The sequence below is a fragment of the Haliotis rubra genome, unplaced genomic scaffold, assembly GCF_003918875.1.
Source record: "Haliotis rubra isolate DU_JTF1 unplaced genomic scaffold, ASM391887v1 Scf475, whole genome shotgun sequence".
Lineage (NCBI taxonomy): Eukaryota > Metazoa > Mollusca > Gastropoda > Lepetellida > Haliotidae > Haliotis > Haliotis rubra.
In genome coordinates, this window is record NW_025767163.1 from 798,396 (window position 1) to 870,484 (window position 72,089).

The 72,089-nt window shown below is 39.5% G+C and overlaps 3 protein-coding genes across 4 annotated transcripts; 2 read left to right on the forward strand and 1 right to left on the reverse strand.

Annotated features, from left to right (window-relative positions):
* Window positions 1-5,103: 5,103 nt before the first annotated feature.
* On the reverse strand, window positions 5,104-17,504 carry LOC124290807. The gene is made up of 5 exons (XM_046727633.1): window positions 17,164-17,504; window positions 10,031-10,318; window positions 8,551-8,697; window positions 7,188-7,408; window positions 5,104-5,337 (listed from the first exon to the last, which is right to left on the reverse strand). Exons 1-5 carry the CDS (start codon window positions 17,228-17,230, stop codon window positions 5,170-5,172), a joined length of 891 nt encoding a protein of 296 aa, XP_046583589.1. The 5' UTR covers window positions 17,231-17,504; the 3' UTR covers window positions 5,104-5,169.
* A 24,894-nt stretch (window positions 17,505-42,398) lies between these two features.
* On the forward strand, window positions 42,399-57,960 carry LOC124290820 (E3 ubiquitin-protein ligase TRIM32-like). Of its 2 annotated transcripts, none has more exons than XM_046727643.1 (3): window positions 42,399-42,433; window positions 54,687-54,981; window positions 56,033-57,960. In XM_046727643.1, exons 2-3 carry the CDS (start codon window positions 54,687-54,689, stop codon window positions 57,691-57,693), a joined length of 1,956 nt encoding a protein of 651 aa, XP_046583599.1. In that variant the 5' UTR covers window positions 42,399-42,433; the 3' UTR covers window positions 57,694-57,960. The 2 variants fall into 2 exon arrangements, with proteins under 2 accessions (XP_046583599.1, XP_046583600.1); XM_046727644.1 differs by lacking the exon at window positions 42,399-42,433 and adding an exon at window positions 52,391-52,421.
* Window positions 44,935-46,398, forward strand: LOC124290808. Its single transcript, XM_046727634.1, has one exon. It carries the CDS (start codon window positions 44,935-44,937, stop codon window positions 46,396-46,398), a length of 1,464 nt encoding a protein of 487 aa, XP_046583590.1.
* Window positions 57,961-72,089: the final 14,129 nt, after the last annotated feature.

Below are 72,089 nucleotides of genomic sequence, written 5' to 3' on the forward strand. Positions count from 1 at the left end.
ATAGAAGTGGAGCAAGTGTACATGAAGACAGTAGACACGCTCGGGTGTATGACACGAATGTGACGCTGAGCCAACATAACGGCTGAATTAGTAGCTTAATTTGAGTTCACTGACTTTCTATAAATCTCTGTGCAATAATGTGACTAAAACATGCCATTGTTATCATTATATCATACATACAACCAAGCAGATATCGACTTCATGTCACCTCACCTTTACTTCCTGGATTCGTTAGGGCGGTGAAGAGGGAGATTGGACCCTGTGATAAATGGCTACACACCGAGATAATGAATGAGGTTTCACAGCGTGTAATAAGCATCGCAAATGCAAGTACATAACTTGCAGGTATATTTTTGTAATGGTAGAAGGAAACCCTTGCGATGGAAGCGACTTCGGCCCCTTGTAATTAAACAGTTGGAAACAAACTCATTCTGCTGAATTAGTGTTATAAATAGGTGCATTGTTGATAAACTTACATCTACACAGAACATATCACTTTCGTAAACACTTTTGGGGAGTTACTATCAATAAAATCCATACATTCTGTGCCTGAGTTGAGGCAAATGACTGACTTCAGTTTTTCTACACTAACCCATAACATCAATGCCTAAAATCAATATTCAGCCAATTCACGGCTGGGGATACCAGAAACTGACACAGCACTTTTTAACAATCTGGGTAATCGAACCCGGATCTTCTTCATGATAACCCAAGCAGGCTACCCTGCTATTCCTGGTGATATGAAGGACCTTGTTCTAACCTAGCTTGTTTTGTTCTCTTAAAATGTGCACCTGTTAGGCTGTATGGTAGAGTAATGCAACTTTCACCGTCTTACTAAGCTTATAAATTTCACTGCACTGCCTACTGATGTCTATAACTGACCAAGATCTTGGTGGATGACTGCAAATGACATTTTGCTGTTAGATTGCAGGTGTAATAGCTTCATTTCTGAGGAGAAGCCTGGCACCATTTGTGATTATGTTTAATCCCCGAGTGGTGATCTTTTAAATTTCTTTATGCTTAAATGGGAGTAGAACAAAATTATTACTGCAAATATTATGGATTGGGTATCAATGATACTTGTTAAAAGGTGTACGAAAATTCATCGAATCAATAATGACATTAAATCTGGACCATGAAGGTAACCGTTTCGCGGTATGGTGTAAGGGAAGCAACTCTTACCGTCTTATTATGCCATCCAACCTGCTACCGGCAACCTGAATGCCCCCAAATGTCAATCTCTCTTACTGATCTCGACTATTTCCGTATACTCAAATGGACGGGTTCTTGCTTATTGAGCATTTTAGCACGAAACAAGCTCACTATAAAGAAGACATATTTTCCAATTCACGCAATCCACTTATTTACAGTAATTCAGTTTCCGCGTTTGTGAAATATAATGCATTTGAATTGGGGTGGGGGGGGACTTCCAATTCACAGGCAAGCCTATTATGTTGAATGATGCAAGGGAAGCAACTCTTCTAAGCAAATTTAACCAACCCGGAGTCCTTAACCCTCTAACTTACATAAATCTGTCTACACAACTGTCAGCATTTGTATCTTAATATCGAGTGCTATCGTATATGATTTTGTTCTTACTTTAAAAGCAAAAAAATACAAAATACAAATCAAATTAAAAAATACGCTTCAGTCCAATTCCTTAACAACAGAAATTTACAGACACACTATTTCAATACACGATCTCATTTAGGATGTGTTGTATGATGATTTCACTTTCTCGGGTTAGGTCAGATTCTAGTATTTTGTGGAGTAACATCCGAGATTCCAGCCCTCACTTCCCGAATGAATTACTTAATCATTAGCTCTCGAAATAAGCAATCTTGCCTACGCGGCTTCAATGGATGTCGGACAAAAAGTGTAGGAAAATCGAATCAATAATATAACTGACCTGAAACATTCAGGAACATGGTTCGCGTTATGGTGTAAGGGAGGCAACTCTTACCGCCTTATTATGCCATGCAACCGGCTTTCTGCATAATAAACGTCTTTTTAACTGATCCCGATTATTTCCATGTCCTCAAATAGACGGAAACCCCGCACTCTCAGAGTCATTCATCTAATGACTGCGGCTTTCCCAAAATATTAGAGTCTACAGGTGGTCTAGATCACGTAGTTTGTGATCATTACACAAACACAGATACTGAGTGAGTGAGAGTGTGTCAGCCTTGCCAACAGCATGGCGTGTTTCACAACAAGGAACAGTAGGAAAGGGTTTCACATATTGTAAATATATATTTAGAATCGAGCTCCGGTCTTCAGTGTGATGGACGAACAGTTAACCAAAGAGCCACCCTACTTTAAGTAGTTGAGAGTTTTGATTGTGACATAGTATATTGTCAGTCAGCAAAATATGTGTTAACCTTAGGACAATACATTGTTTTACTTTTGTGGAATTCTGGGTAAAACACAGTCCTTCGTCACCTCTTGTAGCTGTATTGAGGATCAAATGTTGTGACTCGGATTGTATCCCAAAGACATGTGGCTCATGTTATCAATCATTGGTTGTCCTGGTCTAGGCTTCATTATCTACAGGCCGCCCTGCTATACCTGGAGTGTCAAGGCGTGTGGTGCAAAACAGCAATCAATTGCCATGCTCATTTTCCTGCTTCCCTTGCAAAAAGTTAGCGTCAATTGTTCACGTAATACATCAAACGTGAGTGAGTGAGTTTAGTTTTACGCCGCTTTTAGCAATTTCAAGGCGGGGGACACCAGAAAAGGGCTTCCCACATTGTAGCCATGCGGGGAATCGAACCCATGACTCCGGCGTGACGAGCGAACGCTTTAACCACTAGGCTACCCATATATATCATGAGGGAGTGAGTGAGTAAGTTTTACGCCGCACTCAGCAATATTCCATTATATGGTGGCGCGGCGGTCTGTATCTAATCGAGTCAGGACCAGACACTCCAGTGATCACGAGATTGAGTATCGATCTGCGCAATTGGGAACGGACGACATGTGTCAACCAAGTCAGCGAGCCTGACCACCAGATCCCGTTAGTTACCTCTTATGACAAGCATGGGTTACTGAAGATCAATTCTGACACGGACCTTCACGGGTCTATATATCATGACTGACTGACTGACTGAGTTTGGTTTTACGCCGCTTTTAGCAATATTCCAGCAACATCACGGCGGGGGAACACCAGAAATGGGCTTCACACATTGTACCCATGTGGGGATTCGAACCCGGGTCTTCGGCGTGACGTACCAACGCTTTAACCACTAGGCTACCCCACCGCCCCTCTATATATCATGAGATGTATATACATTATAAAGTATGATCAATAACAAAGTCTTATTATTTTAATATCAATGCAGAGAGTTTTTATTCATGAACCATTTCGACATTATTAAACTTTTATAGTTGTGTTTCTTTGGAACAAAGCAACAAGGTAAATGTAATCGTTGGTTGTGGTATTCATTATTTCAGACTACATACTTGTCATTTTCAACACATTTATATATAATAAAGTCATAAGCAGGCGGTTCATCAATAAAACACGACGTCACTTTCCAGTTGTAGCACTTAATGTCTTAATTCACATGTCCTGTCGACATCATCATACTGAACATAAAATTGCTTAATATTGAAATGAGTAGTTACACTTCACTCCATATGGACCGATCATTTGGGATCGCAATATTTTAGATCAAAGTTTATTCAAGAAAAGTCGGGAACATAATTAATACCTAAGGTTTTACAAAAAATATCGTTGTTCAGTAGAAGCCCTGCAAAATTTGATCTGCGGACGAAAATTGCAGCGAAAGATATGTATTTTGTAGGTGTGAAGAAAGCCTGTCCCAAACAAATATCCAGTAATTGGTCAGCGGTCGGTTACTGACGTAAGTTGCTGATATGTTTTGTATTATCATTCTGTGAAGAACTAACGGTTCTACGTACAGTGAGTGAGTGAGTGAGAATGGTTTACGACGCTTCCAGGAATAATACGGCGGGGGACATCAGAACTGGGCTTCAAACATTGTACCAATGTGGGGAATCAACCCGAACCTTCATTGTGACACGCTGAATCGCAAACTCCTAGGCTACCACATTGCCACTTATAAGCACATACATGACTGTGAAAACGTCAACCCGTTAGTCAGGAACTACTTTGGAATACCAAGTGAAAATTACCAAGTGTAATACCAAGTGAAAATGTATGGAATATATTTTCACTTATTCCTCATATGGTTTCAGTCCAGTTTCTTTTTAATCACAACAGGTCGAGTGAATCATGTCAAGAATATCCTCAGAGCTTGGTCTTCCGTCATATATAACTTGTATTAAAATCACATATTGGGCTTGTTGTGATGTGTACATCTTACATCAATTATCCAATGGATACTCCACGTTGAGTGACGAAAAGCATCGTGGCATTGGAACTCCATTCATCGATTCATCGATCACACAAAGGCTGTGCCAAAACAAACCATTTCACTTACAGTTCGTCTCCAGTTCTTTTCTCAACCATGTGTTCATTCAGTTGTTTTTTTTGCCATGGCGTACAAAACACGCTTTTGACTTGAAATACAATTACCTGTTTTTCGGTGGTGTTCTCACAATTGACGCTTAACGTTCCCGAGTGACGTGTACCAACAGGAACACGACATAAGGGGTAACCACACGTTACCGAGTGAAATCAGGCTTGGCTGTGTCATAAGGAAAGGGCATCGATCTCGTTTGAAGTGTAGGGTGGAATCTCATTTTAGTTCATTCTTCACCATTCACGAAATTTCTCTCCGTGAGAATTTTGACACCTTGTCCATCTTGTTGCCCCAAGTAAACCCTTTAATCAGTCAATCAAAGTGAATGCCTAGGAATTCTCTGAATGAGTGAGATAATGTGCATCTCCTAACCAGCTGTACAGTCAGTTCCGAATGTAAATAATATAGGCCGCACATGTTTGCGTGTATTTCACACACCATGGCAATTCTGAACGCCATTAAGGTACACCCAAATGGAGTACCATCTATGTTGGTTCATTTTGTGTGTCAAATGTCAATTTCCAATTCAATGGGGCCTGGTAAAGAAATATAGCTGAATCTCTCAAGATTGGCAGTGACAGGTCTTCACGTGACACTCGCTGCACAACATTCACACAACGCAGCGGAAGAGTCTTCCTGTTTAAGTACGAGCCCGTCTGTGTCAAACACTACTTTGACTTTCATTCAGGAGCGGTTCCTGCTGTGCAAGAGGCTCTGAAGACAAGTTCGAACTGCTTGATGACCTACGTCCTGAGAGACCCCGGAAGGAAGACACGCGCATGCCCGTACTGGTCGTGATGAGGTCATTATCAGCCCCCGATGATCCGCTCTGCAAAAACAAAGGAATGGAAGTAAAGAGAGGTAAAACTATGAGAGGGAAGGATGCTCGATGTAGACCTGGTTACCTTGCTGATTTAACCCGGTAAATTGAGTTTTGGAACCAAAAGCATACATTAAGCAAACATTAACATACGAAAGCGACAAGTTGCAATCTTTTTCTTGGTTTAAAACTTCCCAACATTAATTTTATTGCCAGACATATTTTATTATTGTGGTGACGGCAACTTAACATTTTGTATGGCATAATTCTACATTGTGCATACGCCAGGGTCAAATGCTCTGAGGATAATGATTGAGAAATTTACAATAGCTTAGGCCGTGATACGGATCGTATCAATAAAAGTCTCAGCTTTGTTTTGCATATGCAATATAAAAATGCAAAACATCGTTTCATTGAACGTAAAGGTTCATCATACGACACGCGATGAGGTTTTATCGCGTTGTAAAATAATCGCAAGTCCTTTGAGTACGCTTCTATTTCATTGGAACCCGACCCGTGAAGATCCGGGTTAGTATTGGTCTTCAGCAATCCATGCTTGACTAAGAGGCGACTAATGGGATACGTCAGGCTGGTTGACATGGTTGACACATGCCATCGTATCCCAGTTGTGCTCATAATGTCAACCACTCGATTATTGACAGAGGGACGCCAAATAGCTGGAATATTGCTGAACAACGGACAATAAATCAAATACCCAACTGAATCCCGTCTATTGCACTGATAATTTCTCAGATTACAAGCATTGGTTGCAAAAGATCATCAAGTGTAAAGTATTCAAATGGGATCGTCGGTGTGGGTATTCCTTTCCGATAGCAAAGGCTGTACACATGCGATAAAAGGTTTTATACCATCCTGTAATGTGGGAATATTGCAAGATGGTAAATGAATATTCCAAGTTGGTAAATAAATATTCCAAGATGGTAAATGAATATTCCAAGATGGTAAATGAATATTCCAAGATGGTAAATGCATATTCCAAGTTGGTAAGTGAATATTCCAAGATGGTACATGAATATTCCAAGTTGATAAATGAATATTCCAAGATGGTAAATAAATATTCCAAGATGGTACAGGACAAATGAAGAATTTATCCCAAGACTACACGCTACAACGAGTTCACTCACGCCATGTGGGCAATACATGAGCCCCACCCACTCAGAACATTGAAATCTGCAGTCTACAATCAATGAGATTCACTCGGCTAATTTCGCAACCCCAAGCAACAGTGAAACTGTGATATCGCAATATTACATATTTTCATTAAAAAATCGATTCGATGCGCACATATTGCTGTCTATGTATCACACATCACGTTGCATTTATTGCACACGGGCCAATGACCTTTATACGGACATAAATTATTCAATGTTCAATGTTATTGCTGCGTATCTGTGGAAATGTTGTGCCTGCAATTAAACATTATGCTGTTATGATGGTGATCGCAATTTACAACATTAAACCAGCATCAGGACTTTTAATGGTTGATATGTTACGTTAAGTAATCAATCATGTTGTGTATATTGTGCCCATTTCTCAAAAGATACATCCAAACACACAGATAAGCGACCAAAAATTATCGTATGAGGCGACTAAATAGATTGAATGCTAAGGAGTGAGTGAGTGAATCTTGGGTCTTCAGCGTGACGGGCGAACGCTTTACCTATTAGGCTACCTCACCGCCCCGGATGGTAAGACTCAGTACCTTGCGTGTATCGCGATTGCATGGAACGTTGCGCATGATATCAGTGACTGGTTTGTTTGTAAGTATTGCTCAATTACTGTCTGTCAATACATTTGAGTGGGGCATTGAACAGCAAACATACACAAGGAGACATTACCTTTGAAAACTTGCGAACCTTTTCTTTACATGCACATCTGATGACTGACGAGACGAGGAGGATGAAGACTGTGACACAGATGACGATGATGAGGACCATGAGGATGGTGCTGGGGCCGCACCAGTCGCTGTAGTCGCCAGAGTTGTTGAAGTCGTCACAGTGGAGGCTGGTGTTGATGCAACGTTTGTTGTCACATCTGAACTCGGTCGTGTCACATTTGCCTAAAAGAGTAGTAACAAACTAACTTTATAAAATAAACATTGAAACGTGAATTCTTTACATGTTTGTTGTTTATTGTCCAGCTTAACGATACCGAAGCTTCAAGATGAAGGCATGTAAAATACTCGGCTGTGGACCAGAGAACGCAACACTGCTCGGGACTTGATAACATGCATCAACCAACTCCTGTAAGTCGCCGCAGAAGACCAATTGTAATGTATATTATTGTATCGCAACTACGAAACATACGAGCATGGAGATACAGGTTCCTGGGCATAGACCCATTGTCGTGTCCCTCTCTCCGGACACACGCTCCTTACCTGCTTCATCAGACTACTATTAGTAGTTATAATTATTATGATGATAATCATGTCCTATGTTCCAAGACAAACAACAGCTCACAAGACGAAAAAGATAAAATAAGATGGGGACGTTTTCCAGTGATGACAGAAAACCAAAGAATTTGTGCTCAATGTCCCTGTCAGAAAAACTCCAGATTTGTCGCTGCAACAGCCAGACCGGGGTTGAGGTGAGGTAAAATGGGGTTTAACGTTTAAGAATATTTCGCTCATATGACGATGTACATTCGACCGAGGTGAGTGCAGTTCAAAATTTAAATAATCTGACAATGCACAAGGTTACAAAATTCAGGTTTGAAACAGGTAGTTTTCTAGTGGATGGCGAACATTGTTAGTAAATATTGTTGCGACTGAGCTATTTCGACTTGACGTCGTTTTGAGCAGAATTTTAGTCATAAAATGGCGAGTACACCTGACGTGAGGGACATCCATTAGTCATGCAGGTTCCGGGCGTTTGCTATCTGTACATGGTACAGACAAACCAAGGAAAACAATTAGGGATAATCAGAGATTCGAACCATGATCATTGAATCCTTCCACAAAAATGTTTGCAATACTACTTAGAGGATTATATTGTGAACGGTGGTAATCAGAAGGACTCCAACACACGAAAAGCGGATCCTTACACGCTGAAGGGACATAACCTTGGATATCGAATTGTTTTTCGAATGATCGTGATTGGAAGGATTCGCAGACAGGACAAGAGGATCATTCACTGCCAGGCAACGTCATTTTATCTTTATCACTAAAAATATACTTTCAATGGCACCAACTAAAAATCTCACCAGTATGGAATGCAGTAAAAATGAGGTCAAATCCTCTGTATTCAATTGTTAAGTCGCTGTGGAACACAAACGTGACGACATCGCCGGTGGTGACAAACGTTGCACGAGGAGTGAGAGACCCACATAATTTGTTTGTTATAGGAGTTTCTGAAACAAACAAGAGAATTCTCCAAAAGTTACAACGTTTGGAAAAGAAACATGTACACACACACGCACGCACGCACGCACACGCTGCTCTTCCGCACATATTGCAGTCATTTAGTTACAAAGCACCTTGTCCATAAACGTTGTCGCAAAATGTCACGTCCTGTTCTGAAGGGGCCTCTAGCATTGGTTTTCTTATAAGATATAACGCTGAAATAACATCTTGAGTTAATCAGGATTAGGTATAATAATGGTGGTTTTAAGTAAATTTGTCGGATTATTCTGTCTTAGCTTTATGATGAATAATGTCACGTGTCATTCTATCCCTTCCCAATCCTGATAAATTTCCTTTTTACAGTTATAAAACATCATGTTGAGAAATCTGATAGGACTATGTAAGTGCAATGATTATGGACACTTGTGCCCTGCAGTCAGTCGTGATATTGAACGATATGTAGCATGGTTGCTACGAACAATAATATTGTGAACACTCATTGCGTCATTGTTTTTATTGGAAGATAAATAACAGCGACACAAATCAATTCCAAAGTCCATTGTACGGTGGAGTATGTCAAAACAGAGTATTACTCCCGACATACTGATGGGTCAAATTTATGGCATCCAGATGTCGTGCCAAAATATCCTTTTAAAAAGTTTATTGGTGCCTTGAATGTCGTAACCCTGACTAAAACGATTTCGCTGATTGAATTTGTTTCACCTGTCATTTGTTTTCTGTTGTTGGTAAGATTCATTATTAAGTTAAATTCTAAACCATATCAAAGTGGGCGATTGATCAAAACTTTTTTTTATCTGATAATGGACATGAATCTGTTATTTAGCTGATACTGTCTATTAATCGCGGAGAATTCGACGAAGTGATGTCTCCTACATGTACTACAGTAACTGTGAAAAATATATGTTAGTGAGTTTGGTTTTACGCCGCTTTTAGCAATATTCCAGCAATATCACGGCAGGGTGACACCAGGAATTGAGAAACATATGTCGTCATACTGAACATTGTCAAACAATGAATGATGTCACAATTCGTGATCGTGCAATCCTTAACAGGGATGATGATTAGAATTAACGGCCAGCAGAATGCGAAATAATATATAAAAATGATGGGTTTCTTTCTAGGAAAACTGAAAATTGAAAATACAGTAATTGAAATATTCATACTGCAATGGAATGTGGAATGAATTTAAAGAAGTGTCACAAACGGAAATGGTTCATTGCAACAACATGTGAAAACCTATTCTGGACTCAACCGGGGTGATAAAGCTGGAATTACAAGAAAAAGTAAAAATGAAAGTAAAACAAGGAACTTCAGACTCACTTGTATATTGCTCAACATATTTGTGATTATCCATAGAAGGGCTCTTGTCATCCGGACCATCATAGAGGATCAAATAATCAGACTCACAGCCCTCCGACATGAACCCTTCGATCTCCATGTCAAGAAACCTGACCATCAAGTGATGGTCAGCAGGTGTCCGGATGGACATCGTGCAAGCCATGTCCTTCCGGTATCGTTCATTCTCGTACGTGAGACGCAGCCTCCCTGCTGAGATTGGACGGTCCATCATATCTAGCACACTCATAGAGCACCATTCTGTCATGTAGTCTGAAATAGAGATAGCCGGGACGTGCTCAACGTTCCATCTGTTAATGCAACAAAAATATGTCTAGGCCCCAGCAAATGGTCACTGAAAGCAGCTTGAGTCAATTAGCTCATACTGTCTGGCAGTCCATGTGTTATAAAAGTGTAGTCACTCCCGATTGACCTGTGCTTTTATGTGTATTCTGTTATCACTAAAACGCCAGACCCGATACATCGGGAATGCAGTTTATGGCCGTCTTCGAGAGAAAACAATTAAATCATCTGAAAAAAAGAACTGTTAGCAGTTTGTTTTCGCAGCAATACGCAGAATTACTTTCCATGTTCATGCTCGTGAATCACATTCAACGCGGTGATATGACGCCATTTGGTTACACAATTCATAACAAAAACGTTTTGCAATTATTCCAAGAATAAAGATAGGATGCTTGACCTGACCTGGAACCTGCACCCGTTTGTTACAGTATCCTTTATGAATCATTACAACTTTTCAATTCAAAGATAATATACTCATGCCAATAATGGTTGTCACCCCCTTCAATGTTTTTTATTGGAGAGGGTGGGGTGGGGTGTGGGTGTGGTTGGGGTGGGGAGGGGGTGGTGACAACCATTATTGGCATGAGTATATTAATGTTATACAAGCAAAGATCGACACTCATTTGTAACTTTCGTCTTACTTCCTGAGGACTGGCAAATATTTAATGTGAACACATCATTTCCCTTCATTAAAGAATATATGATCCAGGACTCTTTGGATGTACAATATGAATTATGTGAAAACAATCAAAGAAAACAACTTAACATTTTATAACTAGACTGCAATAAATGCTCTCACTACGTCATGAAGAAATACGCAAATAGTTCCATGTCAAATGTGACGGGTCATCATAGTAACCCACCAATCCTTGTGTTTGGGCAATGCAAGGCGAGTACTATTCCATGACGTTTGCATCACGCACAGAGACATTAAAAGTCTGGAAAAGACAATCCAGTTATCAACAGCATGCGCATCTATCTATGCAATTGGGATGCGATGTGACCACCCGATACCTTTAGTCAGCGCGTACGACAAATATTGGTTGCTGAAGACCAAATCTAATCCGGATCTTCACGAGTTTCGTTACCGGGATAAACGCCTAACGCGTTGTGCCATTATTCTATAACCATGGTTTGAATTCCAAATTTGTCAAGTTAGTATCACCTAAATGTACACCCAAATCTGTGTTTCAGCGGTGCTCACGCCCACGCACAGGCACACGCACAGAGAGAGACTTGGTATTGTGTTGTACTTTATGATAGAGAAGAGAGAGAGAGAGAGAGAGAGAGAGAGAGAGAGAGAGAGAGAGAGAGAGAGAGAGAGAGAGAGAGAGAGAGAGAGACATCCACCAACACCAAACCGTAATGTGACCGTACCGTTATAAAAGTGTTAATTCGAACCTTCAAATAACTTTGCAACCCCATCGATTTATCTAGGGACATCCGCAACCTAAATATTGAGCATGAACGCAGCTAAAGTTTAAGCATGTGAATACTGCACAATATGATTCTCAATCTCGATTGCTAATCAACTGATGGCCAGAGTCCCATCGACACTACTCGATGGTTGAATTACATGGTTGCACCAACAAGCCATTAAGTTTATGAGAATGGACATATCTTCCCCATGAGGACAGTAACACACAAACTCAATATCGTAATGTCTGATGGAGCCGTATAGTTCTGCTGCGGTCGATGCAGTGACTGTGCATATGTGCTTCATATTAACCATATAATGAAACCTGCAGTTTGCAAAGACCCAGTATGTCAATATTCTTTGTATTTGCTCAGACAGATCTAGATTCACGCAAACTCTGTATGGGATTAAACAAGCAGTGAGCTGTTTACACTGTTTGATGTTCAAAGTTGTGAAGTGAGGCTCACTGTATTGTGGCACACTGTGGTTTGAGTGTTGAGCATGGATCGATACTTGAGTTCATTATACCTTTGAAGGGCTTATAGATAAGTACCTTTGCTCTATGAGCAGCAAACGAAATGGTTAACAACACGTGTGCATACATACGCATGAGCATTAATTACGCACCATCTGACCGCAAGGGCAATTTTAACATTTTTGTCCAAACAGGTGATAATACCCTGTCATGAAATGCACATGCATGTCAAACACGTGCAAAATCTCAAAAGCTATTGGTGGCAAGCTCACCGCATAGTTGCAGGATGAGCATTACAGTTTTCTGAACTGATTTAAAGCTTGACAGAACTAGCATAAAAAGACTTTCAGATATTCACGTTATTGACAATCATGATGTAGGGACGTCGGTATTAATTTTAACTTTAACCACACTGATATCAGTCGACTTATCACGAAGCACGTGGCTACCGGTGAAGTATAAGATCGTCCAAGACATGGAAGACCGAGGAATCACAATAACCGTGATGACTGCGTCCTTTCGCTGTTTGGCAAGACGCAATCCCATGTGAAACTGCACTGGCCACTGAGAGGGGACGTCCATCTCTCCACCAGTGCCATCAGTAGGAGGCTGGGGCTGCTGGCCTGAGAGAACGTCGTCCGATCAGACGTCCCTTCCTCACAGATAGGCGCAGTCAGGGACATCTGTATGTGGTGCAGACGACATGGCGGAGGGTTCGTTGGCCTATCTTTCACACGTTACTGGCAGTCGTAGTCGAGTACGGAGACGTCGTAAATAGCCACATCACCAGGAAATGATCCACAGAGCTGAACTATTTAGTAGTGGTTCAGTGATGGTTTGGGTTTTTTTCGTATGATCGATCTCATTACAGTATCTGGTACACTTTATGGTCAACGTTACGAACAGGCAATACTGGGTACCGCCGTACCTGCCACATTGTCATGCCCACCCCTTAGCCAGTCGTCCGATTTTCATGGATGGCAACGGTAGATCTCACCTTTCTCGGAACGTTACCATGGACTGCAAGGAGCCCCGATATGAACCCGATTGAACATCTTGAACATCAGGTGCAAGATAGAGACCCTCCTATTCAATATCTGCAGGGATTGACAGCGGCACTCTATAAGAAATTTCAGAGGATTCCGACGCTGAGAATTCAAAGCATGGTCGAGGAGGAGACTGACATATACTATCCATGCAAGGGGTCGCCAGAAGTGTTTCACACAATCATAACATTCATTATTTGAGAACTGTGTGACAATCAGATTGGTCGCGTCGCCATGGTGACCATACCTTCGGCAGCGTTGATATGCACGTCTAGTGTATTCCTCTCAGATCAGTAAATTGTTGCCAAATTTCAATGTAAGTTTTGGCTTTGTACTAATCAGAGTAAAACGTGACAATTACCATATAAATACGCGGAATGGGCCGCTGGTTTTCAAAGCACATACATTAACAAGTATAGGTTTCATGCTTGTCACATATAAACAGGACTGCTTGGTTAATGCTCATGTGTATATGTACTCTCACAGGTTTCTAGGTGAAAGGTGTCCCAGAACAACAGGACTGCACTGCATTGGACCTTCAGTTTTTTTACATATCACTGAACGTGTTCCCTGCAAGACACACACAATTTCATGCATTCTTGAGACAACATTCGCAGACAACACCAGTACCATGTATTTGGATCCCCCATGTATGCAATACACACAACAGCTTTTTACATGGTGTTGGGGACATACTAAAACTGTAACAAAAGCCCAAATCAATAATGGTTTTTCCATCCCTCCTATCATCGATTGAGGTGAAGCTGTTCAAACATGGATACAGCGTTTGGCAGAGAAATTAATTTTGTTGACCATATTCATGCTCTCGAATATAATTATATAGTTAGTAAGTAGTTGTTATATTGTTGCAATACGTTCATCTTTATATACCACTACGTTACAAGCCATCTGATGTTTTAAATGTGCAGATCAATTTCAAGGGGATGTGGGTGGGAGTGGTAGAAATTTGTAAGCAGGTTGCGCTCTTCAAGTCCAGAATGCATAAAGGTATCAATGCATTGCGCATGTTTTTACAAACCATGATCAATAGTTGACATTGTAAATCTAATAAACAGTAAGACATATTCAACACTGCAAACCTTGCCACAAGAACAACCTATTTATGTGAGAAGTATCTGTACGACCACGTCTCACTTAATGTATGATTCTTTACCGATAGTTCTCGTACCTCCATGAGCGCAATTGCTGAACAAACACTTCTGGGAATTGGGGACTCAACTGACTGTCTGTGAAATAGGACAAACAAGCCCACGGACATACATCTGATATCTAGCGTTAAGGATCGATTAAACTAACTGGCTGTCAGCTTTGTTGAAATGGACATCCGGAATGTTATAATGGCGAGGCAATGTAGCGTTGCAATAGGATAAATGCGCCCGAAGCATTATGATCAGAAAATTGCATTGTCTAGAACCTAAATCTAACCAGATAAGATGACCATTACGCGCGCCTCTAGTAGGCTCCTATTGACCTGACAGCGGGGCTTCAAGAAGATTGGCTGACTACGTTTTGTTTTACGCTGATTTGCATTTTGAGCATCATATCAGTTATATTAGGACGTGTCATCTTGATATGGAAGGACAGCAGGTCTGGTGCGGTTGGTCCTGTCCGTCGACCACTTTAATTTGGTGAAACCAAGGAGCATAGAGTGCTGCTGTAATGATCTAAACTGGGATTCGAACCTACAACATACGATTTCTGGCACGACGACCCGTTGCCCTGGTAGCACATGGGCCCATGTTTGTGTGTCGCACATAAATTAGTTATTTTTCTTGCAGATTAAAATTAATCCTTCTTGTAATATTCGCAATTGACATTGTCATCACTGTCACTAGTAATTACGCTTTATTATGTTAAAGACTGCAGTAGAACTGTATCTTAAGTGCATGTCAAATTGACAATGTGTGATCCCTGTAACTTGAGTTATGCTCAAGTTTATAGAATTACTGGGGGTTTTCAAAGGTAAATGCCTGATAATGTTGCCCGCAATATTAGAATTACTTCAAGATCACATTCAGAAAATCAGGTGAAAAGGTATTCTTGGGAAAAGGTCAATCAGATATGGAGGGGAAGACAATGAAGGATATTTTGTGTATTGACGTGATTAATTACTAGTTTCAATATTTTGCATATCTTGTATGGTGGTCAAGTTATTTTATATCCCGATTTCAAAAGGATCGCCGTTTTTTGCTCATGAACTTTTTGTTTGCCAAGTTATGATGGTATTTAACCACCTTTTCTCGGCTGAACACTTGAATATGTGAGTCAGTATATTTCCGTTAGGTTAGCCTTGATATCAAACATACCCGTGACGATCCGGTTTAGAGTGAGTGAGTGAGTTAAAATGTATCGTCACATCGGCAATATTTCAGCCATATCGTGACGAGAACAATTAATTTTATACATAGTAATTAATGATAAATTGTAAAAAACCTGTCAACGAAGGACAGTAAAATAACTAGATTATAACAAATTCGAATTTAAAACTAGTAATTAGATCTAAAACAGTTTAACTATAGATGACAATACAATGCAAAAACAGGCTATATTTTGCTAACAACTGAAGGTAGATCACCATACTAGGGACCATGGGGACTTACAGTACAGTTGCTTCCTGCATGGGCCCTAGCTGGATTTACATCATCCATTCAGCTCTTAGCAATCAAGCCGTATAGTAAAATAACAATTATTCTACGATTAAAAAAGTGGAGTTTTAATTTACTGGGAATGTTTTCGGACTTACGTACCCTCTCAGGAGGACAATAATTTTACAGTACTTTAACCCCCTCGAGGATACAGCCACTACCAATCTGAGTTATTAATTCAAACTTCCAATCATAAAAAAACTTACCTATACAAATCATTTAACAAATCTAATTCTTTTAAAAATGCAATAACTAAATGAGAACTGATATTATTAAAACGATCCTTCATAGTTCGTGATTTAGAATAGCTATCCCTTGTGATGGAATATTCAACACAGTCAAGCAATACATGCTTGACCGTGATTCTCTCATCACAAAGGATGCAGAACGGAGGATATTCACCTTTCAATAGGTATTCATGTAGATATCTGGTGTGGCCAAAACGACACCGTCGCATGATGACCTCTTCAAATCTGGACTGACAACTCAAGTAGGTGTAACCAATATAGACTTTTATTTCATGTAATTTATTAATACCCACTTGGGTGTCCCACTTCTTTGGCATCAGATCACGGATATAAGATCTAACAGCAGCTTTGTAATCAGAGAAGTGGCGTCACAGATTTGTTCAGTGCTGCCTTGGCAGCAAGATCGACCATTGTGTTCCAAGAAATGCCAACGTGGCTGGGTAACCAACAAAAGACGATGTCGCATTGGCCAGTAGCAAGCTCATTATACAATAAAATAATTTCTTATAAAAGTGGATGTTTACAAGAAAGGTTTTTAATAGTCCGAAGACACGAAAGAGAATCGGAAAATATTATGTATTGTTTATATTTACGGTGTTTATTAATATATTTAAGAGCTGTTAATATGGAATTAGCTTCTGCTTTGATCCGGTTTAGAACTGGTCTTCAGAACCCATGCTTGTAGTAAGAGGCGACTAAAGAGACTGGGTGCTCATGCTCGCTGACCTGGCTGACACAAAACATCGTATCCCAATTGCGTAGATCGATGCTGATGATGTTGATCACTAGATTGTCTGGCCCAAACACGCTTATTTATAGACCGCTCAAATAGCTGGAATATTGCTGAGTGCGGCGTTTAACAACAAACCCAACCATATTAAAGTCTGTCTTGTGTTAACTCCGGGATGAGTCAGAGTTAGGAACAAACTACGGAATACCAGTGACTATCGAAACACTACTTACACGTAAGAAGAGGCAGGACAAAGTGGAGATGGACGGAGAGAAGAAGGCAGCTGTGTAGAAACTTCATTGCACTTGTAACAACCGTGCTGACGTTAGTTGAGTCGTGGAGTGATTAACACAACTATCGTTCACGCTATATCGCCAGTTGGAAAACATACCTTGTCACAGGGGCTGATGTCGCTTCACTTCTTATTACCAATGTGCTATGTCAAAAAAACAAACAAACTATGATCATATAGTGATATGATTGCCGGATCACATACCATCAACGATTGTGTCCTCACACTATGAACTGAAAAGTTATTGCAATGATGGTTTAATTTTCATCATTGGCTTGTGTGTTTCCCAAACCTCACGCTATGAACAGTATATTTGAAATGAATTTCTTTGATCTCCAATGGTGCTAGTAGACGCTGAGAGCGGTAACATCTTTGGCAATATTTCATCAAAGGTGTTGTCGTAAAACCCCACACTCTGAATTGATGTTTATAGTGGTTTACATTTGTTCAGCACCGATGTTGTATTCAAACCTCTGACTCCGAGAAGTAATATATGTTATTGGTGGTTCAGTTTTACTCATCGAGTTTTCAAACCATACACTGTGGATGAGCTGTAGGATATGACGCCGGTGTACATGTGGCCATTGTCGAGGTAGTATCCAAATATTAGACGTTGTATCAGCTTCTGGTGAAAGGATTTCAAATGAAATATCATCAAACCCTTGTAATCTCTTGAGACAAAGCCCTGACGTTCCAGCTGTATGATTCAATCCTTATACGAGAAGTGACACCGTGAACTTGTCCTATTCATCAAAACGAACTTTGTCAACATCCCTCATTACCTCAGAATCAGGAAATGTTTATGGTTCTAAAGTAGCTGCGTTGCTGTCGCACACTGGGAAAATAACCATTAACAATTCACTATTTCACATTCTGCCCCACGCTAAAATCGTTCTTGTCGATTTTGCACAGCATGTACCAGACACCATTCGTGAAGAAACAACATTTCGTTTTTTTCCATCCCGAAAACCAGTGCAATACGATATTAGTCAGGAGATTTGATCCGCCATCGAATCAAGAACATAGATTTGGTGACATCCATTCCGGAGTGGAATTACCGTGGTCAAAATAACCAAACAAATTGTTTGTGCATCATGCTTCGGGGAATCAATACATGACCTCTTTAGGCAACCTTTATCATGCTGATCATTAATCATTAAAGTTCTCGTTCTCCTTTCTAGCTTATGTACACGTCACAGAAGCATTGTTCCTCACTTTCCGGACAGGCAGTGTATCTTGTAAGCTTTTCTCCAGCTTTTAATATGTCACTTGCCACACCTGAATTGGTGCACATTTGCACAGTGTTTCCCAGGACATTGGCTAATGATCAGCGTGTGTCATTATATTCATTGCGTCAGTCGTTCCTTGGAGAGCACGTTTGTGTGTAAGGTAGTGATCTGGAAATTACATTATTACTCTTCTAGCTCCGGTCTGTGATTCCGTTATTGACTCAGCTTGTAAATGCTTCCAATGAAAAAAATGGGTTGAAGACGCCTTGGAGCTGATGTCTGGAAGAGGCGACTTCAAGCAGGTTCCGTTAATTGTACCTTGTCACCAGTTCTCTGAAAACAAATTCATTTTGTACGGTTAATGTCACTTTTCTAACGCGGAACTAGTGTCTTATATTCACTTTAACTTCGTTTGGTTACAAACGCTCTGAACAAACCCGACTTCATGAAGCTCTTTTTGGGTGTAACATGTCACCAGCTTATCGAACATACAATGATTTGTAAACGTTTTTCACTTTAAAACTAGTGCATGATGTCTGAATTTACTTCTCGAAGTGAATGGTGAAGCCAAAGACAGAGCTCTACAGAACACAAGACACAAGTTTTCTCGTTCTTTAATACCATATTAAGTTTACACGTTGTCCTGAAATTACGAGGCAGCAACGAACCCAATCATTAATATCTGTCGTTTTCGTTCCTAAAACAAGTCCAATTGTTCAGACTGTTGCATGCGTTATCTGAATTGAAACGGATGCTTCTGACAGGAAGATTAGGAAAAAAACACTTTTACACATTTCAATCTTATCCTTTTATAAAACCAAACTGACAAAACATACCGTGTGAGCTTTCATCGATCTATCACAAGAAAATGCCTTTCTTTCTTTAAAAATTGATGATTCGTTTCATATTACCATGTCATTGTGATCTACCAGGCAATGTTCCAGTGGTAACAGCGGTCTTTGAAATCGACGGCGGCCACGGTGACCTGACAGTAATACTCAGAACAAATGAATTTTGTATAGCTCATTATAAATGATTTTGGGGCCCTCTGACTTCCTGAGTCAGTGAGTAGATTTGCGTCTCAGCCATTTTAGAAAATATATAGTACGTGTCCATAGGCCAGAAAGAGAGAGCGAAAATTTGAAAAAGATCGTGGAAAGGTTGGAAGAAAAAGGGGTTAAATGTACAATGAGGTCTTGGCAAGTATCCAGTGGTTAGGATTGTGAACCAGCAAACAAGTGGATGATGGTCTATACGAACAAACCAGGGGACAATTATGTGAACATATGAACCAGTGGTTGTTGAAAACACACATTGTGCTAAGAAGGACACCTGTGATTCATCAGTGAATCATAGCGCGAAAATATATACAACGGGATGATGTTGTGGACGGACATGTAAACGACTGGATAAAAGTGTGAACACATACAGCAGTAGGTGCTAGTATAAACAAAGGATTACAATCACGGTTTTACAATATACCAAAAACATGATCTTGACCACCTGTGGTCAGAAACTGCGATGGCTGAGTGGGGTAATCATTGATTTTGTGTACTGGCGATTAGGTGCGTCACTCTGAGAGTGTGGGTTCAAATACCAGATGGAACTCAAAAAGCTAAAAAAACACTAGAATCTCTTTTACCAAAAACGTGTAATCCCAAACACATACGTTATAAACAACTTAATTAAATAAATCTAATGTGCAATTTAACATTCAAAACCAACAGCTGACACTGTCGTTTTTAAATGAAAATCCCGGGCATACTTTTTAGGCATGTTCAGCGTACTTAAACAATGCGTGAGTTTGGTTTTGTGGCGCGTTTAGCAAACATGCACCCAGAGAAGCGCCAAGGTGTTACACTTCCTACCAATTGGAAATCGAACCCATATCTCTGACGTGCCAATACATATATGTGCATACAATCGCATGGTAGAACCTTGTACGGATGGTAAATTCCTACCCTCCTCCTGCGAATGACAGAAGAAATACAAAATCTTTATCACATATTGTTCAGAATATGACCTTACCATGACATCCTATTGTGCACAATGGAATCTGATTCGGAGGATTTAATGGTTCATTTCTGGTGTTGATGTTATATATTCACAAACGGCATGTATTATTCATTGTTTAAAAATGCCATAGTACTTGAGTCATATCTATCCTGTGTTAATGTTAAAAAGTTTAGAATAGCACTGGCACGATTCAGATGTTCTTCTCATGATTCGTTGTTTGAAAGAGGCAGATATATGAATGTAAAAAGAGAACATAGATAATGTACACTTTGTAATTTAAACGAAATAGAAATTGAATTACATTTCCTCCTAATATGTCCATTTTATGACTGGTTGCCAACCAAATATATTAAAAGATATTACTATGTCCATTCAAATGTGATAAAATAGTAGTAAAAAACCAGTTCTTCTACAAAATATTTCAATGTTCATTTACTATGCTTTGATTACCCGATCTAAATTCCTCTCAAATGTAACATAACTTAATGTACTATAGGCCTGTGGCCTTTTCAGTGCAAATAAAGATTATTATTATTCACAAACGGCAGAACATATATTCTTCATCTTCAGTCTTTCTTCCCTCATTCCCGTACATCTTAACCCTATCAGTCTGCACATATCCCATTCTCAGCTAAAATAACTAATTTGCTTCTGGGCACCAAACTAAATGCATTCTAATCTTTGCATGGTGGCTTTATACTGTGTATGCTATGTGACATCCATTGTGAGCTTTCAATATGTTTCCCTAACCTTGGAAGGCAAAATCATTTGTATATGATCATTATAGAACTACTCTTCTTTGAAAATTATTCTATTTACGAAGTTAAACGCATGTATGTAGCAATTAAATGCAATTCTTATTTCACAAAAGCATTTGTTTTATTGAAGAATCTGTCACTTTGATGGCAGCGAGATGCTTTGAAGGATAAAGTATTTTTGGATACGTTTCGAAGGGTCTTTATTAAATTATATCCGTTCGTATGGCTTCCAAAGGCGCCTTGTTCCATATAGCAAATCAAATCAACGGTGGTGATGTATTTCAGAGCACTATAAATATAATGTGTTTGCTTGGTGTGTCAAACTGGAAGTATTTAAATGAAATTACACGGCTGACATGTTCACAGAGAATGTAATGATGTTCTGGTGTTCAAAAAGCTGTATTGGTGACGAAGGAAGCCAGCGCCATAAGCCCAGTAAAGAAATATAAAACATTTTATTTCAATTTTGAACAAAGTAAGTGACACAGAAGTTTGCAAATTCCAATGTTTGATCGGATAGCTCAAATTTACAAACCAGAATACACAATTTTGGCAAAGCGGGTATGCACACTGCAAACATGTACACCACAAAACTATCATTCGGTGGGCCCATATCAAGGTTGGAGACATGGGAAATAGGCTTCACGTCGTGTACAGTTGTTTATGGAACGGTATCGCCCATGATAAATGAACGCTAAGCAGTCTTACTGCATTAACAAATTTTATATGTCTAGATTGAAAGGATCCTGTCTAAAGAGGTTAAATGGGGAAAAATATGTTCTGTGTCTGTACAGAGCAAACACAAACATTTGAGCCGGTGTGTGGCTCCCTGGTGACATAGGTAATCAATACAGGAACAGGTCCAATGTCCAATGTCAGAATCAGAGAATCAGGCTCCACTAGCACCTATGTCTAATTGGCAAGTCTCTCGAAACAAAATCCAATTCATCGATCGCAACGCATTAGACAGTGTTTTCTGTCCGCGAGCTCGTCTCAACATGGTCTAAGAACGCATTTCCACTCATAATTTGCTCGTAGTTGCTGAAGCAACTCATGTCCAAGTTGATATAGATAACACTGACCAGATTATTGCTCCATGTGACAGAAAGAACCATGTTTTAGATATACTTAGAAAACACTCTTTGCAGTTTGATCCGCTTCTTCAATTATGTATAAGGTTGTAAACGGTCGACGTGAATGTTCCACAGCGATAAAGCATCATGTCCCTGACGAAGACTCATGTTTAGTGTTATTTCGATGTATCGATTTCCGATACATTGCATTATTAACTAAGTTGGTACTTTCAAAAAGATAATATTTTGCTATCTGTTGTTGCTAACACAGAAAGACATAAACCGAAATTACTTGTCATGGCACACTGAATATACAGAACTTACCATATCTTACTGATTCCTCAGGGCTTGACAAGACTCACTGACACAATCATCAAATGACTAATTTATGTGCACAGACCTGAGTCACTGAGAGCATTTGGACCTGCCAAGGTTTGCGTAAATCAGCAAGACTTGCCAAAACGCACTGGCATTAACAGGACTTTCCAAGACTTGTTGAGATAGACACATCTTGCTATTGCCATTAAAAGGACGTTTGAAGGTTCACTGACATAAGCATAACTAACTCTCCCTGAGAGGCATTGACCGGCTGTCATAAACAGGATTTGAGTGGACTCACAGGTATAATTTGCTAAGACACACTTACATAATCAAGACTTCCTAAGACTCATTCACATTATTATGGATGACCAGTCAATAGCCAAGACTCACTGACATAAAGACGACTTGCCAAGATTTACTGACATGCACATGCCTTACCAAGAGTCATTGACGAAAACTGATCTTGCCAAGACTGCTCACTGTCATACCCAGGACTTGCCAAGACTCACTGACATACATAGGATTGGCTCGGTGACATAAACACAACTTGCTAAGGACTCTCAGTAGTGAAATGCACTTGTGTAGGGTTCACTGACTTAACAGGACTTAATCATTAACTGCCACTGTCATACCCATGACTTACCAACACACACTGACATAAACTGGACTTGCCGATGCTCACTAACATAATCGACTTACCATGTAGCCGGTATCCACGCAGGTGTGTCAACGTGCTACTTGATCCTAATTTTCCTCAGGCAGAAGAGCAATTCAATTATTAAGTCCTAAATTAGCACACATATTGATTGTGTGTGATTACTGGGAGCACAGTTTGTTGGAGTACATAAGACATTACAGAATATCGCATACTTGTTTGTTGCAATTTTCTGAGCTTGAAGTTTCTGTTTTGATATATTGGTTTTCCTGTTCATGATCTAGTTCTACAGATATTTAGTTTCGAAGAGATTGAAATTTTAAATCTCATAACACTAAAGGAGTATTGACGTAATTCAATCAAATATTTACAACATTTACTGAACCAATAACATTTACACACACGTACGATAAAGGACATGTCATAAGTGGCAAAACATGTCTGAAAGCGCTTCCATCTTGCCAGCAAATTTCGCTTTCAAGCAAGCTTGCCGTAATCATTTTGTCGATACATAATGACTGCTTAGGTAAAGGACGTTTCATGAAGACAGACATAGACTGATTGCCCTTGTCTAATAGTCTGATCTCCCCGTGATTACAAAGTAACAACCTAAACGTAGACAAATAGAGCTGGGCTTACCTAAAGTTATGTCAAGTTGACGCATCAACCTACTATATGAATTACTTGATGAAGATGGGCGTTGAAACATTTGAAGAAATTTCACATACATTACCTCTTCTTCCTGTCATGACAAGCTGTACAAGTGTGCCATCATCATGAGATATACACAGTATTAGCTCCAGAACACAGTTCGCAATGGATACTAATCCCTTCACATGAAACAATCTGTCATATCCACCATAGCGCAAGCTCTCAACATCATCGATTCCACACAGCTGAGTTTCTCTTGTTGGTAATGATTGCAGAATTCTTCAGATGGTATTTATCCGTGTTCAAGGCATGATCAAATTTTCATGACTATTAAAACATCCAGGTCAGGTGCTGTACCTATAAAAGGTAGCAACTGTCCCACGGGACCGCCCTGTCGCACAGCATCCACTTGCCATACGCGACTACGCCTGGGAAAGCGTCGTATACAGCTCAACCGTTATGGTGCAGTCGTGGCTCTTCACTGTAAGATCAATAGTCAATGGTTCTTCTGGAGGAGTCGGCAGGATCTATGTTCACCGTCCCAGGCCAAATACTCGGTAATTAGTGACATCTACTTATTGATGGATTTGTTCAGGGAAGAGTGTGTCATGTCTCAAAGAGCTTCTGATGTCTTTATTACAGAAGGTGTCTTAGTAAATTATGTGAATACGTCACCAACGAGATCAAGCATATGCTTACAAACATGTATGTCGGGGATTGCCCCGATGATTGCTTGTTAGGGAGATTTGTTCGGAGCCCTGCATAAAGATCCCTCTATAATTTGCTAATTAAGCTCACCCTGAGCTGAGGCGGCATATGCCATCATTGTTTGTGTACGTCATGGGGTATCGATCCTTTACAAATAACTCTTGCTATTATGAATCCCATGTCAGAGAGCATTTATACCGAGGAACCTTCGGAACGGGTTTGCTCAGTTGCCTTACAATTATATATGACTATTCCAAGACACATTGCACTTCTTATTCCATTGAAATGCACAGGCGTCTTAGTGTTGATTCTTGTTGGGGTTCAGGTTGACCCGCATCATTTCTTTTTCCTTCCTTCTACGTTCTGCTGTTCAAAGCGACCTTAAACCCATCCACCAACAGGTAATAGTTATTTCACTGTGGGGTTCCCAACGTGGTCATTGTTTGTCTTAGTGGGGTTATGGACAGCTTTTCTAGCATGATGACTGTGGGATCTATGGGATTTCATACCAGGCTGACTACTGTCTTTCGAGCTATGGTATTCATGGTTGTTTCTGCTTCGGCGTTTATGGCATTTCCTACCATGCTGACAATGGAGTTTCCTACTACGGTTTTATGGCATTTCCTACCATGCTGACAATGGAGTTTCCCACCATGCTGACAATGGATATTCCTACCATGCTGACAATTGACTTTGCTACCATGCTGACAATGGACTTTCCTACCATACTGAAAATGAACTTTCCTACGATGCCGACAATTGGCTTTCCTACCATGCTGACAATGGATTTTCCTACTTTGGTGTTTATGGGCTTTCCTACTCTGGTATTTATTGGCTTTCCTACCATAGTATCTGCGGTCTTTCGTACCATGGTGTTTATGGGCTTTCGTATCCTTGGTATTTATGGGCTTTCCTACCATGGTATTAATGGGTTTCCTACAATGGTATTCATGGGTTTCCTTAGTATGGTATTCATGGGTTTCCTTAGTATGGTGTTTATGGGCTTTCCAACAATTCTGGACCGCCTCCGTGGTGTAGTGGTTAGAGCGTCCGCCCGGAGAGCAGAAGGTCGAGGGTTCGATCCCAGACCGCGTCAAACCAAAAGACGTTAAAATATGGTACCTGTTGGTCCCTGCCTGGCGCTCGTCATTCATGGGTACAACAAGGACTGGTCGGCTCGGAGTCATTTTAATGTGTCTGAGTGGGGTATTCATGCTTCACTGCGGTATGGTATCTCAATGGGCTAACACTATAAAACCAGCTAAAGTCTGGGCTAGTACAAGCAGCCGCACATACACATACACACGCATGCACGTCGTCATATGAGCGAATATTCTCAAGTACGACGTTAAACCCAATTTCACCTCACCTCACCTCACCTCAAACAATACTGACTATGGGGTTTTCTGACATGATAGCTATGAGCTTTCCTACCTTGGTGCCTGTGATCTTTACTACTAATATAACCACATATTTTCCTACTGCGTTGACTGTGGTATTTACTACAAATGTGACCATGGGTGTTTCTACTGTGGTGACCATGGGCTTCGATGCCATGATGACTATGGGTTTTCCTTCCATAGTGAATCTGGGCTTTCCTGTCGTGACTGTGGTCTCTACATTCATTCTGAATGTGGGTGTTTCCCCTTGTCGGTATTCTGACAATTATCACCGTTGGCTCTTCATCACAGCCACTGTGGATAAGGTGAGCCTACCCACTGTAAAATGATGCTGAAAGCTTCAAATGCATCACCCCGCTCTCTGATGATCTAAACACAAGATGATTTATTGTGCGCATCGATAATAGAAGACATTACTAACATACAAATAAGGTTCTCTCAGATTACGTTCGGGAATGTCCACTTCCCTAAATATACTACACATTGAAAACTGTAACATTTACTTACGAATTGGTGTAATGTTGAAAAGCAACACCCTAATTTCAGCCACTTTTACGAAATAGTTTTCTGGTACTGTACAATTGTGTGATCACCAACATGGTAAATTAACGCCATTGGTTTTACTTTGGGTTATTTCATTAGTTGGAAGACACTTATTTTGAATATGATAAGGTAAGACGATACTTGTTGGGATTTATTAGAAATACACCTGAGAAATATCTTGCTGAAAGGGAAAAGGTACACGAGGCACTAATTCATGATGGGAGATAAACATGAAGCTCAGTCACTTGGTAAATAAATGTATATATATATGTAAATATATATATATATACAATGCCGTCCGGTAATTCCGCGCACCAAAGCACATCGATCGGTATGCAACATATTTACCTAGAAATATAAGTTTTATTGACGATTATAAGATTATGCCATACGGTTGACCTTACCGGCGTTCTGACGCCTTCGATTGCTGTCTGGTAATTCTTCGCAGCAACTGATGCGCATAACATCCAGCTGGAGCTCCGAAGTATGGAAGCGTATTAGGCCAGATTATTTTCAAAAATCACTTCATCCATGTAAGGAAGAGTGTTTCATATTAAATCAAATTATGAATAATGAAGAAAAGTTTGAAAGTCTGAAGAAAATGAATTTTCATAAAACTGTCAATTTATCCGTCAATTATTGTTATTTACTTACCTTCAGTGATTAAAAGCCAGTCCCTTGTGAAATGTCTCGATTTCAAGCGTAAATGTGGTAGCAGACGATGTTTACCTTCGATACGAAAGTACGCCATTGCAGCTGGGCGGATTTACCCGACTCGCTTGTATATATATACCCCATACCCCGAGGGTCTGAGCTAAAATCAAAGCTAAACACTGCTATTGAAACATGCATATCGATTTCTGTGAATCTTGGTTTCCGTCCATATGTTAAGAAAACATTTCTTATTCATTATATCAAATGAAATATACACATGTGATACAAGAGATTATGGCAAAGGTATATTGTGATCGTTTTGATATGTGCTCGAGATTAAATGCCACATAACATTCGGATGATGGCGATAACTGATCACTAAGGGCTGTTCTATTCCCATTACGTCTGCTTGCCACAGACATGACCTTTAGCATGCATCGAATTGAGCAAAATTACCCATTTGAGTGTGACCACTAAGAAGCATCTGTATATCGTGAATAATTTTTCATTACAAGCACGAACAAAATGATGATTACAAAATGTGAAACTATCTGTTAAATTATGATTAAATTTGAAATTGAAATTGCTATAGAGCAATCATACTTAAAGCATAGGTCCATATTTGGTGTTTTATGTACGTGTTTGCATACGTAACTGTAACGTTGGAAATTCCCCTCTGATATTTGTACTTGATCAGATGACTGTAACGTCTGGGTAGTTCTACTTCATTCCGGCGGTGGGGCTCGTCGCGCCGAAGACCCGGGTTCGATTCCCTACATGGGTACAATGCGTGAAACACAATTTTGGTGTTCCATTCCTGTAATATTGCTAAAAGCGGCGTAAAACTAAGCTCACTCACTCACTCACTCTACTTCGTTTCATGCCATTATCTTGTCAACTCGCACCTGTTTGGTATATAACGGTAACGTTATGTCCAATTGGTTATCTAAATACAACTGTATAATAATTAGAAACATGCCGTGCCAAACGATTTGATAGAAGTTTTGCAGTCTCAAAGGAGGACAAAAATGATGTCATAGAAGTTGATTTGTCAACTTTGTACACCACTATATCCCAACTGCATACTGGAATAAACGACCTTTGAATTGGAATCTCCGCTCTCACTCATCTGGTTAGTGTATACATTATGTGTGATTATTGAACATTCGAACAATCTTTGACTACTTCTGTCAGCTGATTGCCCGTTATATGTATATTTGAATCATGGGGAGCATTTTGAGTGTTGAACCATTGCAATGATAGCATTGATGCTGTAGGTTAATTTGTACATATACGTACAAGCTAGTGATGCTATAGTGCACGTCCTTTAGGAGGTCGTCGACTGCAACAGTCGGGCCAGTATATGTTGTATGTGTTTACAAAATGCATCGTACAATAAAATACAGCACTGAGCCTGACTACGCCACAGCGCCCAACAGAATGTGTCATCAGAGTATCTTTGTCATAATGGCTGACATAGTTTACTCAATCGCAAATACGTCCATCTGTATCATTCGTTCTCCTCTCTCGCTCTGCACAATGGTGAGTAAAGGTATCCCCGTGTCCGTCACACAATCAAAAATTGTCATTACAAAATATTCAAAGAAATCAGACATTGGGCTGAGAAATAACGTAAAGGAACTCTATCATCATTCGTAGCAAGGGTAGCAATGAAAACAAACCACGAAGGCAGAGTACAGCAGTTTCTTTGTGGCTGGGTTTCGTCTTTCGGGGTGGTAGCTTTCGTTGTACATTTTGTCTTGTCCTTGTACAAGTTTCTTTGTGACTGGGTTTCGTCTTTCGTCTTTCCGTTATCCTTATGTAGCAGATACCTCATATTTTACTTTTCTGAAATCTCAGCAACTTTTGGTTATGCCTAGCTCAGAGTATGAAACTATATAACACGAACATTATGTCAAACAAAGAATGAAACAGCTTCATGATATATGGTATATTCGAGATTGACATTCAGGCTCATGCGTTGTAAAGTGTTCTAGTATTCTCCAATATTGCTTATGTCATGGATTCGGTTTGTGAAATGGAATGGTTCAATATTACATATACAAGTGTGACACAACACATTTGCTGATGAGAAATAAAGTGCAGTTTAATCTGTTCCATCTTGATACAGTGGAATATTTTAATGCACGGTTGTTTCTCAAATGACAATGAAAGAAAATGCCACTGCTTATATGCTATGGACATTAGGGCTATGTCGGCATTCTATCCTCTACATTACCAATCACATTACTGGAAAACATAATCTGAGATATTTATAATTTCCGCTCGGAAACTATTATCAGATACTTTCCTTTTTTGGCAATGCAACACCAACTTACGAATTACTGCAAACCTAAAAGGTTTACTTTTTATTGATGACTATATCATTTCAAGCAACAACTAATGACATATTCCTGATATCTCATCTCGTTATTAAAGGCTGAATGCCACACATTTTCGACAATATTTTGGCCTATATTATATATACCGTAAGGCAAAAGAAACGACGTAATATTGGAAATGACATTTAAGTATCAATGGAGTATTTGAACCTATTTTTTTAAAATATACACATGAAGTTTGAGGAAAACATGAATTGTGGTTGTATAGCCTGTATTGCCCAAAAAAGTATTGTTTGAGATTGAGGTATAAATATTTTATGTTAAATTATATGGTAGCTTCCCTGACGGCTGATAGTAATGTTATTGAGAGAAATGCATTATTTATTTATATATGTTTAAGGAAGTGTGGTGTGATATAGTGCCTTTATCATATTGTTTTCGAACGTGATGTGGATATTTCAAGAGCTCGGCGAAAAGGCAAGAAGGGGGTCACAAAGGGACAGGTGAGAAAGGGACAATTGTCTTGGTTCTGTTGACGGGGATTCGAGCACTGCTTTCAGACAGTACTTCCTCTGACGTTTAAGCGTCAGTGAATACTAAGCAGGAATAGAATTTGATATAGGTACAATTTAAAAGCACATGCAGTTAGATTCGAACTCCACGCGTGTAAAGTTGTGTTATTCATGCGACACTACCTTACTAAGATTGTAACTGAGAGTAACATTCCTTGATAAAAAAAATTGGCGAAAACATTCATGCTCGTCGACGTTCAATCAACCGACAAAGTTTATATCTTCATTGTAATAACTATAAGTTTAAATGAGAATTAGGCGATGTTTCACAACTTGAGATAAATGATTTGAAACTGACAAAATAATGTCACCGTCATCTTGCTGACTTATACCTTCAAATAAAAATGATGAACAGATGAAAATACGTCTTGATTGTTCAAGTTGTTGTTGATTACCGTGTCGACATAAGGCCATAAGAGTGACTTTCTTGTGATCACCTTTCTCGGTTCTCGCTTAAAAACATAAACCTGCCAGCATTCTTTCCAATGCTTTGAAACATTTAAAAACTCAGCCGGGTTTCTTTCTGACCTAAATACACCCTAAGCACATTCACCGCTCACTTGGTCGGTTGGTTGGTATTTTTGGTATTTATCCAATATAACGTTACGTTCTTCGACATACGGTTGAGCAGATCAGTTATGCCTTGTGTCGAACTCGTACGGCCCGTTGACATCGTTGTGATCGTCCCGCGCCGGAGCTCACCGCAAACGGAGATACCATTGGCGTGGTTTTTTCATGTTTTGAAGTCGATTTCGTAAATTATTGGTCCTGGGATGGCGTCAATATCCATTTATATAGACTGTCTTGTGATCACTGGGGCAAATAAAAACAGAGGACAATTCTCCAATTCATCCAAGAATCAAACCATTACTACACTCCTTAACCATTCAGTCTATCACAATTATATATGTCACGGGGAAAAGGAAAAAGTAATATAATGTAAGACCACTCACTGAAAAATCCCAAGTTCACTTTATGTGTCGCAATTAACTGAATACAGGCTACTGTCCGTGAAACTGATCAGCTCTGCTCACCACGACATTCTTAAGCTTTCAAATGACACTTCGTCATTGTATTGATGTTCACGAAACGTCTGTTGCAGTGATACTGGAGCATTTCAGAGAACTTCAGATGTCCGATGAGGATGGAGCTTGTGGTTGTAGCACAACACCAGTCATCCCATCTTTTCTGTTTCATTTTGTAATTATAGCCAAATGTTTGATGCACCTTCTAGTCTTATTTTGATGAAAACACTTCTGTCAGCGTGTGAATGGGTTTGTTTTTATGCTACTTTGAACAGTATGTATGTTACATCAGTTTGTTTCACATTTACGGTCAAACTGGATACATGAAATATAACGTGTTAGAAATTTATGTTTGTGAATTTAATGGTTACGATCATTGAAAAGTCGAAGGTGAAGTTGGATAAAAAAAACACCTAATGCAGGATATAAACTACATTCCTTTTACAGAATATTTTATAAATATACTAAATTTCATTTCCATGGCAAATCAAACTTTAGATATGGGTGATGGACAGACATTTTGAGCATTCCCCTTTATATCCAGTATAACACAAAATCCTGTAATCAATATCATCAGCATCTGGTCATTTCTGAAATAATTGGTTTCTAAAACTTGCTGTGAAAATAATTTTATTAGCATGTCGTTGCATCCGTCTCTGTCAGTCCTACCCCTGGCTTGTAATGCAATAATCGTGTATCTCGCGGCTAGACACTTATAATACAAACCCTTGCTATGGTGCTGCTTGTTGCAGCTTTGATGAAAACATGAATCCAGTCCCGCGTGCATTCAAACAGCACCATAACACAGAGCTCTGTAACTTTGAAGATCGGTTGCCTTGAATCGCAGATGAATGCAAGACAGTTGGCATTGACAAGTACTACTTCTGGGATCCTTAGAGTCAATATTCCTGATTTGAATTCAAAGGCTTGGTTCACTGCTTGTCTGCGTTCATGTAATCTGATCATGTAGAATATCAGACATGTGTTTGCAGATTGGGACCAAATGAAAATCAGAAACGTTTTTAGAAACATGTCATTTATCAAGTTATACAGTGCATGTTATCATTATGAGCAATATATTGGACCCATTCGCCACTGTAATAATAATAATAATGAATTTACGGAGACTTTCCAACATCTTGTCATGGATGCCCTTATTTGGCACAAACAGCATAACTTAAAAGACATGATGGCATGGCTCGTTGCTTTTACTATCGTCTCCGCCATGTGGCTTTGACTCCGAGGTCTATCCATGGTACGACCCTGAACATGTCCAGGGCGTCATGGAAAATGATGCTTTCAAACTTCTTTGGAATAGGCCCATATACAGCCTCAGAAGAATTCCTGCCAACAAACCTGATCTTGTCCTTTTTGATAAAACCAATGAATTTATGTATTTTTATATATTATAGATATCCCTTTTGACAGCAGCATGATTGGCAAGATTCAGGAAAAGCATGATAAATATGCGGACCTCGCCTTTGAAACGTCTCGCTTGCCTCCCAAGTACACTGTCAGGCTCCCCATTGCACTCGGTGCCCTTGGTTTGGTACCTCCTGATCTCTTGGCGCAGACCAGGACAGTGCACGGGTTCTCCACCGGGAGCACAGCCCTTCTGACACTCTGGGTAATGCAGAAGGCTGCAGTGTTGGGGAGCCTTCATATTCTCCGGAAAGTTCTTGGTGGGTTCGACTAGGCAGTGTTTCCTGGGAGAAGTCCCATTCGCTGTCTGGGCTGCTTGTAGATGGGGCGAGGGCCCTGAGCTGATGATGAGCCTTACCAGCCTGACTGTGCCAGGATCACCCGAACCCTCTCTGCTGCATTTTCATCTATAATCTGTAAAACATATAATTATTATCTGGCCACTTTAAATAGCGCTGAACGCCTCGCCACTACGACATACTTTGATCTACCTAAAGTAGCTGTTTTATGACGTCATCCGTGCTTGTGTCGTGTCGCCAGATTGAGAACAGATCTGTATCACTTTCGTGTTTCCCCCAACATGAAACAGACACGTCTTGATATAAATTGAACTGTCAACTTCCTCTGAGATGTTCACAGTCCTCCTAATAATAAAATCCAACAGGAATAGGATATGACAAAGTAGTCATGGTTCAGGCTGCCGTAACATATAGCCATGGACTAAACCTTTTTGGAAAATGCAGGCATTATACTGGCTATGTGCTATAATAATGTGGAAAAGGTATCAGTATTAGTTTATAAATATACAGACATAAATGAGGCCACAAATTGCCCTGGTGCTTTTGAAAAGATCTTGATTTAATTTATTTACCAAATGTCATACATTTGCAACGTTTTATGATGACCCGTAGTATGTCATAAATGTATGATTTGAGATCAACTATGTTCATGATGCTAAAATGTAAATAACAACAAAGCAGTGAATATCAAGATGAAGCAATAAGGCCCGCAATTGCCTAAAGCCTGTCCCATCGCTGGCTCCTCTTGTACGTCTAATTTGTACCAATCATCTCTTACAGTATTCATGAGATCGCCCAATACGCTAATTGATTTCGTGTTTACTGGTAATCGATAAGTAACTGCTTTCCATCGAGATGACACATGTCTGAACGTAGGCGATGTTGACACTAATCCCATTTTGTACATAGCAGCAAATGACTGACTGGAATGGTCGAAGAAGAGCATAATATATTCTGATTGACTAACAGTTCAATATGTCATTTGGAGGTATTGTGATGAGGCAATGGCACTTGGCTCAATAAAACAGTGGGGAAAATCAATATGTCACATAAGGTAAATAACAGAAAAAGGCATTCAGTGTCGCTGTTCAAACTTTACCCATGCTATCCAAATGTGGTGCACAATGGTACACTTTCAGAAAATATTTCTTAACCATAATTTGAAAATGTATTGTTTATGTACATTAGTTCAGATTTATTAATTATATTCCAAGCACATGAGACAACCACATTTCCAAATATGACGTTCCAAAATTTGTATATGTTATTGTATCTGTTATTGTTACTGCATTTGTTAAAAAAACTACTTTCCCCAAATGCGTTAGGTGGACAACTTCTTTCACGGACTTGTAAAGATCTAGCTTAGAATTCAGGAACCTATGCTTGTCGTAAGAGGCGTCTAACGGGTTCCGGCGATCAGGCTCTCTGACGTGGCTGATGCATGTCATCGTACCCTAATTGCGCAGATCGATGCCCATGATTTCAATCACTGGGTGGTCTGGTCCAGACACGATTATTTTCATACCGCTGAGTGTGGCGTTAACCAGCCAGCAAACAACCTAATGAAACGTTACAGAACATATATAACGTCCCGGTATGTGTATCACATATATTGTAAACACATCTAATTGAATCAGAAAGAAATGAAATAATCGTTTATAGGATGCACCAGCAAATCAACATTTGGTGTAATGTTTGTAAAAGCGACCAACCCTTACATTGTAAAATAAGATGCAACGTCGTATTGTCACTTAGTAAGGAATACTGGAGCTTCTATGTGTGAAAAATGTTTTACGGACGAAGAATGGTTTATAAGACGAACATGTGGCTATTTCAAACCTTAATCGGGAAAGTTTAGAGCTCGAAAGCGGCTACACAGAAGTGACTGAAATAGTTACAGATCAACAAGTGGAAAAAATGTGTTATGGTGGATATAATCTCCAACACAACATATCAACGCGTCATGCTTTCTCCTGGTCCTTATCCGGAATGAAGACACATTATTTACGAACGTCATAAGGAAAGAAGATACTTCAGAAGATATATCAGAAATTCACCTGAGAAGCTTCTTGCCGAAGGGAAAATGTGCTCGAGTTATGTCGCATGACTTTGACATTTTGCTTTTTCTCGACAAATTATAGAAACATTTCTAATTTATCACAATTTATGAAACGCATGAATGTGACACCAAAGATCATGGCAAAATTTATTTGTGCACCTTAAGACTTGATCGAGATCACGTGACACTAACCATTTTTTGTAGAGTTAGTGAAGTTTTATTCCTCTTATAATGAGGCAGTGGTATACCTTGTGGTTCTACTGTTACATATTGTACTTGTAGATTGAGTCGGGGACAGTCGTGTGCAGTATTTAGACGTTGCCAGAAGTATCTCTATAAGGCTGAGAGGACATTTGTGCAGCAATTTTGTTAGGTATTATATACGGTGGGCTGGCTATTGCCTCTCATTTCAGATAATATCTCAAGATACCAGAATACCAGGATGGTGTGTGATGATCATATACCCTGCCTAGGTCTAGTTGCAAGTTCGATTGCTGTTGTTGAGACGTGAAAATTACCATCAGTATATTTCTGCTATAATCACTCCTAATGTGTTATATTACCTCTGCTGAACTGCTCTGCAACACAAATTGTGTACGGTCATAGTGATACTTTTCTATTGATTTGTGTTGTTTAGACTCCAGTTGTTATTTACAACACATTTATTTGTTATTTGTTTGATCGGACTGATTACGGACTGATTCCCAATTACATGTCTAGTTTCAACCTGGCAATCAACACGTAAACACTTTTGTATCAGAAATTCATTTCAATGTATTCTCTTAATGACGCGAAGACGTGTATTCTGATCTTCGAAAAAAAACTAAAATATATTAAAATGCAAATGTACAGAAAAGAAATGAAAATCGCTATCGTTGATAATATTTCAATTTAACAGTAACAAAATTATTGTAACTGTATGCGTTACTATCTACCCAATTATAACTGGTAGACATCATATTATAATCTAAGACTAAATTAAATAAATTATTTCTAAGACATTAGAACGTGTCATGTTTTTGTCGATGTTTTGTTAAAATATTCGCATATGTAATTGACTGAAAACAACATATACTCACACATATCTTAAATATAAAGCTGGAAGTTAATTTAGATAAATAACTAAAACATTCCGGTGTTATGTTGAACACAGTCACAGACTAACTGAAGTCGGACGAATGCAGGTTGTTTAATGCTGCGCATGAAACTCACTTTAAAGTGCAATATATCCCATTCTGCCAACGGCATTAATAATGATAAAGTGAGAATATTTATAACGCGCCTTTTCCAGGCTAAATATCCTACTCAAAGCGCACAATCTGATCATTATTACCCCGGATAACCCAAGCTGCCTGTTACGCGCTAGAAGGTTGATAGTCTCACGACTTATTTCACCGGGTACCCATTTCCTGCCGGGTGAACAGAGGCAATTGTGAACAAACTCACTTGCCTAAGGTGAGACCACATGTATCACATGTGCTCCGATGTGGGGCAGGACTCAAGTCCTAGAAACTCTCAGGAGTTAAGCTGCCAAGACGGTCACCCATCAAAGGGCTGTCCGAGCCCAACGTTGCTTAACTTCAACTTCAACAAATTTGTGACCTGAGCGCTATGCACAGGACCACGTGCCACCACCATTAACACAATGATCAGATAAAAGTGTCAATTTTATAACACTTGAATTTGTACTGTCGAAAAATGGATAAAAAACCACGTGCAGGCAACAGCTTTATATTTTACGGTTTGTCCAATAAATGCATAAATTAGATATCCCTTAGGTGGAATAGCATCAATCATGCTACTTCACAGGATGCCATGACGTCATAATAGAATGACATTACTATTCTCACCCCTATTTCTCCAGAAATATACGGAACGGTTAAAGTGTCCGCTCATATGTTCGATTCTCCACATGGGTACAATGTGTGAAGCCTATTTCTCGTGTCCCCCGCTGTGATATTGTTGGAATATTGTTATAACTATGGCGTAAAACTATAATCAATCACACACTCACTATAAATATACTTACAGTCCGCAAGCCTCAGACTTTCAAACTTTCATGGACGAGTGCTGTTTATAAAAGTTTGAGTATTTTCTTACAGCATAATATACTGTTACAACATACTGTTTCTGAAATTAAAACGATCAACAATAGCACGTAACAACATGTGAGACGTTCATCATGTAGAACAAGAACGCCGTTAATCTTGCTTTAAATGACATGGACTTCTGTATCCTTAAACAGAACATCTATCTGTCACATTCTAAATTGAAAATCTGTTTTCATGTGATTAAAATTTTGATATATAGGTCAGACATGTTCCGGTTTCCTTTCCAATCAGATGCAAGTTAAAATATCATCGGCATCTGGTCAGTCCTGAAACGCGTGGTTGTGAACACGTGCTGTGAGAATGATTTCATTACCATGCCGTTTCTTTCATCTCTGTCAGCACCAGCCCATGCCTGTAAAACACTAAACATGTAACACACCGATAGTGAAGCCCCCACAGTTCAATAATAAATGCGTGAGTTAAGAGTTATATTCACATCGGTAATATTTCACCCATTTAGTGACTAAAGCACGTCATACATTGATAATAAATCAAGTTATATTGTAAAATATGTCAACAAGGACAACAAAACAACTACATTATCACAGCTATAGATTTAATTTTTTTTTATTTAATTATGAAAGTTATATTTCTATAACCATTAATACAATACATAGAAACGGACTGTAGATCACCAGCAACTGAAGGTTGATCACCAGACAAGGGACTATAGGGACTTACAGGAGTGAGATAGTTTAGTTAACTTTAAATATAGTTCGATAGTTTGGCGATATGGTGGGTAAAGCGTTTGCTCGTCACGCCGAAGATCGATTACTCACATGAGTGCAATGTGTGAAGCCCATCTCTGGTGTTCCCAGCCGTGAAATTGCCGGAATATTGCTAAATGCGGATTAAAACCATACTCACTTTCTCCTGTATGTTGTAAGTGGTAATCGCCTATGAGATACATTCTATCGGGCATTACACAACGGTTGGCTGGTTTGTTGGTTTGTCGTGTAACGCCGCACTCAGCAATATTGCAGCTATATGGCGGCGGTCTGTAAATAATCAAGTCTGGACCAGACAATCCAGTGATGAGCATCGATCTACGCAATTGAGATGCGATGACAATGTGTCAACCAAGTCAGCGAGCCTGACAACCCGATCCCGTTAGTCGCCCCTTCCGACAAGCATGGGTTACTGAACCACTTCTAACCCATTTCTTTACGGGTTACACAACGATAACAGAAGGACTGGTTAAGTTGCCGGTAGAGAAACTATGTTATCTTTAAAGGAATTCTTGGAATTCACTGTTAGTGAAAGGCATTCGTGATAGTCTCCATGGCTTTAATATTGTGGTAACACCTGGTGGAAAGGTATCAGTGTAAATTATTTTTAATTCACGTTACTGAAAGACGCAGCTTCTTAAATGTACCTCTTATCATTTTACTGCTTAATGTTTAACTATCTTGTCCAATTTTGTATTAATCTGTAAGATAGCATACGAGTAGCAATTCATTTTAAACTACTGAATGTCAAGGCTTCTAGAAAAATAAAATCATATTGCATTGCAATTTTTCAAATATTTACCGTTATACTCACCACCGAATATTTCTCGAATGTATTAGTTGAGAGTAATATGCTCGCCATCCAATATTTCTCAAATGTGTTAGCTGAGAATTTCTTCCTTCACTAGAAGTGAATTTTGAGATGGATATCCAGGCAGGTATATGTAATCAGCGTGGGCTCCATCATTCTGTGTGGTCCCTGCCTGGCGCTCGGCATTAATGGGTACAACAAGGACTGGTCGGCTCGGAGTCAGTATATATATAATGTGTCTGAGTGGGGTATTCATGCTTCACTGCGGCATGGTATTTCAGTGGGCTAGCACTATAAACCCAGCTTCAGTCTGGGCTAGTACAAGCAGCCGCACATACACATACACACGCATGCACGTCGTCATATGAGCGAAATATTCTCAAGCACGACGTTAAACCCAATTCCACCACCACTCCATCATTCTGTCCAAATACGACACATGTGTACAATGTACTTCTAATTTTCATCAATCAATTCCTTGCAAAATTCATGAGATACTTCCACAATTCCTCTACTGCTGACAGATAAACTGATTTGGTGGCGTTTACTGTCGATCATCGAGATGTTGCATTAATTTCAATCTTGAGACACATATCTGCACGTAAGCGGTGATGATATTAATGTTGATCATATTTTGTCATTGAAATAAATAGACTGGAATAAGAGACGCAGAGCGTACAACTTGCGTTTACCTTAACTGAAGTCGATGTGATAATATTTTAATGATAATAAGATTAAATTTGCATGAGTTGTGTTTGTGTAAACATGACATGAATGTACTATCTGATATGTCCATGCGTCACACGTTTACTAACGTTTGCCTCACTCGCCCTATTGTGAATATTTTCTGCGGGAAATACTAAATTACTATTAAGCCACAAATTATGTAACTGTTTCAAACGCAACGTCAACACAATTGTATTCCTTTTGCCCCTCCTTTCAAACACTCTTCTCCAATATAATGGCTCCCTGGTGTATCTTCATAACAATCATATATGTAATTATACAACTCGACATTTAAAAAGAAAGAAAATACACAGCGTGTCCTATCGTATATCGGCTATGCAATTACAATGAAGAATGATTATTGTAACGTTGCAGGATTTCTACATTGTAAACTGTTGTATAACATCGTTGCAAGAATGTCATATTGTCACATGCAATAATTTCATTTGTTTTGGACTGTGATGCACAACATGCAGATGAGAAATAAAAATACTAAAAAAGAAAAAAAAGATCGCCGTTGATGTTGTTCATGAAAACCAATCGACATTCATACTAAAAAGATGAGGTGATGCTTTATAGTTGTTAAATGTCTATACGTTTGAGAGATGAATTTATTTTTTTAAATAAGATAAGTTAAACGATAACTTAGTACATACCAGTCCTACTTATGGTCTATTTACGTCCAAGTGCATCTGGCAACTTACTGATGTCCAGAAGTGGTGTAAACGGTACTCAGTCAGAATGTATTCACATGGCAAGAATAATCTACCAGCTCATTTTCTGGTATGGACTTTAGCTCTGACTTTTATTCATAATATTTTTCGTTTGCGAACTAAGGGACCAAGACAGTTCGATTATGTTGCAATATATCTAGCAGCAACACGCACCGTTTTCTTAAATTTGATTCATCTGACCTTCATTGTCAAATTGCCAATTGTGAAATGGAACTGATTTGAATTGAGACCTTCAGTATGTCCCGTATTGTATGAAACGTAACTGACCATTGACTTACTATCTAGAGACGTACACGTACAATCGATAATGAACACATCCTGAATCAAATAAGGGAGATAAGTCCGTAAAGGAATCGTTAGTAAGAAGGCCGGAATGTCAGTATAAACGAAATGCTACTCTGTGAGAACTGTGCCATTGTCAGAATTAAGGTGACAAATGGGTTCTCTTATATATTCCCAGCACGTTTGCAAACATACAGGGGCATTTGTACACTGCTTTAAATGTGTGTCGTCATGCAGTTCTTAACGAAGATTAATTTACAGCTTTTGTACACATCTTGTAGAAATATGCATTTTTTACCAACGAGTATGCTCTGAATCGATTCACTGTTACCTTTCATAGAAATAACACAATGTATGTACGACCTACAGTAAACTACGTTTATGACGAACACGCTTATTACGAACTGACATATAACAAACTATTTATAATCACTGTTGATAATGACCACTTGGCCACTGAAGCATAACATTGTGGATGAGGCTGGCAGGATTCGATCCTAAGGGTTAAATAGAGAATGCTTGGTGTTAGTCGGGACTTGCATCTCGGACAGTGGCTAGTTACGTTACCGCCTCGCCAGTGCTATAATACCATGTAGTTTTCATTTCGTATCACGAATAAAGGGTTGTGGTCTCAGTGAAGGACTTATATATTTGCAGATACAGTTAACGCAACTAAACAGCCCTGTATATATGTTTGAAACCCAGAAACACCAGTTTAATGCTGACAAACTTAGGATCATCTTCAGGAATGACGGATTAACAAGCTCTAGATGTATAGACGTTGTACCTGCAATTTGTCAAGACTGTTTGTCCATGGTAATATGTGGATTGTACAGCGGTAAATTGAACCGATTAGTTTTACACTTGACATATTATAGAACTCGCAAGACGGGGAAAACAGAACCAGGTAATGCGTTACACATATCCCCTCAATGGTCTAGGGGAGGTAATTCTGCAATAACGATATAGAAGCATCATAAAATCCCACGTAGACTACCGTGTCAGTGGATTTGGTTTTGCTCTCGATACAAAGGAGCGTTGTTCGTCTTTTGCATGTTGGTTTAAGATTTAGATATTACAAAAAGTTTTGTTTGAACAACCGAGATCGTTTTATGTCTCACATATCCGAATATGTAGAGAACTGGAAATAACTGTTCCAGGTTATTAACATATGTTACATGTGTACATATATCATAATTAGATGTTCGTGAACCTAAGTCAGTGACATAATCTGAGACATTTATATCAGATAACATGTACTCCGTTTAGGTATATATTTATAGCAAAACCGGTTGATACTCCGCATTCAAATGTTCTTTTTACTGTATAGTTTAGGGATTTTATTGCCAAAACAAGAGTAATGATTGCATCATCGCAACTGGTTGATCATCGGAATTGATCGGCGAGCATCAATATCAGGCTTAGTGAAAACGTTTCAAACCCAACAAGAACACACGGAAGTACTTTGTTTTAAAGAAGGACCCATTTTCACCTGTACCCCCGAGAAAAAATATATAAATACTGTACGGAAAATATCAATCAAGTTCATTACATACAGTGATGTAGATCAGATTGTTATCTTACACACCTCCCTTTGTTAAATATCGCCTAAGACCTCTACTGACATGAGATCGTGATTTCTTCCTGACATTTAATTAAGGACTGTTAGAGTGAGAATGGTCTTACGCCTTTTTAAAACAATATTCCAGGAATACCACGGCGGGGGACACCAGAAATGGGCTTCACAAATTGCACCCATGTGGGAAATCGAACCCAAATCTTCCGTGTGACGACCGAACGGTTAAACCACGAGGCTAACTACCGCCCCCTCAGTGTCATGAAAGTCTACTAAATTTGTACAGAAGCAAAGATAAAAAAAATTCAACACTTTAACCAAGAAATTACACTTGTCATATAAAACATTTAATACCTCTCTCGAGATATCAAGCATATAATCCCATGTTTTTAGTCGATGAGTAAAAACTAACGTAGCGTATATATACACGCATCAATCCTACACACAACCTGTTACGTGCAAGAATATATTTCAGGGGGCACAATTTACATCGACACCGGTCGTTATTGCGTCAGGGTAAGTCTGGTTATGGTTCGCGGATCACATGTTCTCATTTTCATGAAATTCTCATGTGTTTTGAGATATAATGCTCGAAGTATTGTTAATAAGTGTTCCAAGATTCGAATGATCTCTTTAAAAGTTCAAAATAACCATTGATTATCTAATTGATAGGTTTGTTGTTTCCCGGAAATGTCCGTTCTGTCCTAGTTTCGGTTTGATAAAACCTCATAGCCATGCGTCGCCACGGATGTGTGATATCTATTGTAATCTGTAGCCTATTTACACCAGCTATACACGGCTCGGTGGCCAAATTTGCTATAGCGATGCTATATGTTTATGCACATGAATGTGTAGCTGTACACAAAGCCTGAGTGAGTGAGTTAAAATGTGACGTGGCATCGGCAATGTTCCAGCCATATATCTAGACCATGTTTACAGTGCACACAACAATGCATAGTTACACAAAGTTAAATTCCAAAGAAAGATTTCATGTACATTTCCTAACGTGAATATATTATCATTTTAACAATACTCTTTACAATACTGTAGACAATATTGTAACAGTATTATTAATTATATAATTTAAAAAATGGGCTGTAACATGAGCAAATGCTGTTGTTTGTGTGTAGAGCTGCACGTATATATCCCTGTAACATCTTTGCGAGCAAGTACCGTAATTCCGATAATGTATGCTAATATAACATTAATGAACAGGAAATACAACAAGGTTTCAGCGATGTATACGAAACACCCCCTCACATTTCACTTCATGTAATACTGCGGATTACGATTCAAACACCGTGATGTTGAACTGTATTTCGTTCGATACTTCGTTCGCTTTCATACTGTATATTTATTTAAATGTGTGTGATGTTTATGGATAAAAACTGCACAATGTGCAGAATGCTGCAAACAATCAAAGCCACAAACAGTTATGATGTGCCCGTTCTTTCATATTAGTTCGAAACACGAAAATCAGAATACTGACTCACTCTCACAAAGAACCGTCCGGGTTAGAATTGGCCTTCAGCAACCCATGCCTGTCGTAAGAGGCGACTAACGGGATCGGGTGGTCGGGCTCGCTGACTTGGTTGACACATGTCATCGCTTCTCAAATGCGCAGATCGATGCCCATGCTGTTGATCACTGGATTGTCTGGTCCAGACTCGATTATATACAAACAACCGCCATGCCGCTGTATGTTGCTTGAGTGCGGCGTTAATACAAAAATACATAATTTTTTAGGAGTCGAGACGAATTGGGTGTGTTCACATTCTGGAACTGTCCTTGTATACATGTATATGTGATAAAGTAACTCTGAAATCCGCCATTGGATCAACTTGGATCAACATATAACGTCACTGTTTAAAGTTCTGATTCTAATGCAGATGGCGGCGGCTGCAGTGAAACTGACTGACGAGTTCTTGCGATGCACCATTTGCACAGAGGTCCTACAGGAAGCATGCACACTTGTGTGTTATCACACATTCTGTCGGAAATGTGTCATCAACTACACCAAAACCAAACCCGAAGCCATCAGTGCTAAGTCTCTTCTCTGTCCATTCTGCAGCAAGATGACGAAAGTGTCTGATCCTGACAAACCAGTGGAGGAATGGGCGGATGACGTCAAGCCCAGCTTTGTCATCCAGGGACTGTTGGACTCCTTTGGTCCGGGATCTAAAGGTGAGGAGGTATTGGTTTATGACAGATCATCGGCACTGACAAATAGGGTCCTGTGCTACGAGACTAGATAACTTATTTGATAGTGAATCAGAGAAGTCGAACAAAATATTAATGCAATGGAACCGGATATTACATTGGCAATTGCATACTTTTCTAATTATTATCCTCTCATCTTTCCGTAAAACCTGTTATCATCTTCATTCAATATATGGTGAGTTATTATGTATCCAGAATGGTACAATGGACCCTACGTTAGTATATATTTTTGAATAGAGATTTCTATTTTATTATTGATTTTTAATAAACCATTGACCTGCTTGTCGCGAACGGCTTTAATACTGACTTTGCTTTTCATATATCGTACGAAAAATGCCTAAGTATCAAGACGTGTAGGTCGGTCGACTAAAACGGACATAATGAATGCATTTTAATTTTTTCATTTGCCATTCATTATTTACTGGCGGTCTTCAGACAGATAAAATATTATCACACCAACATATTCCACCAAGAATAGTTCTCAGTACTTGTGATCAGGTAACGCTAACTTTCATGTCTCAATTACGAAGATCGATTCTTCTAATGCAAACCTGTAAGCTGCCTGGTCCAAACTCGTTTGAAGTGAGACAACGTCTTTTTCCTTGTTTTCAGACATGGCGAACTGCCAGTATTGTAAAGAAATAGGGGAGGCAACTCCAGCTGTTTCCTGGTGCTCCGTTTGTGATGACGCAATCTGTGAAAATTGTGCAGCAATGCACAAACGAATTCCAGCAACACGAAACCATGAAGTTATCGTCTTTACAGGAGATCCAAAAACCTTACAAAAGCGAAAGGTAATGTGCGAAGAGCACAAAAATGAGTGCATTGAATTTGTTTGTAAAGATTGCAAAAAGCTTATTTGTCAGAAGTGCTGCATAGTCTACCACAGGAAATGTTCATCTGTTGTCACAATTGAGTCAGAGCTTACCGAGATCAAGACAAAACTGATGACAAAAAGGAAATCGTTGCTTACAGACGAACAAACGAGGAAGGACCGAGTCAGAGAACAGAAACTAAGACTTACTGAGGTCAGTGAATCATCGTCAGAACTGGAGTCACTGATTCGGTCGTCCTGTGACATGGCCAGAGAAAAGATTAAACAGAAGGAGAACACACTCATAAACAAACTGAAAGAAGCTACTGAAATTCACCTTGGACAGCTAAAAGCTGACATCAAGGCGGGAGAAATGGCAGCGCAGATGTACCACCAGGGGGTCGAGCTGATAGACAAGGGTCTGGAGACTGAATGTCAGGTGGACATCTACCGAATGTGTCAATGGTTTGAGGAGGAACGTCTAGAGGAGGCAGTTCTCAATGAGGCTGTGGACAAAATCATTTTTGAACAGGATACGGACAAGCTTGTCAACATCCTAGAAACCCTACCACTGGGAGACATTGAAGTTGTGTATAAGGGTAATGAGATGCTTGGTGATGGTGTGTTTGATGTGAAGGGAACGCCTGTCTTACATGATACATTACCATCCCATAAGGCCTTACTCGCACCCTTGGATGTAATGGTGATGGTAGTCAACAATATACATACGCTGGTGGTCTTAGATTACGGGGATAAAAATCTGAAGTCCTTCTATACTCGGAAAAATAAAGCATGTCAAAGTAACCTTCATGTTGGAGGTCGGCCATTCAATATAGCAAAATTGTCACACAATCAGGTGATTGTATCTGTTGTCGATGAACGAAAACTTGTAACAGTTCGTGTCACTCCAGACCTTGCGCATCTCTCAACGATCAAAACAAGCAAATATTATTATGGTTTGACTGCTCTGACATCGTCAACACTAGCTGCCGGGTCAAGATCGCCTCCGTGTGTGGATATAATTGGTATGACGGGGAACGTTCTGAGTTCGTTAGTGCCGATGGAAAATGGGGTACCACTGGTCAACATGCCGTGCTTCCTCTCTACGATGAAGACAGGAAACATCCTTGTGTCTGATGAAGGAACCAGTCGTATCCTGTGTTTGACACCAGAAGGAGATGTCCTGTTCAACCTCACCCATACAGGAAATGAAATGTTTCAACTCCCTCTTGGTATCACAAGCACGAGCTCTGGTGACATCCTGGTTGCCGATCACAACAGTCACAGAATAATACATATAACTGAATCGGGAGATTTTGTGAGAAACATACTAACATCAAAGCAGGGTATAAACTATCCACGTGGAATTTGTGTAGATACACGTGGTCGACTCTACATATGTCATCGCACTGAAGGCACGATCAAGGTGTTCTCCAGTAAACCGTGACAATTACCACATCAAGAATCAGAAATATAATGTGTGTGTCTGTGATCACCAGGTTTATTCAGAAACAAAGTAGAGATAGAAATCAAACTTGAGGTAGATTAATTCTTTTATAAGACTCGAGATAAACTCCAGATGTATATCTTAAACATTACTTGTAATTATGTCTTTCGTTATGTGGATATCTCGATTGTCAAATGGACTTCGGTGTCACTGCGAGAACCTTGATAGAGTTTTACAGAAGACGGACTGATGACGGAATGTTAAGTCTGTGCTATACATTGTACAAACTAATCATCACATGCTGCGAAAGAATACTACATAAAGACAAAAGAAAGAGCAGAAAAACACCAAGCTCAGTGAATATAATGTACTTTGAACTTTAACCTAACTGTCAATCATGGTACTTGATGTGTTCATGCCCGGAAAGGGTTTATAAAAAACACTTTGTTGTGTGTTCCGTTAGGATCAGCTGTCCATGTATCGTCGTAAACTCGTTTATGAGACTATAACGGAGGTAAAACCGCCCGGTTGACAAATAGGATGGGAAAATCAATGGAAGTGAAAGTTTACAAAAGCAAAGATTAATCAAACTCGCTCTACAAAGAATAAAATAATTTAGCAAATGTCACTTTCTAAATCTCAGGAGAGAAAACACAAACTGAATCAAATATTTGTCAAGAAATAAAGCAGTGGAACAATTGTTTCAAAGCAATGTTTTTGGCACATCGGTTATGTCCGTTTTATAGAGCGGTATATGAAATTGTTGTCTTTTCTCGACATCAGACAATTTTGTTATTTTTAATATTACATCATACATGCAGAAAGGCAGTATGGACGTTATGTTGTGTACGACATATAATTATATGTATGTGTTCCTGCTAAGACGGTAGATGTCTTTGAGGATGTTATAGCGTACTATAGCTACGTTCATCCAGCAATATCTTATGTAAACGCTGGTAGCGTTTCCTGTGGATTACTGTATGACGTCTTGTAGGAACAATACAGATACCAAATAAAACAAAGGCATATTTTATTATTTATTTGTTTGTTTGTTTGTTTTAAACGCCACTCTCAGCAATATTCCAGCTATATGGCAGTGGTCTGCCATATCTTTTCTTACTGAGTACTGTTTCTGAAATTAAAACGATCAAATGCAGTACGTAACAACGAGGAGTGAGGAGTTCATCATATAGAACAAGAACGTCGTTAATCTTGCTTTAAACGTCATGGACTTCTGTATCCTGAAAAAGAACACCTGTCGCATTCTAAATGGAAACTCTAAACACGTACCACACAGTTAGACACTGATAGTGAAGCTCACAGTTCGTTAAAGAGTGCGTGAGTTACAATCTATATTCACATCGGTAAAATTTTGCCCATTTAGTGATGAAGCAAGTCATACATTGAGAATAAATCGAGTTATATTGTCAAATCCATCAACCAAGGACAACAAAACAACTAGATTATCACAGATATAGAATTTAAAACTAGCATGCAAATATATAAGTTATATTTCTATTCACATCAATACAATATAGAAACGGGCTGTAGACCTGCAACTGAATGCAGGTACCATGGGGACTTACAGAAAACTCACAGTTAAGTTTTGGCTGCTGTTGCTATGTTACGATCATAACTACAGGCTCATGTACATCCAAAATGGCACCACATTGTCTAGTCCGGTAACCTCGATAAGTCGCCTTGAATTGCGGATGAATGCAAGGCAGGTGAAATTGACTCTGGTTGCCTTAAACACAACCCATCTGATGTGTATATCAGTAACAGTTGATTAAATGCGTTTCTCATCCAGGGAATAAAGAACCCATAAAATACATGATCAGAGTGAGTGCTATAGCAATGCTAACTTAAGCCCCATATTAAAACTATTAAAATATTAAATGTTTTTGAAAAATGTTTACCAATGTTATCTATCCTCGACTCACCTCCAGATTTCTTATCACTGTCATACAATATTCAGATTCTCTCTCTAATGAACTACATTAAGAACCAATCAAAACACTGAAGCTGAAGTCAGCATGAATCAACATGGGAAGTCCAGTGAACCCACATGAGTCAAGTGTATCATAACAAAATGGATATGATCGTGTGGGTTATTTTATCATATGATACGGGTGAATATTTTATTTTGGAAGAACACAAATGGACAGATTTTGAGGTTCAGCATTTGATTTTCAGGATTGTCCAATCCGGTAAATAAGATAAAAATAACAATATATTTCGAACTAATGAATGTCAAGGTGTCTTAAAACACACACAATCTTATTCTATTGCTAATGTACAAGTATTTGCATATATTCTCGAATATATTAGCTGTAATTCATACTCGCCGCACAATATTTCTCAAATGTATTAGCTGAGAATTACTTCATTCACCAGAAGTGAAGTTTGAGATTGATATCCAAACAAGTACATATAATCAGAGCGTGCTCCATCATGCTGTCCCAATACGACACACGTGTACAACGTACTCCAATTCCTTGCAAAATTCATAAGATCCTTCCACATTCCTTCTACTACTGACAGATAAACTGATTTAATGGCATTTACTGGCGATCATCCAGATGTTGCATTAAGTTCAGTCTTGAGACGTTGACGAAAATGAAAATATATGTCATAAAAAATGAGAGCTGTGGGTTAACTTCAAACCAATCTCAAAATGCATAATTGTTGGTTTTCTGACATCTTGTCTGCACATCCTTCCTGCGTAAACATTTGTTCCTGATGCTTTCATTTCTAATGCTTGATACATAAAATCTATGTGGGGTGTACTCAAATGATATTTTTGATATTTAATGTATGAGATATATTATATGGATTCCCCTGTGATCTGCAGTGACCTGAAGTTTCATGTATCTGTTAGAAAACAAATTGTAGAGAAAATGGCATTTTGTTTATGCCACTTTCAACTGTTTCAAGTCTCATCCCAAGATTTTTCTTCATTTCCTGTGACAGTTTGTAAAAATATTTTGTATATAAATCATAAACCACCGATTCAATGAAAAAAAAAAGTATTGAGGGACATATATGCACGTAAGCAGTGATGATATTAATGTTGATCATATTTTGTCATTGTAAATAGAGTGGAATAAGAGAATTCCGTTTACCTTAACTGAAGTCGATGTGAAAATATTTTAATCATAACATGATTAAATTTGCATGAGTTGTGTTTGTGTAAATATGACATGAATGTACTATATGACATGCCCATGCGTTACGCGTTTACCTAAATTTATTCAGACTCATCTCTGTTGATGTTGTATATATCAGCGACACGCGCCGTTTTCTTAGATTTGATTTATCTGAACTTCATTGTCAAACTGTCTATTGTGAAGGGCAACTGATTTCAAGTAAGACCATCAGTATTTCCCGTATGAAACGTAACTATAATCGATATTGAACACATCCTGGATCAAAGAAGGGGAATAAATCCGTAAAAGAACCGTTAGTAACAAGGGCGGCTTGCCAGTATAAACGCAATACTGAACCCCCTAAAAACCCATGTCCAGAATCGAACCCGGATCTTCGGCTAGACGAGCGAACGCTTTAACCACTAGGCTACCCCACAGCGCACTGCTTTAAAAGTGTGTCGTTATGCAGTTCTCATCAAAGCTTAATCTACAGCTGTTGTACACATGTTGTAGAAACATGCTTTTGTTACCAACGAATATACTAGCTATCGACTCGCTCCTACCTTTTCTGGACCTACATTTGACCCGTGAAGATCCGGGATAGAATATTGATCTTCGGTAACCCATGATTGTCGTATGAGGCAACTAACGGGGTCGGGTGGTCAGGCTCGCTGACTTGGCTACACATGTCATCGCTTCCCAATTGCGCAAATCGATGCTCATGTTGTTGATCACTTGATTGTCTGGTCCAGACTCGATTATTTACAGACCGCATAGCTGTAATATTGCTGAGTGCGGCGTAAAACTCATTCACTGGACCTACATTTACGACCTACAGTAAACCACGTTTATGACGAATTGACATATAACGAACTATGTATAATCACAGTTCGACAATGGCCAGTTGACTTCTAAAGCATGGCGTGGATGAGGTTGGGGGACACTGCAGGCTGGCAGGATTCGACAATTAGGGATAAATAGATAATGCTTTGTGTTAGTCGGGACTTATCTCGGACAGTGGCTAGTACCGCCTCGCCACGGCTATAAAAGCATTTAATTTATTTCGAATAACGAATAAAGCCTCGCTGTGGTCTCACTGAAGGAATTATATATTTGCAGATACAGTTATCGCAAATAAACAGCCCTGTATATATGTTTGAAACCCACACACGCTAGTTTAAATCGGACAAACTTAGGACCATCTTCAGGAAGTACGGATTATCCAGCTTAGATGTATAGTCGTTGTATCTGCAATTTGTCAAGACTGTTTGTCCATGGTTAACATGCGGATTGTAGAGCGGTAAATTGAACCGATTAGTTTTACACCTGACATGTTATAGAACTCGCAAGACGGGGAAATAGAACCAGGTTAAGGTTTACACAAATCCCCTCAATGGTCTAGGGGAGGTAATTCTGCAATAACGATATAGAAGCGTCATAAAATCCCACGCAGAATACCGTGTCAGTGGATCTGGTTTTGCTCTCGATACAAAGGAGCGTTGTTCGTCTTTTGCATGTTGGTTTACGATTTAGATATTACAGAAAGTTTGGGTTGAAGAGCGGAACTTTTCATGTAATATATATGCGGATACGTAGGGAGCTGGAAATAACTGTTCCAGGTTAATATTATATGTTATTATATGTGAATAAATCAAAATTAGATGATCGTGAACGTAAAAGTCAGTAACAGAATGGATAACAACTTCTTTGTTTATTTTTCACAACGTTTCTGGGCTAGTTTTTGGCCCTTCTTCAGGTGAATAATGGTGACAGTAAACATTACAGTATATATATATATAGATGTACAGGAAGCCAGATATGTAAATTGAGTATATACAAGGGAGAAAGGAAGTATAATTAAGTATGTACAAACAATGCAGTGAGATCAAAGAGCAGGATACAATGATAGGGTATGGTCACCTGAAGAACTAGCCCAGAAACGTTGAGAAAAATAAACCAAGAAGTTGTTATCCATAAGATTTGTCTTGTATTACTACACCAACTTCTAAATGCCTTTGAAGAATTTCAATAGGTTATTATATGTGAATAAATCAAAATTAGATGATCGTGAACGTAAAAGTCAGTAACAGAATCTGAGACATTTATATCAGATAACATGTACTCCGTTTAGGTATCTAATTATAGCAAAACCGGCTAATACCCGATGGTTGATCAAGGGAATTGATCGGCGAGCATCAGTGTCAGGCTCAGTAAGAATATCTCAAACCCAACAAAAACACGGAAATACTATTTTTAACGAAGGACCCATTTTCACCTGTACCTCCGAGAAAAAATATCAAAATAATGCACGGAAAATATCAGTCACGTTCATTACATACAGTGATGTAGATCAGATTGTTATCTTACACACCTCCTTTTGTTAAATATCGCCTAAGACCTCTACTGACATGAGGTCGTGACTTGTTCCTGACATTCAATTAAGGACTGTTAGAGTGAGTATGGTTTTACGCCACTTTTAGCAATATTCCAGCAATACCACGGCGGGGGACACCAGAAATGGGCTTAACACATTGCACCCATGCGGGGAATCGAGTGCAGGTCTTCGGTGTGACAGGCGAACGCTTTCACCATGAGGCTACCCATCGCCCCCCTCAGTGTCATGGACGTCTACTTAATTTTAACAGAAACAAACAAATACAATTACAACATTTTCAAACAAGAAATTACGCTTGTCATATAAAACATTTAATACCTCTCTAGAGATCTCAAGCATATAAACCCATGTTTTTAGTCGAGGTGTAAAAATTGACATACCGCAGATATACACGTATCAATCCTATCCACAACCTGCCACATGCAGATACAAATTTCAGGGGGCACAGTTTACAACGACACCGGTCGTGAAGCGTCAGGGTAAGTCTGGTTGTGGGTCGCGGATCAGATGTTCTCATTTTCATGTCATTCTCATGTGTATTGAGATATAATGCACGAAGTATTGTCAATAAGTGTTCCAAGATTCGAATGATGTGTTAAAACATTCATAATTATTATTAGTTATCCAATTGTCAGGTATGTTGTTTCCTGGAAATGTCCGCGCTATCCTAGTTTCGGTTTGATAGGAGCTCACAGCCATGCGCCGTCGTCACAGTGGTGTGATCTATCTATTGTTATCTAGCCTGTTTCAACCAGTTGTACTCGGTAGCTCAATTTGCTATATTGCTGTTATATGTTTATGTACTTATGGCTGTGCACAAAGCCTGAGTGAGTGAGTTAAGATTTAACCTCACATCGACGTTGGTTCAGCCATATAGCGATGAGACCAGGTTTACACATATACACACATCAATAATTACTCGAAGTTACTTTCCAAAACAAATTTTCATGTACAGTCCGTTTGGCTTAAAAGCGGGCCGATGAACTGCAATATAACTTGAAAACTAATAAGAATAAATTAAAATGCTCAGTGAAACGCTGATCATAATCAGACCAACTCTTTTGCAGAATCTATGTCTCGCATACCTGGCTGTCCCTTTCTTTGCACTCCTCCCTCGTAACAAATAGTGAACTGTGTCAATATTTTAATGATAGATTGTTAAACAACTTTTTATATTTTTAGGACTTAAATTCTGCAAAAACCTCACAGTGTTGGTCTGATGTTTATGATCAGCCTTTCATTGAGTATATGTTTATTAGTTTTCGAGTTAGAATCCAATTAATCGGACTGCTGTTGAGTCAAACGGACTGTACAAATGTTAACATCACTTTATTATCTGTAAACAATACTAGTATTTACAATAGTGAAAACAATACTATACTGAAACAATATAATTTGCAACTTTAAAATAGCTTTCCGCCGTGGGCGCCGTGTCAATTTACAGTTACCAGAGGGGTACGCAAAGTCCGTGGTCTGGAGGTGAGGTGAAGTGAAATTGGGTTTTACGTCGTGCTTGAGAATATTTCGCTCATATGACGACGTGCATGCGTGTGTATGTGTATGTGCGGCTGCTCGTACTAGCCCAGACTTCAGCTGGTTTTATAGTGCTAACCCACTGAGATACCATGCCGCATTGAAGAATGAACACCCCACTCACTCAGACACATTATACTGACTCCGAGCCGACCAGACCTTGTTGTACCCATTAATGCCGAGCGCCAGGCAGGGACCAACAAGTACCATATTTTAACATCTTTTGGTATGACGCTGTCGGGGATCGAACCCGCGACCTTCCGCTCTCCGGGCGGACGCTCTAACCACTACACCACGGAGGCGGTCCCGCGGTGGTTGAATAGGTTTGACAGCTGTTTTTGTGTGATGGCCATTAGGTACCTGGCCCTGAAGGTTTCGGGTCGAATCCCCGATGGGACTCATCCCAACAAAAGTACATGAATCTGTACTTTAATGAGAAAGTGTAATCCGAAATATAACATATGTTACATTTGACCACTTTCTAAATGGCATTGTATATTCATGATTTATAAAGAGTCTTTTTGTTTTTGTTGTTTGTGTGTACAGCTGCATGTTTATATTCCTGTGGGTTATGAGTAACAACTTTGCGACCCAGAACTGTAATTCCATAATGTATGCTAATATAACATTAATGAACAGCTAATGGAAGAATGTTTGAGGGATATATGAAACGACCCTCCTCCAGTAAGGCAATACTGTGGATAACAATTTGAATACCGTGATGTTGGACCGTATCTCGTTCGAAATTCAATATCGCTTTCATACTGTATATGTAAATGTGTGTGATGTTTATGAATAAACACGGCACAATACATGTAGTGTCTGGAAGGGATACAGGTTTTAGACACCCATGAAGATGCGGGTTAGAATTCAGCAACCCACACTTGTCTTAAGAGGCAACTAATGGGATCGGGTGGTTAGGTTCGTTGACTAGGCTGACACAGGTCATCGTATCCGAATTGAGTAGATCGATGCTCATGGTTTTGATCACTGGATTGACTGGTGCAGACTCGATTATATACAAACAACCGCCATGAAGCTGGAATATTGCTGGTATGCAGCGTTAATCAAGAAATAAACATTTTTTTTTGGAGGGGAGACGATTGCGGTGTGTTCACATTCTATAACTGTTCTTGTATATATGCGATAAAGTAACTCTGAAATCCCCCCTTGGATCAACATGTAACGTAACTGTCCTGATTCTGATGCAGATGGCGGCGGCTGCAGTCAAACTGACTGAAGAGTTCTTGCGATGCACCATTTGCACCGAGGTCCTACAGGAGCCATGCACACTTGTCTGTTATCACACATTCTGTCGGAAATGCGTCGTCAACTACACCAAAACCAAACCAGAAGCCATCAGTGCCAAGTCTCTTCTGTGTCCATTCTGCAGCAAGATGACGAAAGTGTCTGATCCTGACAAACCAGTGGAGGAATGGGCGGATGACGTCAAGCCAAGCTTTGTCATCCAGGGACTGTTGGACTCCTTTGGTCCGGGATCTAAAGGTGAGGAGGTATCAGTTCATCACAGACCACCGGCACTGACAAATACGAGACAAGATAACGTACATGGCTTATTTCATTGTGAATCAGAACAGTCGAACTAAATATTAACGGAACCTGATATCACATTGACAACTGCATACTTTTACAAATTATTTTCGCTCATATTTCCGCTAAAACTGTTATCATCTTCATATAGTATATTGTGATTTATGGTACATTTGTATACTTTTTTAAATAGAAAATTCTTTACATTATTGATTTGTGATCATCCAATGACACTATGGTCTTGGCCAAATATGGGCGCTCTTAACGTTAATACTGACTTCACGTTTATCGTACAAAAAATGCCTGATTACCTAATCGTTGTCCTGTATCAAGACGTGCAGGTTGGTCGGTTTATGAGGACAGCATGGCGTATATACACTGCAATTCATTTGCCATTCATAATTTACTGCCGATATTCAGGCAGGCCAGATATTATCACTCAAACATATTCCAGCAAGAATAATACCCGTGAATATCAGGGTTAGAATTGGTCTTCAGCAATCCATGCTTGTCGTAAGAGGCGACTAACGGGATATGGTGGTCAGGCTCGCTGACTTAGTTGACAAATGTCATCATATCCCAATATGTGTAGATCGATGCTCATATTGTTGATCACTGGATGGTCTGGTCCAGAATCGATTATTTACAGACCGCTGCCATACAGCTGTAATATTGCTGAGTACAGCGCTAGATAACAAACCAACCAACCGCCAAGATAGGATCTCAGTACTTGTGATAAGGTAACGCTAACTTTCTTACACACGTGGCACAAGCGACACGAAAATATATAAATGCTGTACTAGCCGGCGGGCCGTATGATTGATTGATTGATTTACTGATTGTTGTTTAACGCCGCTCTCGGCCATATTCCAGCTACATGACGGTGGTCTGTATTGATTACGGTCCAGACAATCCAGTGATCAACAGCATGAGCATCAAACGAGTCTGAATATCTGTGCTTGTGGTACTTCGGTTGTAGAGAGACAACGTGTTTTCTTGGTTTCAGACATGACTAACTGCCAGTATTGTAAAGATATAGGGGAGACAATTCCAGCTGTTTCCTGGTGCTCCGTTTGTGATGATGCAGTCTGTGAAAAATGTGCAGCAATGCACAAACAAATTCCAGCAACACGAAACCATGATGTTATCGTTTTTACAGGAGATACAAAAACCACGCAAAGGCGAAAGGCAATGTGCGAAGAGCACACAAATGAATGCATTGAATTTGTTTGCAAGGATTGCAAAAAGCTTATTTGTCAGAAGTGCGGCGTAGTCTACCACAGGAAATGTTCATCTGTTGTGACAATTGAATCAGAGCTTACCGAGATGAAGACAACACTGATGACAAAAAGGAAGTCGTTGCTTACAGACGAACAAACGAGGAAGGACCGAGTCAGAGAACAGAAACTAAAACTTACTGAGGTCAGTGAATCATCGTCAGAACTGGAGTCACTGATTCGGTCGTCCTGTGACATGGCCAGAGAAAAGATTAAACAGAAGGAGAACACACTCATAAACAAACTGAAAGAAGCTACAGAAATTCACCTTGGACAGCTAAAAGCTGACATCAAGGCGGGAGAAATGTCAATGCAGATGTACCACCAGGAGGTCGAGCTGATAGATAAGGGTCTGGAGACTGAATGCCAGGTGGACATGTACCGAATGTGTCAATGGTTTGAGGAGGAACGTCTAGAGGAGGCAGTTCTTAATGAGACTGTGGACAAAATCATATTTGAACAGGATGTGGACCGGCTTGTCAATGTTCTAGACAATTTACCATTGGGAGACATTGAAGTTGTGTATAAGGGTAATGAGATGCATGGTGATGGTGGGTTTGATTTGCAGGCAACGCCTGTCTTACATGACACAATAAACATTAGGTTACCATCTGACAAGATGTCACCCTCACCCTTGGATGTAATGATGATGGTGGTCAACAATACGCATACACTGGTGCTAACAGATGACAACAATAGCAATATAAAGTCCTTCTACACCCGGAATAATCAGGCATGTCAAAGTAACCTTCATGTTGGAGGTCGGCCAAGCAATATAGCGAAATTGTCACACAATCAGGTGATTGTATCTTTTGTCAATGAACGAAAACTTGTAACGGTTGGCGTCACACCAGACCTTGCGCATCTATCAAGGATCAACACAAGCAAGGGTTATTATGGTTTGACTGCTCTGACATCGTCAACACTAGCTGCCGGGTCAAGATTGCCTCCGTGTGTGGATATAATTGATACGGCGGGGAACGTTCTGAGGTCGTTTATGCCGCTGGTAAATGAGGTACCACTGGTCAAAAGACCCAATTTCCTCTGTACATCGAGGACAGGAAACATCATTGTGTCGGATGAAGGAACCAGGCGTATACTGTGTTTGGCACCAGAAGGAGATGTCCTGTTCGAACTCAACCATACAGGAAATGAAATCATTCAAGACCCTCTTGGTATCACAAGCACGAACTCTGGTGACATCTTGGTTGCGGATTGCTTAGGGCACAGGATAATACATTTGACTGAGTCTGGAGATTTTGTGAGAAACATACTGACATCAAAGGAGGGTATAAACTATCCACGTGGAATTTGTGTTGATGGACTCGGTCGCCTTCACATATGTTACTTCAGGGAAGGCACGATCAAGGTGTTCTCCAGTAAACCATGACAATTACCACATCATGCATCAGAAATATAAAGTGTGTCTCTGTGATCACAAGGTTTATTCAGAAACACCGTACAGATTGAATGAGATTGAAGTAGATTAATTCTTTTCCAAGACACGCATGGTTTGAGACATAATTGCATGAATTACACCCCAGATGTAAATTTTAAACACTACTTCATGTCTTTCATTATGTGGACATCTCGATTGTCAGATGGACTTCGGTGTCAATGCAGAGTCTTGGCAGACTTCTACAGAAAGATATGCGCATGGTGACGGGATGTTTAGTCTGTGCTATACGTTGTAAAAACTATTCATCACATGAAACACGGTAGTATCAGCGTCATCTCGTTTAGGACGCATACTTATATGTAAGTGTTCCTGCTAAGACGGGAGATGCTAAGACTGTGGGACGTCTTGTAGGGACAATACAGATGGCAAATAAAACAAAGGCAATAACAAATGATTTATTTGTTTGTTGTTTAACGCGACACTCGGCAATCTTCCAGCTATATGGAAGTAGCCTGTAAATAATCAAGTGTCAAGCAAACAATCAAGTGATCAACAGCATGAGCATCGATCTACGCAGTCGGGATATGATGACATCTATCAACCAAGTCAGTGCGCCTGACCATTCGATCCCGTTAGTAGCCTCTTTTGACAAACATGGGTTGCTGAAGATCAATTCTAACCCTGATCGTCACGGGTGGCATATGTAATAATGACAACGTAACATACAATAATGATGGGAAACAAATGCAGTTGTCTGTTTGTGAGTACCCAGCTAATTTAGTTGAGTATTCACTGAACACAGCTGGGTTTACAGGACCCGAGAACAAAGTTAAATTGTTACTGATTGCTCGTGGACTGACATGTTTCCTTCACTTGTATGATTCATAAAGTCAACACTGCACCTGTCGTTACTCAAACAACACAATTGACTTTATTAGAAATATATCGTTTATTAGATATCATAGTAAGCAAAGACTGGCTTGTTGTTTAACGCCGCACTCAGCAATGTTTCAGCTCTACGGCAGCGGCCTGTAAATATTCGAGTCTGGACCAGACAATCCACTGATTAGCATCATGAGCAGTTGGGATACTATGACATGTGTCAACCAAGTCAGCGAGCCTGACCACCCGATCCTGTTAGTCGCCTTCTACGACAAGCATGGGTTACTGAACACCAATAATTATTCTCACCCGGATCTCCGCGGGTTAGTTACAAAAGAACCCAAGATACAGCGTGTAGTGGACAAAGATCATGTCCAAGAAAAATTTGTGCTGTTTTTACGAAGACTGAAATATCGTTGAATTTGCCTATTTTTTTCGATTGATTTCGTTGTATTACCCAAGGAGATTATGACCCAAGTTGACACAAATGTTGAACCAACTGTTGTATTGCCTTTTAGGAATGATTATATTTAGTTTATTGCTGACTGTTACGTAAAACAATGTTTGTTCTCACTGAACATTTTAGTCCACAATAAATAACGTTCTTGGATATCATTACCCCTCAATATACAGTTTCATCGTTCTTGATAATATTGTACATGTCACGCCTCGGGGGGAACACACCTGTGAAGATCTGGGTTAGAATATTGATCTTCAGTAACCCATGCTTGTCGTAAGAGGCGACTAACGGGATCGGGTGGTCAGGCTCGTTGACTTGCTTGACACATGTCATCGGTTCCCAATTGCGTAGATCGATGCTCCTGCTGTTGATCACTTGATTGTCTGGTCCAAACTCGATTATGTACAGACCGCCGCCATATAGCTGGAGTATTGCTGAGTGCGGCTTAAAGCTACACTCACTCACTCACTCGGGGGAACAAGACAGATGGAAAGCAATAGGTATACGTCAGTAAAATATAAACATAAATAAATAGACGTGCTTTTCAAGCATGTCACGGAAAATATTTTTGTACCATACCGCCACCATAAAATACTTTCTACCCACATTTACATGACAATTCGGATGTCAAATTCTTAAATAGTGGATATAGTTATAGAAGAAACTGTAAATTTTCTTAAATGTGTGATCAACAGGTTTAAAACAATATGAACAATCCGGGTTTCAATTCACTCACTGTTTTACAGCAACACCCGGTTTTTGATTGCTGTTTCTTATGAACCTGACAACACACGGCATCTCCACAGTAGTTGAGCGGTAAACTTGCCATCAAAGGGAACGCCTTTCTGTGTTTACAAATCTGAAACTGAAAAAAAAGCTGAATCCTGAAATTTAAGTTGTTAAAAACGCTGAAATACAAAAGCTTTGTATTTTGTTACACACAGTCGACATTTCAAAACAGAATTATGAATAGACCAATAAATTGTAGATTGAAATGTTCATTGAAACAAATTCTTATGACAAAAATGTTATTCAGACTGTTCTATCAACATCAGAAGAAATATTGTGCTGCTGGCTGATATCCGCACGTGCACACTGTTTCAGAGAATTTCTCTCATGTTTGTGGCAAATGTTCAAACTGTATTACACTCTTTATGAATTATGAGGTTTTTGTTTGAATTGAATAACAGCATAACAAGAATCATGCAAAAACATGTATCAAACATGAGTTAGTGAGTGAGCTTAGTTTTACGCCGCTTTTAGCAATATTCCAGAAATATCACGGCGTGGGACACAAGAAATGGGTTTCATACATTGTACCCATGTGGGAATCGAAACCGGGTCTTCGGCATGGCGAACGGACGCTTTAACCACTGGGCTACCCCACCGCCCACTAAATATGAAGCATGACCTGCAATTTAACTCAATATACAATAATAAATTTACCTCAAGTTTTGCCAAGTCAGGTGATGGAGTAAGAATATTTGTTAAAACGTCGTGTTTCTCATAGTAATGAGGGCGGTGGGGAAGCCTAGTAGTTATAGCGTTCGTTCGTCACGTCGAAGGCCCATGTTCGATTCCCCACATGGGTACAATTTGTTAAGCCCATTTATCGTGTCCGCCGCCGTGATATTGTGGTAATATTGCTAAAAGCGGAGTAAAACCACACTCAACTCACAAGTTGACATCTATACATTCTTGAGATCACCTTTCATGTGTATCACCTTTTATGTATTTTTAAATGCCGTTCAAAGACTTTGTTTCTTAATAGTTTCATTATAACATCAGTATGCTTACCAATAACAGATATCTAGTCGCCCAAAGCGAAATCCCCTGAGGATGACGCTAATCCATCGCTAGCGCCTACGTTGGTTGAGGTCAGATTTAAGAGATTAACATTGTATGTTGCTCGTCCAATGATATTCAAAAGAGACTGATGTTCTTATCTTAAGAACTATGCCATGACGATACATGGTCCTTTGAACTGAGTGACACATTTGGCCAGCTTCATTCTTGGTCAATAAAACACAAACCGCCTTAGACGTTACACGGTTGGTGTGTCATTATAGTAGCTGCAAGGAATAGATGAGAAAAAGACATTTGCAGTTATGTGGTGTCCATGTACTACATGTGACCTTTCTCGAACGTAGTGATGTGGCGTGGTGTGTTCATCCTCCTGTGTTTTGAGGGAACAGGGGCAGCGTTCTTTGGAGACAGAGTGCAAGCAATCAAAGGTAGTATTTTTGTAACATGACTTTTTTTTCATACGTGGATGGATTCACACGTTTTATTGATGTCGATGAACATAACATTGTATATCTGGAAAGGATATGGGCTATAGATCACCAACTCCAAAGCTAGAACACCACACTGGGGACCATGGAGCCTTGCATAACTTTTTCTATCTACATGGTACACCGACTGTATTGATAACATCACACTACTGACAATTATTAGAGAGTTAAGAAAACATTAAAAACAGACAATAATATTACGATCAAAATCACGTAAGATGAAAAATACTTTGAATGAATTGAGACATACCCGAGTAAAGAAATGTTATTTCCTATCTAAACAATTAACAGTGTTGATATCGGATTTTCTTACACACCCGTGGGTGAGAAACCCATGTGAGAAACTGGTATCACACATATGTGTGAGATCGATTTCTAATCCCGTGATTGGCTACTCCATGGTGATGACCTAGGGTCAGGGTATGACGGACTACTTTCCTGATTAAAATTAATTGATAAGTTACTCGTGCTTCAATCGAACAAAAACCTGTTACTCGTGCAAAAAATACCCCTTTACACCTACCTGTTATTTTCGCGATTGCAACATAAACAGGTATTTATACAATGAGTCACAAGTAGAATAAATATAACACAAATCTATTTATTTTCTAATTCCTTTTATTAAAACTTTTGATTTCTAGTCATGAATTCAAAATGGTTCCAACAATCAGTGATGCCTGTGTAAACAATTATGTGAAAGTCACCGTTAGAGATAAAGCCCTTGATTCCCTTCGAATATTCAAAATGTACAAAACTGGTCCTTTTTCTGGAGAGATGCGACAAGTGTCATGTGTCGTCTTGCAAAAATACCTGACACGATAACGTCAGTGCCTGTCCATTGTGAGATCGATTTGCCTCGTTGTTTCTTTGATGCGTTGATGAAGATGACATTTTTCACTGATACACATGATGAAGACCCACTTCCAGCTCCGAGATACTATGTGATTCCAATGTTATCAAATTCACTCATGACAATCTGAACCAAAACACACTCGTTGAAACAATGTACAACATGGTACGTTTTGCAAGGCTTCATGAGTACAAATGGCGGCACACGTGCTTTCTATTCAATCGAACTTGTACAGGAACGGTTGATCTACACATAAGTCATTGCTCAAGATATTCCTCCTACGCATGATAATGAAAAGTTTATGTCTTGATAACTTACAGGATGTAATCAACTCACATTTCATACTGAAAACTCCGTAAATTCCATTACATTCAAGTGGCAGTTTCTGGCTCGGGAAAACGAGAAGGATGTGGCGAAGAAGAGTAGTCCCCCATTGACAGTGAACGTAACCTCAGCAATGTCACATTCAAGCACACTGGGTGCACCTAATTACACACACTCAGTAGTTTTGGCTCCGGTCGATGGGAGAACATTGAACGTAAACTGGTACACAAGTACCAGTTCCCCAATGTGCAGAGATATCCAAAACAATCTTCCGATGACGACAACCACCAAGCGATAACGATGACGTCACTCGCTCAAATATTTTACGCTTGCAAGAATTAGAATCATCCACATTTGCACGGTAACATCATTGTTTTAGAGGGTTTAATTAATTTTCTGTGATCTGATCTAGTTATCATTATCACTATTGCCTTGATGATGCGAAGAGGTGGCAGAAACTTTTTTGCGGAGGGTCACCATGGGGATGAGTAGTGATTAGGAAGCCAAGTGACGTCACTCATTCATAAACGTTGTGTTGTGTATTATTGCGCACCTACGATGAGAAAACATGAAATTTGAATCTATTCGACCATAAAATGGTGCGATTTTATGGTGTGTAAGAAACAGATTACTGTACTCGTGTCTGTCAGATACCATTTATCTTACAACTCGTTGTTTAAAAACGTATTTAACTCGCTTTCGCTCGTTAAATACGTTTTGAAACAACTCGTTGTAAGATAAATGGTATCTGACAGACACTCGTTTAGTAATCTCTATTTATCGCATAGGTACATGTGAGACACAAACGTGTATAGAAGGCCCCATATGATTAAAAACAGCTTGATGTATGTTGTTCGAAATGTCGACCAAAGGTAAGTGTCACTGTCAGGTTCTGGTCCCGTCGTAACTGTCCATCCCTCTCATCCAATATATGTTCTAAGGGTGAGAGGTATGGAGACACAGAAGGATATAGCAGTACATCATTGTTATATTGCCTCCAAGAGTCTCTTACAAGACGTTAAAGTAGTGGGCTGCCATTATCCTGCAGCAAAGTTCCGTTCCGTTGTTGCATTTGCATTAAGGGTACAAACCGAATTTGAAAGATAACGTCGCCTTCGGGTACATGTACGCCATTCAAATCGGTTGTGTTCTCTTACATGTTTCGATGTCACCCAAATCATTACACTTACACTCCGAAATTACTGACATCGAGCATCGCAATCGTCGCTGTTCTTCTTGGTCCCTGGATACCAGAACACAACAATCAGAGCTGTCCCGATGTTGCACCACTGAAGAGGAAGGACAATGACGTCGGCTGACGGAACCTGCCAGAGCTGTTAATGTGCCAATTTGGTACCGATTCCTCGGGGGCACGAACCAAACAAGGCTGTCCTGTTGAAGTCCTTGGGAATTCGTATTGTACCTTTAATATTCGCAGCAGGCCTACGATGTTGTAGAAGTTGAAAACTTGTCATCACGTAAGATTCATGCTCGGTTAAAATATGTTTTTTACAAGTCCTTATTAACTAAGCAAACTTTGTGTGATGTTCACAATTAAACATTCTCGTGTTTTAGAAAACACACAGACATATCACCTGTGCGGCATGCTTTAACGCATAAATTGTGAATCGCAACATTGAAGTAAAATGTCTTTATGAAGATGAATTAAAAGATACAATAATCAACTTCAATTAAAAAATATATTTTTATTGAACACTGTACGAAGCACAGCTTCTTTATTCCATTTGTAGCTGGCTTCAAACTTGCTTCACGCCCATATCTGTCTCTTCCCCTGTATCTGTAACTGTAAATGTATCCGCCTTTTAACGCTATAGCTACACACGTATTTGAATGTGTCAATACGGATATGTACCAGCATATGTATATGCACGGGGCTGTATGCATCTGCTGACGAATGTACCGTTCAGTTAGTTATTCATTATGTCGCTGTAATGCATAGAGGACCTTCCGTGTAATACCATTTTTCTTTAGCGAGTTTATTACTCTCCAACATAAATTGATACAAACTGCCTGCAGTTTGATGACTCTCAGCTTTCCGCGAGTCAGGCAAGTTCTAATAACGTTGTGATAAGGGTATTAGCATTGTGTCGTCATAACTGTAAACCATTATAACGTCATACGTCTAGCGGTATTACACTAGTGTAATATTGCCGTAAAAGTATTACACTGCAGTATCTTCCACATGCAAGTAATAATTCAAAATACATACCACGAGTACCTTCGTGGGAAACACCTTTTCAGAACTCTCATGGCTAACTACAAGGGGACCAAACAACTTGTCCAAAGACATGCCAGAGGAACTCCACCTAATGCTCCATACTCTGCGGGAGTCTATGGATCTGACGATGACCCTCAGTCCAGTCAACACAGTCAACATGCCCGTGTACACCATCCACAACATTGGAGGCGTCTTTACATCGACTTATAGTGAGCCCGTAAACGAGGTGAGGTTACAAATTACAATAGTGATGTGGGGTATAACTGCAATTCGAATAATCTTCAAGGGGCATTAAACACGACACATGTTGCTCAACGAACACAACGAAAGAGTGAGCAAGTATGGTTTTATGCTGCTTTTAGGAATATTCCACCAATGTCACGGACGATAGAAACAGGCTTCATAAATGGTTCCCTTGTGGGAATCGAACCCGGGTTTTTGGTGAGACGAGGAAACACATCAACCTCTAGTCTAACCCACCGTCCTTAATAATGCAACATGAAACGTGTCAATTGTTGCAAAAAGGTCAAAGCCACAAAAAGTTATCCTGGGTTCATCCTTTCATATCAATTAGGTTGGGGTTGAAAAACTAAATTCAGAGTATTGACACACTGTCAACAAAGAACCACGTCGGACAATACATGCCCCCGCCCTCGCTCTTCCCTCAGTCGTTTGTACGTATCGATTATATTAGGAGGTCGTGGCTGGATCAACGTGAAGCTCTGTATAATGAAATGTTGACGTAGTGTTTTCGTAAAATGGAGCATGCTCAATGGTCAACATTTGTGAAAAGTAAACACAAAAGATGGATCAGCTGGAATATTGCTCGACATGAAGAGAAAGTTGACTAAAGGAAAGTTAAAATCATCAAAAGTATACTGTTGACAGTTGAGTCAAGGTTTCATCTGGACAGCTTTGACAGCCATATTCTTGTATACATGCTTATGGAGAGGTTGTTTCGTTTTGTTTTGTTTTAACACGCTCATTGTGAATACATAAATGACAATATGAAATCCAAGTTGAGGTTGGTAAATCCGTGGAGGGATTTGGGTATTTGAGAGTTATTGAACGACTTTTCCTGGCCTGAAGACACAAACAGAGTTGGCAAAGCACACGAAAAAGTAAAACCGGAAGAACGCACAACGGATTTCCTCATCAGAATTACTTCATAATGCTGTTCTTCTTGGCCCCTGGATACCAGAACACAACAATCAGAGCATAATGCTTTTTCTGTAAAACATCATCATATTTTTGTCACTGAGAAAACTAATGGGTTGGAGAATTAGAACGACGGATAAAATTAGGATTCATAATAAGGTGATATAGCTTGTCAGATTTATGAAATTCCGTACCACATTATTATATACTGAAAGGCAAAAGAAACGTCGTAATATTAGAAATGACATTTGAGTATCAATGGAGTATTTGAACCTATTTTTTTAAATATACACCAGAAGTCAAGTTTCAGGAAACATGAATCGTGGTCGTATAGCCTGCATTGCCCAATTAAGTATTGTTTGAGATTGAAGTTAGAAATGTTTTTGTTTTTTGGAGAGGGAAAAGTTCCCACAAACACAACATTGAAATCGAGATGCACGTGCATCATAAATGCATTCAGGCATAAATTGCCGGCTTGAATGGCAATCGTTCACTTGTTTTCTGAACACAGCAGCTATGACTAAGTTAACGAGAGATCAACCACAATAAGCTATTGGACGTCTGCACGCTGGTCAACATGCTCGAGTCATTGCTAATGACTTCAGTTGCAGCGTACGAACGATACAACGTCTTAGAGTGCGACACAACGCCACCAGCAGCACTGATGACCGTCCACGTAGTGGTCAACCCCGTGTAACAACACGTCGCCAGGACCGTCATATCGTCCATCAACATGTGCAAGACATATTCGCAAGAGCCAGAGAAACAGCTTGGGTGACCATAGGAAACCACCAGCGACCAGTCAGTCATCTACTATTCGGCGACGTCTCCAAGCCAGGAACCTGTTTTGTCGATGTCATGCGAGCAGACCCATATTCACCCAACGGCACCGCCGGGAACGTATCCCAAGTGGACACAACAGCGGCAAAACTGTCGTGTGGGACAATGGAGAGGGGTTATCTTCTCTGATGAAAGTCGGTACTGCATTTCAGTGGCGTATTATTTTAAAAAAATAGGTTGAAATGTTCCATTGATACTTAAATGTCATTTCCAATATTACGACATTTCTTTTGCCTTTCAGTGCTTTTAGAAAAAAAAGATATGTTAAAGTTACAGCAATACCAATATGCAGCTCTGCTTAAGAATCAAGGTTTCATATATTCCTCAACGTGTGTACAGTGAGGTACAATATGCAGCTGGGTGTATAAATCAAGTTTGACTCAAAATTGTCCGTGCATCCTCATTTTCATTGTGAGCGGAGGGGTATTCTAGGGGTTAAATCGTTCGATTCCCCACATGGGCAGAATGTGTGAAGCCCATTCCTGGTGTAACCCGCCGTGATATTGCTGGAATATTGCGAAAAGCGCCGTAAAACTAAACTCATTCACTCACTCACCTACGCCCAAGATTCAGCTGGGATTAAACTACCTTTTTAAATAAAACCACTCATTTTCATTGTAACATGCAACATGCTGTGACGAGTAGTAGTGTTCCATGTAAAGATTACTCCGCACCAAAATGCATATGCCTTTCCCTACTTGCATATTCATCTTTTCAGCATTGTGGGTTATATCGAAACAAGAAATACTCTGGAGCTTTTGTGTGTAGACAAGATGAGGATGGTCAGTTCGACATTGTAAGTATTCACCACACTTTATGTATTCTTAGTCCAGTATTACACACAGATCTGGTTCCTAGTATGGTGATCTACCTTCAGTTGTTGGCGATCTATAGCTCGTCTTTTATACTGTATTGTCTTCTTTAATTGGAATGTTTTAGCTTTGCTCGCTAGTTTTATGTTCATAGCTGTGATTCTTTAGTATTTTTACTGTCCATCGTCGACAGATTTTAATCTTCAAAATGTTTTCTCTTTTTATCGTATAAATTGTTTTCGTCACGATATGGCTGAGATATTGCCGATGTCACGTTAAATATTAAGTCACTCACTCACTCACACACAGACCTACGGGCTATTTTTGATAATGCCCCTCAAAAAGTCTTGATGTTGTATAGTAACGCTTCCTGAACGTTTCTGTTTGTGCAGACAGTTACCTTGTACCTACTATGTTTTCAGTGCTTGAAGTTTGTAAAGTAACAATCAGAAAATAGGAAAAGACAAAGAGTTTGTAAACATGAGACATGTAAAATGAGACAATGTTATTATCAAGTCCTTTTTAACGATTTCACAGATAATTACCACGTTTTGTGATACAAACGGAAATACCACGTCAGTCTTCCTTTATGTACAATGTCAAGGATATATTGAGTTCTTCTTCTCACAGATGGGCACATTGCTAATTCATGGAAAGAAGTACCGCTTGTGGCCTGCAGATACCAACACTGCTAACAAAGCACACTTTCACGTTCTGAGACACGTGGAAGAATCCCACGCACGCACAACGGATTACCTCATCAGAAATACTTCTACAACTCGCAGGGGTAAATGTCATATAATTTATGTTGCGAGTGGAGAAACGTTATGCCTGTTCTTCTTTACACATATTAGACATAGCGGTTATTGCTGGCCCTGTTGAACTGACTGACTGACTGAGTTTGGTTTTACGCCGCTTTTAGCAATAGTCCAGCAACATCATGGCGGGGGACACCAGAAATGGTCTTCGCACATTGTACCCATATGGGGATTCGAACCCGGGTCTCGGCGTGTCGAGCCAACGCTTTAACCACTGGGCTACCCCACCGCCCCTTGGCCCTGTTGTACATGCAGATGCAAAAGTATTTTAAATAGAAATCATGAGGCATTGATGGGAATGAGTGTGATTTTACGCTGAGTGTAGCAACTCTGTGTCGAACTCTGATAACTCGATATCTCAATATAGCATCACCGTCCCAGCAAAATCCTTCATAATTTATCATTATTCAAGCTCTTTTAACTCGATACGAATGTCTCGATATTTCGGATATCTGGATATAATTCCATGGTCCCAACATACAAAATTACCCTTTTAACACGATATTTGCAAAGAAACCCGATATTCATCTACCATTCAACGGCAAGTATCCCTTGTTTCCACACGTTGACACACGGTGCGCCATGATCAAAGGGATGCGGTAGTCTAAATACATATGAATTCTACTTTTTGTTTTGTTTTCTTTCATAGTGATATGTGATGACATGCCCTGATCGGATGTCTCGAAGTTCGGATAACTCGATATGTTTTCTTGATCCTATGAATATCGAGACAATGGTGCTCGACTATACCAGCAATGTCACAACAGGTTTTACCAGAAATATGGTTTACGTATTATAACAATGTGAACCTGAGCCCACGAGGCGATAAGCTTATGATTTTACAATCAAACTGAACCATGTTGTACAACAATACCGATACCATCAAACTATGTTATTCTTACAAGCATTGTTATTAATAATACATTTTTACGATTGAAAAGCATTTTCACATAACATTTACAAATTCGCATTTATTGGATAAGGCACTAGCATTAGTAGCTTAGCTTCACTAGCTATACCTCCATGAATGACTCTGACCATGTTAAATATACAGCGTTAGTCACATTCTGCCTGAAGGGGCTATTACTCGGTTTACTGAGACGCTAAACCTTGATTCGTTTTATTTACCTCTAAATAGGCCTGTGGCCATAATATTCGGAATCACTGAATCCAAGGTCACAGGATTTGTATTTTATTTTCACTTGTGTTGTTGTGTGCTATGATGACACAATGCCAATTAGAAAGTGGTCAAATCTAACATATGTATTATTTGGGATTACACTTTCTTAGTAAAGTACATATTCTAGTACTTTTTGGGTTGAGTCCAATCCAAGATTAGAACCCACACCCTCAGAGTCAACCCTCAACCCCAAAAGTACAAGAATAGCTTTCGGGCGTGGGAGCCGTACCAATTTACGCTTATCAGAGGGGTACACATAGTCCACAGTGTAGACAACCAGTTGTCCGACTTCCATTTTGTGGTAGTTGCGGTGGCTGAGCGGGTTAGGCGGCTGACTTTGACTGCTGGCGATTAGGTGCCTGATCTCTCAGAGAGTGTGGGTTCGAATCCCGGATGGGACTCAACCCAAAAAGGAATAGAATCTGTACTTTACATAGAAAGTGTAATCCCAAATATAGCATATGTTAGACAAGAAGTCGGAAACTAAATATTGGCTCCCTGCCATCTTGAATGCCGATGAAATCATTAACTCAGTCATCTCTCTCTCTCTCTCTCTTTCTCTCCCTCCCTCTCTCTCTCTCTCTCTGCCTCTCTCATAATCAGGCTCATTACTTTCAGAAATGCGTGCCCCGCTCCCTCTGATGACACAGACCTACACCGTCGAACTCGTGATTTATACCGACTACAAAGATTACACAAAGTAAGGTATATGGACGCATGTAAAAAAGTAAAAAGAGATAATATATAGCGATCGATACTATAATCACGTTACAAAACAATCCAAGCAAACGTGCTTTATCGTGCAATTATGTTTAATAAATTATCTGATTTTGCGTTACATAATCCACCATATTGCGTCATTTTCATTCTTTCGTGACACCTTCCCTTTAGTATCATTGCTCTATAGCTGATCTTTAACGAGTCTATTTCCCTATAATGGGAAGAAACTAGCTCTCTCCTCACAGTTTAATCGTAACATGATTTTTATTCTAATGATATAAGTACAAACTAAGACATAGGAACACATGCTTGTCGTGAGAGGCGACTAACGGGATCTGGTGGTCATGCTCGCTGACTTGGTTGACACATGTCATCATATCCCAATTGCATAGATTGATGCTCATGGTGTTGATCACTGAATTGTCTGGTCCAGGCTCAATTATTTACATACCGCCGCCATATAGCTGTAATATTGCTGAGTGTTGCGCAAAAATTAAACTCAATACAAAATAGGAATATGGAAACATGTAAACATTGGACTAACGAATATTGTTCCGTTTAGATCTATTTGTCATACAAAGATATACAATAAATACAAATGAATGTTCAGGCAAGTAAGAACATTGTATTTATCTACATACACCTACATGTCTATATTTGATCACCCAGAAATAATATTTGAAACTGACACCAGTTTAGTTGTACAATATTTGACATTTACAAGCTTAACACATACATGTTATCGTTATGCTTCTATTCTAGCTTCCAACAACGGTTTGGTTTAACGTCCATATCGGCAACGGCTGAAATGATGTCTCTGTGGTACTCGTCGATTGCCGAATTTGTAAGATATTGTTCCACAGTGTTAAATTACAATGTTCAATGTTCTTTTAAAATGTTTGTGTCTCCTGACAAGGGTGTGGAATTTGTTTCCGAATCAGAAAATATAACTGATTTAACTATTTACCAAACTTTGCAGAAATATCAAACATACCATGAAGCGGTGCCTGTTGCTATTCAGGGTGTTTTAGAATTTCTGTTTTATTTCGTTTCCCATTACAACTTGTTTGATTTTCATAGTACTGTGTCTGTTCGGACCAGATCTTTAAAGCTATCAGCTATTCTTTCATGAAGACCAGTATGTCAACTGATGAATATTGATACTTTAGGATCATTAGAATTTATATTTTTTTCGTTTCCATGGCAACAAATTTGGCTTTTACTTATGTTGGTGTGACTCACACTTAAAACGTTCCTAATTTCAACCCCATGGTCTTCTTTGGATAGCTCAATCACTAGTCTTATCTTCGAACAGAACGATTCGAGGGGAACCCTTTAATCAAGTTGGACCTTGAGTAACAATCAGATAACTTGCTCTTCCAACTTTGGGGGGCCGGGGCATTTTTCATCTTCCGATGACTCTTGTTTCCGTAATCGAGCAGATGTTGGACATTCATGACGTGTGTCTTGAGTTATATCTATATATTTACTGAGACATAGATTATGGAATATGCACTGGCAACAACTGAACCCACAAAAGTAAAAGAATGCTAAGAACTACTTTCTTTTAAAGGTCCGTCAACGATTACATATTACCATTTTGAATATACCATTTTATCATGTTTCCAACCAATAATATTGCTGCACACATTATTTTCAGTTCTGCCACATAACTTTGGCAGTAGATTAATACCCTCTTAATGAGACCATGACCAACTCAAAATGAGATGCTTGCCCTCACAGAGTAATGCCCGCCGTGATGTTGCTGGAATATTGCTAAAAGCGGCGTAAAACCAAACTCAGTCAGTAA

What these genes read in the sequence shown, in the direction of transcription:
- LOC124290807 (XM_046727633.1), bottom strand. Translation starts at nt 17,230, where the DNA reads ATGAAGTTTCTACACAGCTGCCTTCTTCTCTCCGTCCATCTCCACTTT. An exon ending in ATATGTTGAGCAATATACAA is followed by an intron (nt 8,698 to 10,030) that starts GTGAGTCTGAAG and finishes TGTTTGTTTCAG; the next exon opens with AAACTCCTATAACAAACAAA. An exon ending in AGGTTCGCAAGTTTTCAAAG is followed by an intron (nt 5,338 to 7,187) that starts GTAATGTCTCCT and finishes TTGTTTTTGCAG; the next exon opens with AGCGGATCATCGGGGGCTGA.
- LOC124290808 (XM_046727634.1), top strand. Translation starts at nt 44,935, where the DNA reads ATGTGCGAAGAGCACAAAAATGAGTGCATTGAATTTGTTTGTAAAGAT.
- LOC124290820 (XM_046727643.1), top strand. Translation starts at nt 54,687, where the DNA reads ATGGCGGCGGCTGCAGTCAAACTGACTGAAGAGTTCTTGCGATGCACC. An exon ending in CTTTGGTCCGGGATCTAAAG is followed by an intron (nt 54,982 to 56,032) that starts GTGAGGAGGTAT and finishes TCTTGGTTTCAG; the next exon opens with ACATGACTAACTGCCAGTAT.